We start from the raw sequence: 72,089 nt of genomic DNA, 5'->3' as shown, positions 1-72,089 counted from the left end.
AGACCCAAACTGCTACAGACCTATATCTATCCTGCCCTGCCCTTCTAAGGTTTTCGAAAGCCATGTTAACTTCTTAATGTATAGGGGGCAGCAGTTTCACTTTTGGATAAATAGCGTGCCCAATTTCAACTTCCTGCTACTCATGCCAAGAATATAAGATATGCATATCATTAGTAGATTTGGATTAAAAACACTCTGAAGTCTAAAACTGTTTGAATCATGTCTGTGAGTATAACAGAACTTATGTAGCAGGCAAAACATTGAGGACTAACCGTTCAGATTTTTTTTCTTTAGGTCTCTGTCTGTTCATTGGGTTGTCAAACGATATTTCTTGGGAACTTGTTTTCAGTTCCTACCGCTTCCACTGGATGTCACCAGTCTTTGGAATTTGGTTGTTATTCCTTTGTGCAATGAAGAAGTCCGGCCATCTAGGAAATCAAATCAAATCAAATTTTATTTGTCACATACACATGGTTAGCAGATGTTAATGCGAGTGTAGCGAAATGCTTGTGCTTCTAGTTCCGACAATGCAGTAATAACCAACAAGTAATCTAACTAACAATTCCAAAACTACTGTCTTATACACAGTGTAAGGGGATAAAGTATATGTACATAAGGATATATGAATGAGTGATGGTACAGAGCAGCATAGGCAAGATACAGTAGCTGATATCGAGTACAGTATATACATATGAGATGAGTATGTAAACAAAGTGGCATAGTTAAAGTGGCTAGTGATACATGTATTACATAAGGATGCAGTCGATGATATAGATGGTCGATGGTACAGTATATACGTATGCATATGAGATGAATAATGTAGGGTAAGTAACATTATATAAGGTAGCATTGTTTATATATTTACATCATTTCCCATCAATTCCCCTTATTAAAGTGGCTGGAGTTGAGTCAGTGTCATTGTCAGTGTGTTGGCAGCAGCCACTCAATGTTAGTGGTGGCTGTTTAACAGTCTGATGGCCTTGAGATAGAAGCTGTTTTTCAGTCTCTCGGTCCCAGCTTTGATGCACCTGTACTGACCTCGCCTTCTGGATGATAGCGGGGTGAACAGGCAGTGGCTCGGGTGGTTGATGTCCTTGATGATCTTTATGGCCTTGGGTAACACTGTTGAGAGTTGGTTTAAACTTGAAAAGTAGCGTTAGTTTCCTCTCGTCTTCTATTGAAAACAGATAGACCCGTCTTCAATTTGATCAATTATTAACGTTTAAAAATACCTAAAGTTGTATTACAAAAGTAGTTTGAAATATTTTGGCAAAGTTTATAGGCAACTTTTGAAATATTTTGTAGTGACGTTGCAAACGGGACAAATAAATTAACATTTTGGATATATATGGACGGAATGAATCGAACAAAAGGACCAATTGTGATGTTTATGGGACATATTGGAGTGCCAACAAAAGAAGCTTCTTTTGTTGGCACTCCAATATGTCCCATAAACATCACAATTGGTCCAAAATGCGCAACGTCACTAAAAAATATTTCAAAAGTTGCCTATAAACTTTGCCAAAATATTTCAAACTACTTTTGTAATACAACTTTAGGTATTTTTAAATGTTAATAATTGATCAAATTGAAGACGGGTCTATATGTTTTCAATAGAGGACAAGAGGAAACTAACGCTAAGGCATGTTTCATATTTTATTTCTATGTTTTGTGTAGCAAAGGGTTGAAATATGCTACCCCCTTTGTTTACTGTTGTGCTATCATCAGATAATACCTTCTTATGCTTTCGCCAAAAAGCCTTTTTAAAATCTGACATGTTGGCTGGATTCACAACGAGTGTAGCTTTAATTGAGTATCTTACATGTGTGATGTAATGAAAGTTAGATTTTTATATCATTTTTTATTTTTATTTGCCGTGCTGCATTTTCCCTGGCATTTTCCCAAGTGGGACACAAGCGTCCCCTATACCATAAGAAGTTATTAACAAACAGATTTCCGACCATTTCGAATCCCACTGTACCTCCGCTATGCAATCTGGTTTCCGAGCTGGTCATGGGTGCACCACAGCCAGGCTCAAGGTCCTAAACTATATCATAACCGCCATCGATAAGAGACATTACTGTGCAGCCGTATTCATCGACCTGGCTAAGGCTTTTGACTCTGTCAATCACAGCATTCTTATTGGCAGACTCGACAGCCTTGGTTTCTCAAATGAATACCTTGCCTGGTTCACCAACTACTTCTCTGATAGAGTTCAGTGTGTCAAATCGGAGGGCCTGTTGTCCGGACCTCTGGCAGTCTCTATGGGGGTGCCACATGGTTCAATTCTCGGGCAGACGCTCTTCTCTGTATACATCAGTGATGTCGCTCTTGCTGCTGGTGATTCTTTGATCCATCTCTATGCAGATCACACCATTCTGTATACCTCTGGCCCTTCTTTGGACACTGTGTTACCTAACCTCCTGACGAGCTTCTATGCCATACAACTCTCCTTCCGTGGCCTCCAACTGCTCTTAACCTTTCTAGGGTAACATCCAGTGAAATTGCAGAGCGCGAAATTTCAAAATACTAAATTCAAATATTTAACATTCTTGAAAATACACGTGTTATACATCAAAATAAAGCTTAACTTCTTGTTAATCCAGCCGCCGTCTCAGATTTCAAAAAGGCTTTATGGCAAAAGCAAACCATGTGATTATTTGAGGACAGCGTCCTGCATACATGAAAATCATATTTCAACCAGGCAGGTACGACACAATAGTCAGAAATAGCGATATAAAAAATGCCTTACCTTGATGATCTTCTTCTGTTGGCACTCCAAAAGGTCCCAGTTGCATCAAAAATGGTCCTTTTGTTCAATAATGTCCTTCTTTATATCCATAAAAACTCAGTTTAGCTGGCACGCTTCAGTCAATAATCCACCCATTTTCCCTCCATCAAAATGCATACAAAATTAATCTCAAACATTACTAATAACACTTTTCCAAACAAGTCAAACAACATTTATAATCACACCTTAGGTATCCTAATACGCAAATAAATGATAAAATTTAAGACAGAGAATCGTTATTTTCTTTACCAGAGAAAAATACCAAAGAACGCGCTTTCTTCCAGGCGCTTGGAAACACTACAGCCAAAATGGGAGCCACCTAGAAAAACTACAATTTCTGGGTCCTTTTTCCAAAAACCAACCTGAAACTCTTTCTAGAGACATCTAGTGGAAGCCCTAGGAACTGCAATCTGGGAAGACTTGGCCTTATAATTAAAGTAATAGCCATTGAAAAAGTGGTAAGCTGAAATTATTTATTGTGGGGATGGTTATCCTCGGGGTTTCACCTGCCATATTAGTTATGTTGTACTCACAGACATTATTGTAACAGTGTTAGAAACGTTAGAGTGTTTCTAACCAAATCCACCAATTATATGCATATCCTAGCTTCTGGGCCTTTACTTTGGGCAGTTTACTTTGGGCACGCTTTTCATCCGGATGTCAAAATACTGCCCCCTACCCCAGAGAGGATATACTCTTAGGGATTCCTTCACCCCCATTCTTGCTAGGATCCCGTTCACGGGATAGATTTGACAACATCCAGTGAAATTGCAGTGCGCCAAATTCAAAACAGCAGGTATATCTCACTAGTCACTCCCAAAGCCAATTATTCCTTTTTTTCCGCCCAATCCTTCCAGTTTTCTGCTGCCAATGACTGGAACGAACTGCAACAATCACTGAAGCTGGAGACTCTTATCTCCCTCACTAACTTTAAGCACCAGCTGTGTTGTGGAAAATATTGAATCAAATACTTCTCAGATACCGGAGCTTGTGAATTGAAATAGACTTTATTAAAGAGAGTAACAAAGCCGAGCAACTCCATGGAAGAACTAACTCTTCCTTCTCAGTACTTGGCTTTTATACAGTCTTATCCTTACAGAACGCCATCACTCCACTTTACGAATCTTGTCTTAGTTAGATTCCATTCTCTTATTGGCTCAGACATTGGGGCATAGATTCTATTAGTGGCGTGACATGTCCCCTCACTGATTAGCTAATGTTCCTTTCCAGCGGTCTTTACAAGTTCAGGCCGATGTTGTCTATGATTAACCCATGTTTGTCCAGTAGCCTTCACAAGATCAGACATGGCCCAGACCAGACATGTCTTGTTGGTTTACCTTGCCTAATCCACACAGATTCTGTTTACGTTCTGTTTTTTTATATGTCCAATGGTCAATTCGATGTTGATCCAGCTTTGTACACTCACATGGGCTTCAGCCTTCATTCTGCTTACACATGTCTAATATTTAAACGTATATCGAGTATTCTTTCTACTTCAAAGAGAACAGTATAGTTTCTGAGAATCACCAGATGCCTGGAAAATCCTCCCACATAATCCCCGCTATGAGACTGTCACAGTTCCAAAAACAGAATTTTCCAGCATAAATGAGAAGCAAGCCATACAGATACCCGCCATGTTGTGGAGTCAACAGAAGTCAGAAATAGCATTATAAATATTCACTTACCTTTGGTGATCTTCATCAGAATGCACTCCCAGGAATCCCAGTTCCACAATAAATGTTTGTTTTGTTCGATAAAGTCCATCATTTATGTCCAAATACCTCCCTTTTCTTTGCGCGTTTAGTTCACAAATCCAAATTCACGAGGCGCAGGCCAGACGAAAAGTCTAAAAGTTCCATTACAGTTTGTAGAAACATGTCAAAGGATGTATAGAATCAATCTTTAGGATGTTTTTAACATACATCTCCAATAATGTTTCAACTGGAGAATTCCTTTGTCTGTAGAAAGGAAAAGGAACGCAGCTACCTCTCACGGGCCCACGTCTGACTGAGCTCATGTCATTCTGCCAGACCTCTTACTCAATCAGCTCTTATTCTCTCCTCCTTCAGAGTAGAAGCCTGAAACAAGGTTCTAAAGACTGTTGACACCTAGTGGAAGCCTTAGCGAGTGCAATATGACCCCATAGACACTGTATATTGGATCGGCAAAGACTTGAAAACGTACAAACCTCAGATTTCCCACTTCCTGGTTGGATTTTTTTCTCAGGTTTTTGCCTGCCATATGAGTTGTGTTATACTCACAGACATCATTCAAACAGTTTTAGAAACTTCAGACTTCTATCCAAATCTACAAACAATATGCATATATTAGCTTCTGGGCCTGAGTAGCAGGCAGTTTAGTCTGGGCCCCTTATTCATCCAAGCTACTCAATACTGCCCCCAGCCATAATAAGTGAACAATGTGGTAAGTTATGCATAAGTATATTCATGAAAACCAAAGTCTGAGACCATGACAATTCCCACTCTCTCTTCACCTGACTCTATGCCTCCAGGATACTTTTTTGCTGGACTACACAAAAATAAAAGCCCTAAAGAAGCTTCCTCATGCTTTCGCCCAGTCTTCCCCTTTCCGCCCCAGGTTCTGAGAGGTGTTCCCAAGCCATGTCATTTAAACTTTTTATTGCCACTTAATAGGCACATCACCTGATAGGCAAGTGCGTATTCCTAATCAACGTTACATCCTCTTGAGGTATCTCAGCACTCTATATGCTTTCACGTCAATGCCTTCAACATGTTGGGGTAATTGTACTCTAAACAACATCTATCCACTTTCATATGATGCATTAACCAATAAAGCAAGTAGCTCCTAGACAACCCATCTGCATGTATGTCTACAGTGGAATCTAGTCTCTCTCTCTTTAGCTCCGCTTCCTCTGTCATGGTGTTTTCAAGCTCACCCATTATGCAGCTGGACCTTACTTCTTGTGAGAATTATGCCACCCACCGAAGAGAGACATGACAATCTTTACCACTGCAGGTGCTGTAAGGAGTACCGTGTGTGTGGACCAGACCAAATCTATCCCAACACCCCTTCCTGGTGTATCTGGATGTTCCCTCAATCTCCGGAATTCAGCCCTTGATTATCTCTGTTTTCACCTGAGGATATACACACTGCATCACATGGGTTATTTCCTGACAACATCATTTGTGACATTTGAATAACCGCATCCTCCCATCGGTACCCCAGTTACCAGTTACCAATCCATGTGGCATGAGTCTTCATGCTACTAAAGTGACCCCTGCTACTACTAAAATGGCCCATGCCTATAATCTCCTTCAATTGCGATCCCTTCGGCAACTGCCGTGAGAATAACTACTGCATGTAATCTATCAAGTGTTCGCCGGCTGTTAGAAATTGGGAAAAGATGAATGAGTTGGAAGAATATTCAACCTACATATCATTCCATCTCACCCATAACACACTAGTCACTACTCCTAATGCACTTCTACAGTTATAAACATACTGAAACATTCTCAAATCATTAAGTCAATATACATCAATCCCTCCTCTGGAACAATGATCACTCTCATGTTCCACAAAACCTTAAAACACATTGACTTAACAAGAAAAGAGAAAAATCTAAATAAATATTTGTTTAATAACTTCCCACTACTCTTAATGCAACTAAAACTGTGTGTGGGGGGGCGTCCATCCGTTACGTTCTATGTCCATGTTATGCTGGTCTTCATGCCGTCTCCTTCATCTCCATCATTGGGTGTTATTACAAAACACAGACTATTTATCAATAAAATGTAACATTAAATAATAATGTCATAATAAAACAAAAGAAACAAAACCAAACAAAAAACAAAAACCTTTATGTTAATCCAAGCTTTCATCCAGTAAATTCTAACAACCTCCCTCGTAAAGGATACTTAGAGGTAAGGTTTCCAGAGCTTCCCTAGGCCTAATACATTTCAACAGTTCTATATCCAAAACATAACTAAAACATTTTATAAATGATCCAACCCAAATTCAGAATAAGTCCTTAGTGCTTACTATAACTCAAATTCAAACTTCTCAATTTAGCACACATCATCCCTATTAAAATGTACATTTATCAAAAAAATACAAATACAACTTTTAGTACAATTAATAACTATTCTCATTACAGCCCCCTCTGTCCCTGTTTTCCTGTCATGACTGGCCTGGTAATGAAAGATCAGTAACTCAATGCATACTTTAGTCCAAACTGTTGGCAGTGTGTAGACTCAGAAGTGCTAAAACTCACTGTCGTATTGCACACCCTTGTTGTCCTTTCTCCAGCCGGTTAGGGAGGGCTTTGAGGTTCACACACACTGTTTGTGGTCAAATTACTCCTACCATGCATTAAGACACAATCTGACGTCACCTTCCATGATAACTCCTTTATTCTACTGGCGACTTCTCAGAAGAGTTACCAGATCATGAAGTTATCGCCCCTCCTAGAATCCCACACTCCATAAATCCCAATCTGGTGAAATTTGTCGAAACAAAAACAAAAAATGAAATAATCAATACATATATCACAATCCATTTGGAGTAACTATCATCCCTTGTTAACATATATTTTCCCTTCTGTATGCAGACTGAAAAAAGTACATTTGTATATTTACCCAAAGACAATGACCCCAGGGAACTGGTCATTTTCCCTTTGAACACGTGATTCAAAAACAACATGTTAAATAAAAAATAAACATATTTGAATAACTAGTCAGCTTAGATTACAACTCTTTATAATTTCCTAACGAAATAATAGAATTTCAAAGTAATGGCACGATTTGAGACGGGTGTTTTTCATTAATTTTATAATTGAATCCCACCTGTTTCGATCATTTCTAATGAGATTGATCAGGTCTCACAGGAAAGTAATCAACACCATTCAAATATTTCCTCTCCCTCTTCTTTCCCTGACCTTCTGAAACCATTTAAATACCATTCAAAACACTCCCATCCTTCAGCATAACCAATTTAAATCTGAATTCAAAAAGACTCTGAAAATAAATCTCACAGTGTCAACACCAATAACCCATATTCATAACCAGTAAATGGTGTGTGCGTGCTGGTGTATGTGTGTGTTCAACCATATGTCGAAAATCAACAGAAATGGCCAGGCCTTCCCATGCTTTATTAGGCATGCACTACCCTTAGTCACAATACACACCCATATGATATTATATGATTTGTCTCTCACTGTCATAATCATGTACAAATATTCTGGTATTGTTAATAGACCAATTTCCAATCAACACATTTAGTATCTGTTTCACCTTAGATTGTTCCTGATAACCATTCTAAATGTAATACTTTTTCCTGTTGCAAATGTAGTCAATTTCTCAGCTGAAGAAATCAGTGATATTTCATCCCAGGCATCAAATAAAAAGTTGTTTTAGACATGGTCACCTATGTCTCCCTTAATTAACATACACACTGTATTGGACTTCCATTTTTCCTGGAAGCAAGAATTCTATTCAAGACCCATCAGATAATACAGTGCTCCATTAAGTGGAATTGACTCCATTTTAAAATAAACAATCCCAGAGCCCCTTTCTAGTAATCCTATCAGTTTAACCTGTTGCATAAGTTTAGTAAAGTACAAACTGTTGTTTCACAAATGTAGAACCTTCAAAATGTTGGTGCTGTCTTATCAGCTTGGCAGTCAATACTTATTTCATTGTATTACTGAACACTGCTCCACGTAATGGAAACAGATGATCATTTTATAATACATTAGCTTCCTGCTCAAATTCACTGAAGTTGCCTAACTATAAAACCAAGCAACAATAATCAAAAACGGTCAAAGAATGATTCTTATACTTCTACTGCAAATGTCCCACTACCTGCTTGCCTTCAACCACAGCTAATCTTTTTTACAATCTCATGGTTCAATCCCTCTACTCATCCTTTAACCTTGTATTGAAACTTCAGCCTATCAAATTACTAAAATATTGCATCATTAGAGTGCTATAAAAAGGTACTAAGAACATATTACCATTCACATACTGTCAACACTCATCATGTTTACATCGATCCTCCTTATCAATGACTATATCTTTATCACTAACCACCGCTTCAGACTCATTAAACATCTATTACTTTAAGATGAACCTGTAATGTGCCTAATGTAGAAAATACATCAGCATATTCTTAATCAATTCAGATTCGAAATTCTTATTTTCCAAATGGCTGTCTTTTGTTACCTTCACTAGTCTACATTTCATCCCTTAACTTCAGAAAGCTCTCTTCAGTATCATTTTTAACTCCACCTCTCTTTTTGCTAACGTTTGTTACCAGGTGAATTTTTATTTTAATTCTAGTCAAAACAAACCTATTTCTACTATTCAATATATTTATTTCAAATAACGAAAACAAAGACTGTTTTTCTTGAGTCGCATGGTTCTCAAAACCCCAAATAGGTTGTCTTTTCGCCAGTAGTACTTTACCATAGCTATAATTCCTTGTTCTTGCTCTACTACATAGTATACATATTGTATCAACAGAACTCCAAACCTAAACCTTTCAGCAATATTCAATCAAACTTCAAGATTTTGTAAACTCATCAGTTATTCTGCACTCTGGTATATCCAATCTAGTGCTTTGAAAACCAACCAAAATAGCCCGAAAGACATTACCAAGTACCCATTTTTCTTTACACGATTAACTCTCAAAATAGTCCTGTGAGTGTAATGACGTTGATAGAACGCTAACTTCAGTATGCTTGTACATTGAGCTTCTTATTCTGTTTTTTTTGTGTTTGTTCCAATTCATATTTGCCTCCCTGATTTCTTAATTTGATTTGAATTCTCCTGTTAATAGGGTAATATTGCCCTACATTATCTAGTTTACTCTTTCATATTCGAGCCGAATTGATAGAATTTACGTGCGCTTCTTTCAGTGACTCCATGGTTTTAAAATAACTATTTTCCTGTGATAGTCATATTTATTCTTTACTCCTTAGTTTTTGTTTTATTGTGCTATTCCCTTATTAAACCATAATCTTGTTCTTATTTTACTCCCTACAGATCCAGGACTAAAACTTCAACGATCTGTTCAAGCCCTAAAGACTTTGACTACACCTTATTCTCTCCTATTCATATCCATGTTACTAAATACCTCTAGTAGGTGCTGCTATAACCATACTACCATACTGTCCTTCATGTGTCTATTACCGTTACGTATTTCAATAACATAGATTTATTTCAACCATATAATATAGCTATGTTTCTCTGTATTTTATACTCCTCTACCCCAGTATATACTTTATACTCCTCGTTTAACACTTGTTAAATAATTCCTCTGTATGCAAGGATAGTTATTCAACATACTATTTTGTCAATCTCCTATCTCTACACAGTTCCATTAATCATTTACATTCCCCTTTCCTAGTGAGGACTAGATGCGCCCCTCCTGCCAAACCACACTCATTCACTCATTCACATTCATTCAGGCTTTTATTCATATTCACTCACACATACTACGTTTGACCTAAAACGACCTGCAGCTTCTAGCCTAGCGTGATGCACTTCCTCATACAGGATGTTATTGTATGATAGGAGCTTTGCAAAATCGGGTCAACGTCCCATCATCCCCTATTCATTCGTCCACGCAGACCCCTTTCTCAGAGCGGTATCACGAATGACCCACTAATCACAGACCACCGATTAGCCAGAAGGAGCGTTATTCGCAGGATTTCTTTTAGAATAGGACATCGCAAAACCAGGGTCAAAGTCCTATCGCGCCATACACATTTATCCAAGCAGACCTCTATTTCTTTAGAGCAGTATTATAAATGACCCATCCAAGCAGTCCTCCAATAATTATATCGGAGCGGTATCATGGGATTTTACAAAAAAAAATTCTCGACAATATGGACAGGCAGCACTGTACGCACAGCCCAGACAGGTCCTGAAAACAGATGTGCCCGGCCAAGTAGAATCAGACAGACAATCTCCACTTAAACAGACCACCCATGTGTGTCCGTTGGACAGTCCAACCAGAGCAAGTGAATAGCTCCACTCCCCGAACACCAGCAAGCACACAACTCCCTATACACCAAATCCACACAAATGCCTATATATAGCTATTTTAAACCCCCCAAAGCTTAAGCATGCATGCAGTTATTGAATTTAAAAGCTCCCAGTATCACTTGGTTCACTTCTTATGGCTGCAGGGTCAGTACTGAGTAGCTTGGATGAAAGGTGCCCAGAGTAAATGGCCTGTTCCTCAGTCCCATTTGCTAATATATGCATATTATTATTAGTATAATATATATGTATAGTATTAGTCTAGTTGGATAGAAAACACTCTGAAGTTTCTAAAACTGTTTGAATGATGTCTGTGAGTATAACAGAACTCATATGGCAGGCAAAAACCTGAGAAGAAATCCAACCAGGAAGTGGGAAATCTGAGGTTGGTAGATTTTCAACCCAGCCCCTATTGAATACACAGTGGGATATTGGTTATGTTGCACTTCCTAAGGCTTCCACTAGATGTAAACCGTCTTTAGAAACTTGTTGGATGATTCTACTGTGAAGTGGGACCGAATGAGAGAGGAATGAGGCAGATGTCTGCCAGCAGTCACGCGCTGGTCACGCGCATTTCCTTTGCTTTTCTGAAGACGAAGGATTTCTCCGGTCGGAATATTATTGAAGTTTTATGTTAAACACATCCTAAAGATTGATTCCATACATCGTTTGACATGTTTCTACTGACAGTAACGGAACTTTTTGACATTTAGTCAAAAAGGGAACGCGCTTCATGACTTTGGATTTGTTTACCAAACGTGCTAACAAAAGTAGCTCTTTGGACATAAATGATGGACATTATCGAACAAATCAAACATCTAATGTGGAACTGGGATTCCTAGGAGTGCATTCTGATGAAGATCATCAAAGGTAAGGGAATATTTCTAATGTTATTTCTGATTTCTGTTGACTCCAACATGGCGGATATCTCTATTTGTTTTCTGAGCACCGTTCTCAGATTATTGCATGGTTTGCTATTTCCGTAAAGCTTTTTTGAAATCTGACACAGCGGTTGCATTAAGGAGAAGTGTATCTATATTTCCATGTCTAACAATTGCATTTTCATCGATATTTATAATGAGTATTTCTGTAAAATAATGTGTCTCTGCAATATCACTTGATGTTTTTGGAGCTAGTGAACATAACGCGCCAATGTATACTGAGATTTTTTTATATAAATATGCACTTTATCGAACAAAACATACATGTATTGTGTAACATGAAGTCCTATGAGTGTCATCTGATGAAGATCATCAAAGGTTAGTGATTCATTTTATCTCTATTTGTGCTTTTGTGACTCCTCTCTTTGGCTGTAAAAATGGCTGTGTTTTTCTGTGGCTTGGCTCTGACATAACATAATCCTTTGTTGTGCTTTCGCTGTAAAGCCTATTTGAAATCGGACACTTTGGTGGGATTAACAACCAGATTACCTTTAAAATGGTACAAAATACATGTATGTTTGAGGAACTTTAATTATGAGTTTTCTGTTTGAATTTGGAGCTCTGCACTTTCACTGGCTGTTGTCATATCAATCCCGTTAACGGGATTGCAGCCCCAAGAAGTTAAGACAGACTCTCTCCAATACAACCCAACATTACGAAGCATCTTTTCAAGCACACCCTTCTCATTAACCTGTGGTGAGTTATTCACAATTTTTGATGAACAAATAAGGTTTTATATGTAAGATGGCTAAATAAAGAGCAAAATTATTGATTATTGTTATATTATTTTTGGTCCTATAAGAACTCTTTGTCACTTCCCAGGAGCCGGGTTGTGACAAAAACTCACACTCATTCTTATGTTTAACAAATGTGTTGTATAGTATGTGTGTGTGGCAGGCTTACAATGATGGCAAAAAACAACATTTGAGAGTGCGCTGACCCTGGTGCTAAGGGGGTACACAGATGGAGGTTGAATGTTTGAAGGGGTACGGGACTATGAAACGTTTGGGAACCACTGCCTACAGGATCAGTGGGTTCCCCATGGGATGATTGAGCTAACTTAGGCTAATGCGATTAGCATTAAGTAAGTAACAGAAACATTTCCCAGGACATAGACATATCTGACATGGGCAGAAAGCTAAAATTCCTTTTAATCTAACTGCACTGTCCAATTTACAGTAGCTATTAATGTGAAAGAATACCATGCTGTTGTTTGAGGAGACTGCACAGTCATGAACTTGAAAAGTTATTAAAAACCAATTAGGCACATTTAGGCAGTCTTGATACACAATTTTGAACAGAAATGCAATGTTTCGTTTAGTCTAAAACTTTGCAGATACACTGCTGCCATCTCATGGCCAAACTCTAAATTGCTCCTGGGCTGGAATAATACATTAAGGGCCTTTCTCTCGCATTTCAAAGATAATGGTAATAAAAACATACCAAAAAATGCATGGTTTGTTCATTGTATTATCTTTTACCAGATCTAATGTTATATTGTCCTACACTCATTTCACATCTCCACAAACTTCAGTGTTTCCTTTCAAATGGTATCAAGAATATGCATATCATTGCTTCAGGTCCTGAGCTACAGGCAGTTATATTTGTGTATGTCATTTTGGGGGAAAATGGAAAAAAACGGTCCGATCCTTAAGAGTTTTGATCCTTAAGAGATTCATAGGGAGAGATGGATGGAGGCGGGCAGAGGGGTTGGGTGGGACATGGAAGGCAGAGGGTAAACATGCGTAGGCAAGCATGCACACACACACACACACACACACACACCTCGTCTGGTGATGAAATGGAGAGGTGGACCAAAGCCATGATTAATGGATGTTGTTCCTCTATTGCTGACAGTCTCTGACCTATTGAGAGTTGATTGTTCAGGTCTGAAAAGTCAGGCCCGGTAAGAGAAGGGGTATAATTCACTGAAAACCACACATGGATTTACTACTTTACCACCAATACAGTGAGCTGGTTGTCTTCTCTTTTCAGCTTTGTTCCATTTTTTACCGAAAATAGAAAACAACTAATGTTCCTTTTAATAGAAATCAAAGAATAAGCTCTCTAAAGGTCTTCCAGACTTTGCTTTCTGACTCCGAGTGTGTGTGTGTGCGTGTGTGTGTGTGTGTGTGTGTGTGTGTGTGTGTGTGTGTGTGTGTGTGTGTGTGTGCTGTGCATGCTTAAGCGTGCCCTGTGTGTGTATATATAAATGTGTGTGCTCAGTGTGTGTGTGTGCCCAGTGTGTGAGTCACAACTTGAGTTCTTTTCCACTCGGTACAGTCTGTACAAGCACAATAGTGTTCCCTGTTTGTCTCTCTGGCTGACTAGCTGACTAGGAGACTAGAGACAATACTACGTCCCAAATGGCACCCAATTCCCTTTAAAGTGCACTACTTTTGACCAGGACCCACAGAGAAATGTGCCATTTGGGACGTACCCATTGTCTGCACCAGATGCTCAGCTGGAAAGAAGCACAATTAAAGATTAAATGCATAAAACATCTCGTACATTTTTGATAAAGTGTGCACATCACGGGATCAAGGCGCTTTGGTAATACGAACATCTTGAGCTTTTCTGTAGATTTCTGATGGTAGAGATGACATGGTGACAATTTTACAATTCAAACATTATGAAGGAATACAATGAATAGGAATGCAACAGATCAGCCTGGACCACAGCCATGGCCTTTTAATGTTTAATCTTAACTAATCAAAAGGGGACCATGGCGCTCTCTCAGAAGCTTGGCTGGTGCGTAGAACCTGTGAATTCAGACATAAAACATGTTGCATAAACCCTACATAATGCCCTCTACCACTTCATAATTTGTTTGAATAAATATCTTTGCCTAAATATAAAATACTGGAAACTGCAATATGATTACAAAAATATGATCTCCTTTTTCTGCTGATATGCCAGTATTGTCTTGGTCAAACCCAAGGCTCAGCAGTCTTTTTTATTTTTCCTTTCCTGGCACATGAACATCTCATCTAGCTAACTGGGTTAACTAGAGGTTTTGATTTGTCCTATAATCACAGTGTTCTGGAGCGCTGCACTTTGAAATGAAGGTACAAAAGCACACACACATTCACACATATACACACACTATATATACAAAAGTATGTGGACACCCCTTCAAATTAGTGGATTTGGCTATTTCAGCCACACCCGTTGCTGACAGGTGTATAAAAGCGAGCACACAGCCATTCAATATACATGGACAAACATTGGCAGTAGAATGGCCTTACTGAAGAGCTCAGTGCCTTTCCAGGTGGCACCATCGTAGGATGCTACCTTTCCAACAAGTCAGTTCGTCAAATGTCTGCCTTGCTAGAGCTGCGCCTGTCAACTGTACGTGCTGTTATTGTGAAGTGGAAACGTCTCAGCCGTGAAGTGGTAGGCCACACAAGTTCACAGTGACTTTAGAACCCACACACACAGTATATATGAGGAAAAATAAACAATACATTCGAATGTGAAGATTCCAGTAAGCTTGGGCAGTATAACGTATATAACGTGTACCAGGCTATTTGGAAAAAGCTATGGGATGCTTTTTCCATACTGTCGATACCATCAAATCTTTTTATTTGAAGTTTTTCCATAAATGTGAATATTTGTAGCTACTTTTTAAGTTAATACCTGCAGTCAACTTGTGCAATACTTTAGGAGATTAAGTAAATTGCATTCTTCATTTCACCTGTCACTTCATTTTACATGATGAAGCTTACCGTAGTTCCCCAGAACAGTTGAGCCAGTCACATGCTTCTTTGTAAATAGCGCAACATGAGAAAGCGAAAGCTGGTGTTTCCATAGCGTTCCATATCTATCGGCCGAGTCTCTATTGTGAAGCGCACATGAGGTTATGAAGTTACACTTTTACTACTAAATGTTTTCCATCAGATATCTTAGAATGTCTTTCTGCCAGAAGTCAAAGACCTCTGGATGAGTCTGTGCAGCTGCCATTTTCCCCCTGTGCTTCCTACTAGCGTTTCCCTTCGCGTTCTTCTCCCCTCTGCTCTGTGTACACATGCTGATCTCCCTTCAGAAAATCATGCATCTCAACTTCGTTCATTTGCACAATGTCTCTCATTCCCTTTGGTTTGTAAATGTCCACACTCACTGAAAATGACATTCGGTAGGTACTAGTTCTGCTTGTATAACTTTTTGAGCTGGATTTGCCTGTCTTTGCAATTAGTTTGTTTGTATTAGTTCATGTTTGTTAGCATTTAACTAACAGCGTCTGTGTAATTTCGCTATTAATTTGTGCTAATTTGTTCACATTCTGGTAGTAGAAGCCCAATGGGCTTTTCTTGTGTTTTTCAGCGCCCCCCTTGTGTGCTATGCCGGTAATACCGTAATTCCCGGGATGAAATAATTGGGACTCGTTTCAGGAAACAAGGCGTATGTGGCACGTCACTACTTCACAGGAGTGGCATTTGAACGTAAACATTTTTTTAAAAATCAAAATGCCTTTTTTTTTTTGCAGAAATGCCTTCTGGAACATACTTGTATTCCATTCATAAATACGATTTATTTGATTTTATTACGGACATAGTTGGTTTAGCCACAGAAAAAGACAGGAACCTTTCCTCTAGCCATAATTGGCTGAGATAATGGATGGGCTGGACATGCCGGGAGATGAGTTTGGATTGGTCTGCCATGTAGCAAACTTCTGTCTATAACGTGAGCTGTTCAGTATGCATTGACAGTCCTTTCTACCGCGCCATTTTGTAAAGATATAATGTTAGCCGTCGAGAACTGCAAAAGTTTTGCTTCTTTTCTCAACAACATTGATGCCCTGAATTAAGCAGGTGCTTTGACAGATCAGTTGAAAAACGTTTCTGCACACGACACTGTCAGTGTGAACCAGAGTGACTTGACACAACGCTGGCCAAACAAGATGTAGCTACAAACAAAATGGAGTTAAATGGTTCCAGTCTGCCGTGAAGTGTTCATCCATGTGTATGGGTAAGAGTCTCGCTACAGTTTCAGATATAAGTTTCTAATTTTGCTAGTATTTTATTATACTGTTAGCAAACGTTAGCTTTCTGGCTCGCTAGCTAACATTACATGTATGATCTGTGTAGTAATATTATTTGAATCAGAAAACCATTTGCATTGCTAGTTATAGCCTAATGTTAGCTAGCAAACATTGAACCTAGTTTGTTAGCTTTAGCTACCTGCAGACAGATCAATGTTTGTATTGGTTGTGGTATGAGTTGGGATTATGCTGTTTCATTGTTTAGCTAGCTAGCTTCCTACCTAGCTAGCTACATTTAAAAAAACGACCTTTATTTAACTAGGCAAGTCAGTTAAGAACAAATTCTTATTTACAATGATGGCCTAGGAACAGTGGGTTAACTGCCTTGTTCAGGGGAAGAAGAACAGATTACTACCTTGTCAGCTCGGGGATTTGATCTTGCAACCTTTACGGTTACTGGCCCAATGCTCTAACCACTAGGCTACCTGCAGCCCCTACATGTCTAAACAAAAGACCCCACTTCGGCGAGATTATTACATGACTCATCAAACTAGCCAGGTATGCCCTAGGGGTGATTAAGGCCATCTATTGTATATCATGAACATGTGTACATGTCTAGAAAATAGTGACCCATCCACATAGCTACATGTAGCTGGGTGTGGTTATAACATTTCCTTCACATGACCCATCCATTTAGACAAGTGTGTGAGGTAAGAGTCATCAAATAATCAAATATTTATAAAATATTTGTATCTGGACACGTTCTGTTTTTGATATTGCTACTAGGCAAGTAAGCACTTCACTGTACCGTTTACACCTTCTGTATCCTGTGCATGTGACAAATACACTTCATTTGATGTAGCATGTGTTTACCACATGGCCTCACATGTGAATCCTTAAAGAGATGGGCGGGGCTAAAATGTAAGAGGGTGTGAACTATGCTGAATGGGTGTGGACAAAGAACAGCTCTCCAGTAGGTGTACCAAAAAACATTCAACATTTACATAATATGTTGAAAATGTCTCTAACTAATCACTTTCAGTTTGTGTATCATTTGTATTTTTTTTTGCCAAGATGTTTGTCAAACTCAAAAGTACGATTTTACTGTGGATTATTACATATTAGATGTTATTTAGACTTGATGACCACTATAAAGTCTCACCGGCCTGCTTTAAAGGAAGCTCAGAGGGTAATTTTGGGACAGGGTCAAAACTCACAGCATCTTGCCAATGTCAAAGATCACCGCTAAACCCTTCAGACATACTGTAGATCCTGTCTCCACACAACAGCATGTTGCTATCCAAAGATATTCAAGCAAGTGCTTCTGATATACAGAACAAATATAACCCCCAAGATCCAAACACCTAAACCCATGACTGGATGGTTTAGAGACCAAATAATGGGGCTCAGGACAACTGCTTGTGGTTTAGAGCATTAGATGAACAGAGCAAACATTGGTTGCAATGTGGAATTCTCAGTATTCCCTGTAAATTCCTATATGTTCTTAGGGATTGAAATGCTATCTTTGGGATGGAAAGCACAGAATGAGAAGACCCTAGGGTCTATTTATAGGTTTAGTTTAGGTCTTTCCAAGATGTCCACCAGCTGGCTTCTTTCCAGAGAAAGGAGGGGTTTAAAGCCCATGCACTGTAGATGCACTATGTAGATATACTGGAACGAGCATAGGTTTCACTAACATTTAGTTTGGATAGTCCATCTGTAGATTCTCTACAAACTATCACTAACACTTAGTTTGGATAGTCCATCGGTAGATGCTCTACAAACTATATGTAACATATAGCATGTCTGTTGACTTTCAACAAGATAGTGTCTGTAGTCCATCTACAGATGTTCTGCAAAATATCTGCAAACTATCCGCAGAATCTACAGATGGACTATCCATTTAATGTAGGACGCAATGCCAAAATCCATAGTTTTTTTTTTAGATTCCATTTTGCTCCAAGAGCAGCTGATTATCTTTCGAAAACCAATTCTCCGCTGCCCCCACTTAACCAAGAAGGAATAGAATATCCGTGTGTGCAATCAAAATGGGATGAGTAGGGATTCATTTCACTGAATAGACAGGACTCTTTCTTCATACTGGGTCGACGGCACAATTTAATATGGAGAGGTCTTATATTATCTAGTATCATGAAACTGATGAGATGAGTAGTATTCACCAGCTCCTTGGCCTTGGCCTTGATTGTGTGGCAGACATCTGATGAAGCCTGTTGGAATCTTTATTCCACATCCTCCCTAACTGCTCTCCTCTGGGACAAGCTCACGCCACTGTCGGATGTGTGTGTGAGAGTGTGTGTGTGTGAGTGTCTGGCTGACTGAGTTGATTCGTGTTCATACAGTCACGGAGGGCTCCTGCCAAAGATTGGACAAATTAGAACTGCATGGATTTTTGTCTCTGTGAAGCTGCTGGGTCATGGCTCTGCATGTGGTAAAACTGTTTAATGAGACGAGAGATGATTCTATCTCGTGTTCGCCGAAGCCAATGGAAATTATAATGCTCTATTATACACAAGATAAAGCACAAGCCCATCTTTTTGGGTTCTTAACCCTTAACTATATTGTTTTCATGAAGAGCCAAGACCAAAAGCATTGTTCCAATAGACACAGGTATTAAACTACTTTACTACAGTAAATACAATCTATGTATCAAAGAAGGAGGCTTTTCCATGCACTGCCAAGTAGGAATATTCCCTGACCGGTTAAAGTAGTTCAATTTGATAGAATCAGCATATACTGTATATTTCTGTATCCTTCCATACAGAACAGAGTTTTCTTCACCCCCATAATTGTTCTTAGGCTGCAGCAGACTTTCATAACCAAGAGAGAAGGGGAGGGGGAACGGGGGGTAGATCGAATATGAGGTAGATCGAATACCTTTTTTCCCAGAGAGGGACTGGAGCTCAGCATTCCTGGCATTGCCGCTGGCCATCAAACAATCCTGACTTTATCCTGTGTGTGTGTTTGTGTGTGAGAGATAGTGTGTGTGTCCTAACTCAATCCTATGTGTGCTAGGCGGGAACCGGCTGGCTGAATGGGCTTAGTGTCTGGGCCTCCAGGTCCCAGTTTGCCCAACGAGGGCCAGCAGCCAATGGACCAGTGCACTCAGAGCCCTGGCCGGACCAGACTCAGACCCCTGCTGCTAACCCAAACACTGGGGGCCCTCCCAAATGGAACCTTATTCTCTATATAGTGCACTACTTATGATGGACCCTGATCAAAAGTAGTGCACTACATAGTGAATAGGGTGCCATATCGACTGACCAATGCTGCAAACACACTCCAGAAAATAAACAGGGCCCAGAGAAGAGCAAATATTTGATACATTGGAGAAAGACGGAGAAGATGAACGTGTTTAGAGGAGAAGGAGGAGAGGAGAGGGAGATGAGGGAGATAATTTTTCCTCCTCTAAATATAACCATTCTGAAGGCTCCTGTAGGGTGATATCATGTTAATGATTACCAGGAGGAGGAGAATGGTTCAGGAACTTGACTTTTAGAGAGAGATAGAAAGAGAGGGGTGTACGTTATAGCAGCAGACTCCGTCACCTCCTCTTCCTACCTCCCCTCCTCCTCACCCTCCCTCACCTCCTATTCCTCCATCCCCTCCTATTCCTCCCTCCCCTCCTCCTCAGCCTCCCTCACCTCCTCTTCCTACCTCCTCTCCCTTCCTCCTCACACTCCCTCACCTCCTATTCCTCCCTCCCTCCCCTCCTCCTCACCCTCCCTTACCTCCTCTTCCTACCTCCTCTCCCCTCCTCCTCACACTCCCTCACCTCTTCTTCCTACCTCCCCTCCTCTTCCTACCTTCCCTCCTCCATCTCCCTCACCTCCTCTTCTCCCCTCCATCTCACCCTCGCTCACCTCATATTCCTCCCTCCCCTCCTCCTCACCCCCCCTCCTCTTCCTACCTCTTCACCCCTCCATCTCACCCTCCCTCACCTCCTCTTCCTACCTCCTCTCCTCCTCACCCTCCCTCACCCTTCCACTGGAATGTCTGCTCTGATATGGCAGTACAGCCTGTCTGTCTGCAGATCCTTTGTACAATAACTCCTCACTCCTCTCAAACAGATTATTCCAGACAGCTACTGCTGCTGTGTATTGCTTCACACCCAGGGAAGAAGCACTACTCTGGAATTCAAACAGGGGTAAAGAATGCTTGACAAATGCTCATGCAATCCCTCAGCTGTAAAGACTGTGTGTGTGTGTGTGTGTGTGTGTGTGTCAGAGATAAATGTAGGGAATTTAGAAGGGAAGCACCTTTTTTTCTTCAGCCTACTGTTTCTTTGCCCCCCCAGCCACTAGCACCCGAGCCCTCAGACTGCACACTCAGAGCATATTCCTCTCCTCTCCATGTTGGAGAATGACTGAATGTCATTTCCCCCTGAAACCAAGCCAGGCTGAAACCTCTGCCATGTGGCCACAAGATCTCTACTTCTCCACCCCAGCCATCACACAGTCCAGGGAGATCCTATCATCCTAGAAGAGAAATGAGCAACATTGTGCTGGTGTAGGGGAGAGTAGGGTAAGTTGAGCCAAAGGGGTATGTTGAGCCAAAATGGTAAATTGAGCAACCTTTGTTTCTAGGAAACCATACACACAATTAATTATTGGGGTCTCTATAGCTTCAATATGAGATCCTAAACCAAGCATGAAAGCGCATCCTTGTAGCTGTGTGCGTGGCCGTAACTACATATGAAGATAATTGTATAGCTAATGTGCTATGAGTTTGTAGATCGACTGAGGTGAGTGAACCTACAGCAGCCAAGGTGATAATGGTTGGTGTAATTTTTGCTTGTTTTTGCTGTTATCCAAATAGCATTTTAACTTAGGGCTCGGGTCCTGTTTCTCAATTTCCTTCTGACTGACGTGCCCAAAGTAAATTGCCTGTTACTCAGGCCCTGAAGCCACGATATGCATATAATTGGTACCATTGGGAAAGAAACACTTTGAAGTTTGTAGAAATGTTAAAATAATGTAGGAGCATATAACACAATAGATATGGTAGGAGAAAATCCATGAAAAACCAACCAGAATCTTTTTTTTTTGAGAGACCATGTTCTTCCAATGGCAAGTATGAAGGCATACTCAATTCTAGCTCCCAGGATGAAATTCCTATGGCTTCCACTGGGCGTCAGCAGTCTATGGTCAAGGTTCCAGGCTTGTAACTTCCAAAATGAATAAGAAATATGAGTTTTACTAGAAGGACACAGTCTTGGACGCGCGATGAAGACAAGACACACCTGCAATAACACCTAAAATAATTTTCCTACGTACTTCTTTCCTTAAGAAATATTTTCGTTTGATTACATTTTAGGGTATCTGAGGAGTCAATAGAAACGTATTTTCACTTGTTGAAACAAAGTTTAGCGGTAGATTTTCGGATCCCTTTCTCTGCATGTTGAACAAGTGTATTACTCAAATTGCTGGCGCCAACTAAACAGACTTTTTGGGCTATAAAAAAGGATTTTATCTAACAAAACTACACTACATGTAATAGCTGGGACCCTTTGGATGACAAATCAGACAAAGATTTTCAAAAAGTAAGTGAATATTTAATCACTATTTGTGAATTTATGAAACCTGTGCCGGTGGGAAAATATTTTGATGTGGGGCGCCGTCCTCAAACAATCGCATAGCATTCTTTCTCTGTAATGGCAACTGTAAATCAGACAGTGCAGTTAGAGTAACAAGAATTTAAGCTTTCGACTGATATAAGACACTTGTATGTACCTAAATGTTTAATATCCATAAAACATTTTTATTGTATAGAAATGCAGTAAATGAGCTTCAACCACCCAATTTGCTCTTTAAAGCCACAGTTATTGTGACGAAACTATCAGTAGAGTTAAAAAATGTGATGGAAACACATTGAACTTTAGATTTTTAACAAGGAAAATGAGGAAAAGGCATATTTTCTTTATGTGGATTTTAGAATATTTGCATGAAAGTCTGACAACAATTGCATGGGAACCTAGCTATGGTTTTAAAAGTATTGTTAATGTTTCATTCAGTACAGACGTTTGGGGTAAGTTGTGCCAAGAGACCACTTTGAACAAGTTATGCTTTCAAAACTGTAATGTTTACATGAATTCTGAATATTTCAAGGGATATACAACATCCTGAAGTATATGTAGATATCTTTGTTAGAAATAATACTATATTTCCCATAGTGTTGCTGAATGTAAAACATTACTCAACATACACCACTCTCCCTTACTGGTAGGCTGCTGTAGGGGGTATGAATGCAACAATAATACACTTGTGTGATGACATTGGAAACCGATTTTGTTTTTCCCAAAATGATTTAGTCAATTAATCCAGGATTAAATCCAGGTCATTTAGGTAAAGTTTGGTAATGTTTCCAAACTGGTAAGTATGATATGAGATGTTCGATCAGCTCTAACTTGGCCAATCAAGAACATTCAGAGTCCCGAAGCCACTCCTGCTTGTCTTGGCTATGGTTCATTGTGAAACTTCACCCCAGTCTGAGGTCCTGAGTTCTCTGGAGCAGGTTTTCATTAAGGATCTCTCTGTAATTTGCTCTGTTCATCTTTGCCTCGATCCTGATGAGTCTCCCAGTCCCTCCAGCTGAAAAACATCCCCACAGCATGATGCTGCCATCACCATGCTTCACCATAGGGATGGTGCCAGGTTTCCAGACCTGACACTTGCCATTCTGTCAGGATTTCAACTGTCACCAGATGGTGGCAGAGACCGTCCTAGAGACATTAACGACACTCAGGTGTGTTCTATTTACTCATTATGATTTCCCTGTTAAAAGTGGTGTGTTTTCTGTTGTCCTTTGCTGAAGCTTGAATTATGTGCCTTGTGCATTTGTCTCCTGAGTGAGTTTTCAAAACTTAATGTTTGTTGTTTTCCCAGTGTTACTGTGATCCTTCCGTTATCGTTTCTCGGTAAAGTATTGTGTTTATCCTTAACCACTGATTCCTTGTCTGGTCTCTTCTCTGTAACAAGGTTCAACCTCACCATGTCTCACATTCAGGCCAAAGAGTTCAAACTTTGTTTCATCACACCAGAGAATCGTGTTTCTCATGGTCTGAGAGTCTTTAGGCACTCCAAGAGGGCTGTCATGTGACTTTTACTGAGGAGTGGCTTCTGTCTGGCCACTCTAACATAAAGGCCTGATCGGTGGAGTGATTGGCTGTCCTTCTGGAAGGGTCTCTCATATTCACAGAGGAACTCTAGGGTTCTGTCAGAGTGACCATTGGGTTCTTGGGTCACCTCCCTGACCAAGGCCCTTCTCCCTCGATTGCTCAGTTTGGCCGGGTGGCCAGCTCCAGGAAGAGTCTTTGTGGTTCCAAACTTCTTCCATTTAAGAGTGATGGAGGCCACTCTGTTCTTGGGGGATCTTCAATGCTGCAGAAATGTTTGGTACCCTTCCCCAGATCTGTGCCTCAACACAATCCTGTCTCGGAGCTGTATGGACAATTCCTTCGACCTCATGACTTGGTTTTTGTGCTGACGTGCACTGTCAACTGTTTGCCTTCCCAAATCATGTCCAATCAATTGAATTTACCACAGGTGGACTCTAATCACGTTGTAGAAACATCTCATGGAAACAGGATGCACCTGGGATCAATTTTGAGAGTCACAAGAAGTTAAGGTATTTCTGAATTTATTTTGAATACATTTGCAAACATTTCTAAAAACCTGTTTTCACTTTGTAATTATGGGGTAGATTGCTGTGTGTTTTAATCCATTTTAGAAGAATGGCTGTAACATTACAAAATGTGGAAAAAGGGAAGCGGTCTGAATATTTTCCGAATGCACTGTATGACCCAAAAGACAACATTTTTCATTTCCAACCACCTGTAGCTATGTAGAGGAGAGGGTGAAAACCTTTTATACCAAAATGTGGAAAGTTATGTTTAACATTACTTCTCCCAAATATGTTCCATATATATTTAGTTGACTTACTGACCTATGGTCTTCTTGGAACAAAGAGGTATGCTCCTCGCCGTCCAACCCTGCCCAGCCCCGGGCCAGCCTGTCCAGCTCTCACATTGTGGCTTCCAGATGTGGGATAGTTTGTTCACGCCTCAACGCAGCCCTCCAGCAGATGACTGTGGAGGATTTATTCAGAGGTATAGGATAGATATTTTTTCTACTGTGTACGATAGGGCAGGGGAGGGGAGGGAGATGTATAAGATAGGCCTCCTGGAATAAGGGCCTGCAAGGAGGGCAGGGGAGGGAGAAGTCATATCCTATATGTTATGCTATTAGATAATTGTGTTACATAACACAGCCTGTTTAATTTGCCAAGCAGGGGATGACCAGGTGGAGGAGGAATGATCAATCAATTATGATATACTTTAGGTGAAAGTTTTACGGGTGCAGATTCTTCAAGCGCTACAGTTGAAGTCGTAGGTTTACATACACCTTAGCCAAATACATTTAAACTCAGTTTTTGACAATTCTTGACATTTAATCTTAGTAAAAATTCTGTTTTAGGTCAGCTAGGATAAGCACTTTATTTTAAGAATGTGAAATGTCAGAATAGTAGAAGAGAGAATTATTTTTATCAACTCGTATTTCTTTCATCACATTCCCAGTGGGTCGGAAGTTTACATACACTCAATGAGTATTTGGTAGCATTGCCTTTCAATTGTTTAACTTGGGTCAAACGTTTTAGGTAGCCTTCCACAAGTTTCCCACAATAAGTTGGGTGAATTTTGGCCCATTCCTCCTGACAGAGCTGGTATAACCGAGTCAGGTTTGTAGGCCTCCTTGCTCGCACACACTTTTTCAGTTCTACCACATAAACTTTCTATGGGATTGGGGTCAGGCGTTGTGATGGCCATTCCAATACCTTGACTTTGTTGTCCTTAAGCCATTTTGCCACAATTTTGTAAGTATGCTTGGGGTCATTGTCTATTTGGAAGACACATTTGCAACCAAGCTTTAACTTCCTGACTGATGTCTTGTGATGTTGCTTCAATATGTCCACATAATTTTCCTGCCTCATGATGCCATGAATTTTGTGAAGTGCACCAGTCCCTCCTGCAGCAAAGCACCCCCACAACATGATGCAGCCAACCCCCGTGCTTCACGGTTGGGATGGTGTTCTTCGGATTGCAAGCCTCCCACTTTTTCCTCTAAACATAACGATGGCCATTATTGCCAAACAGTTCTGTTTTTGTTTCTTCAGACCAGAGGACATTTCTCTAAAAAGTATGATCTTTGTCCCCATGTGCAGTTGCAAACCGTAGCCTGGCTTTTTATGGTGGTTTTGGAGCAGTGGCTTCTTCCTTGCTGAGCGGCCTTTCAGGTTTTGTTGATACAAGACTCCGTTTTTACTGTGGATATAGGTACTTTTGTACCTGTTTCTTCCAGCATCTTCACAAGGTCCTTTGCTGCTGTTCTGAGATTGATTTGCCCTTTTCGAACCAAAGTACATTAATCTCTAGGAGACAGAATGTGTCTCCTTTCTGAGCAGTATGACGGCTGCGTGGTCCCATGATGTTTATACGTGCATACTATTGTTTGTACAGATGAACGTGGTACCTTCAGGCATTTGAATATTGCTCCCAAGGATGAACCAGACTTGTGGAGGTCTACAAGTCTTTTCTGAGGTCTTGGCTGATTTCTTTTGATTTTCCCATGATGTCAAGCAAAGAGATACTGAGTTTGAAGGTAGGCCTTGAAATACATCCACAGGTACACCTCCAATTGACTCAAATGATGTCATGACATGACTAAAGCCATGACATCATTTTCTGGAATTTTCCAAGCTGTTTAAATGCACAGTCAACTTAATGTATGTAAACTTCTGACCCACTGAAATTGTGATACAGTGAATTATAAGTGAAATAATCTGTCTGTAAACGAATTACTTGTGTCATGCACAAAGTAGGTGTCCAAACCGACTTGCCAAAACGATAGTTTGTTAACAAGACATTTGTGGAAGGATTGAAAAAGATTTTTAGTTACTCCAACCTAAGTGTATGTAAACTTCCGACTTCAACTGTACATTCACACCTCATGTAGTAGGTGATTAAACATCTGCTCCTTTTATAATTGACCTGTAGTGATAAAGCATAAATGGAAGCCAAGCCACCCTAAGCGCTCCCTTGAGCCATAAGACATTCTGTTTGCCAGCCAGCAGTCTGGCTCCATAAGTCTAAACCGATCCATATGCACTGCAGGCCTAGAGTAAGGAACTCCACATGCCCAGGCAGATCCACAGTATCAGGGCAGAAGAGTTCCCAAAGATCAGTCTGATTTCCTTTCCCGTGTGTGTGTGTGTGTGTGTGTGTGCGCGCGCTCTGCCAGGGGTGGTGGAGTATCTTGCCCTGTTGAGAGGGAGAAGCCTGTTAACAGTCGGTGGCGCCATTCACTACAGTGGACATTAATATTGATGAGGACGGGGTTTCAGGGGGGACAAACAGTGCCACCTTTCAGAAGGCCAGTGTTTACTGTGGCTGACAGGAAGCAGGCTGGATGGGGCAGAGACCCCTCTCCTTGTGGACTGCTCGTCTAACCCCCCTCACCTTCCCCCCTCGCCTATCCCGTCTCAAAACTAAATGAAAGCAAGCTGGTGTTTAGGCCCAAGCAGATGTTCTTCAATGGTTGTTGTAATAACATTAGTTTTAGCCGTTTGATGCTGTGATGACATCACACGGTAACAGTGCTATTTGTGTGTCACGTGCCTGTGTATCTGTGTGTGCGTATGAGTGTTTCACCTCCACCTCTCACCATCCAATATAAAAATACCTTTTGTCCATTTCAAGACATTTCCATTTACAGTGGACATTTCTAAAATTGTCTGTGGATAAATCCAAAATGGAACTCTATTCCCTACATAATGCACTTATTTTGACCAGAGCCCATAGTACTCTGGTCAAAAGTAGTGCACTATGTTGGGAATAGGGTGCCATTTTGGACCTTGTCTGACACACTCCGAATGTGCTTCGTTCTTTGTTTACAGACTCCACCCTGTCGTATGGTCTGGTTGTCTCTCCTAAGAACTGTGTTCATTATTTTTCAGTCTGGGAATGTTTCAACAGGATAAGATTCAGGGAACGTTCCATTTCCACCCATATTGGTCATGAGAACACAGAGAAGGGCTCTGTGGAGTATCTATGATGCCAGTCATAATATGCAGGTTAGCTAACGTCTCCCCCGAAGAGCAAAATATGGATAAACCGGTGGTACAGCATGTTCAGCCAAGGACATAGTGAAGAAGGTCAGAGGTTGAAAAAGTTCTCTCTGGGAAATTTCTAATGACTACACACACATTGGACCCAATAGGCTATTTGAATGAAAGAGAGTTTAACTAGAGTGGTGACAAACTTGACTCCTTCATAGAGTGTGGTCACAGCGAACCTTATGTTGGCTAAGTAAGGATTTCATCCAATTTATGGAGGCAACCTAACCTGGTCCCAGATCTGTTTGTACTGTCTGCCAACACCTATGCTTCCGTGTTAGCTATACAGTGATGTGTATTCATGGATGCCAAGGGAAGACATGCTTCCCCCAAAAATGGACCAAGAAAAAAACATTATTTTGTATCTTTCATCTCTGTGTTCCATACATTTCCTTCAGTTTGCAAGAAGCTGAATGTATCTCACTTATGTGTAACCCATCTATGTGATGCTGTCTGGTCAAAAGAACAGTGACATTGTTGCCAGCGAGCATTTGGCCTGCCATGATAGTGTCAAGGGAAGTTTGTATTTGGTTTTACATGAATCCCATCACATCAAAAGTCAAACATCGTTGACAGAAAAAAGTTGAATTGTTGCATCTCGTTGTGTCGTTGTCCTCCGGTGGCGAGTGTCATGACGTTGGTCTGTTGGGGGAGGTTTATGACCCCTATAAATACCTTTCCCCTTTTCGCTCTCTGTACTTTATAGAGTTGACTCTTGTAAAGCCTTTGTAACATAGAGAGTCTGATAACATCAAAAGGTTGGAAACGGAACCATATTTCGATAATCCAACCAATTGAAAATATGCGTTGAATATGATCTCAGATCAGTTGTTGTCTGAGACATTACTACTAATGACAGGATGCCATAAACTGAACCTTGGTATAGAGAAACTCTGCTCACTCAGAGGCCCCGGCCAAGTGAACAGACATTGGTTTTACACTATGAAACACGCCCTTCTCTTCACCCCGATATGAGCCCGTTGACAAAAATCCAACTTTCTGTTCCAAGGATGTGAGGACTTGCGGTCCCCACGTTGAAAGGACAAAGATCTAATACAAAACTAAGCCAGCATCGGCGTGAGCTCTGGTTGAACGACAAGAACCTAACGAAATTAGCATCGAATTTCAATGTGAAGATGACGATCAACACGCTGATAGGATGAATTTTGACTATACCAGCCAGAATATAGCATGAGCTTGAAGTATGGCAACTTGGTATGAACTTTGAACTCTTATTCACTAAAGAAGTGATATCTCCTAGCCGTTGCGTTAGCAACAGCAGCTGTAAACGTGGGCTAGGAGAGGACGGACAGAGTATCCATTCTACCACGCTCCAGTTCACCACTAGACATTCTTCAGAGGACAAGAGATCCATGCTGGACAACCCGGCCTTCTATCTACGACCAATCTACAGTAAAGTAAATATTTATTGCATTTTCCTTTTTCAAATGGGTGGTAATTTAGAATGCATAAGATACTGTATTTACGATAGCATAGCTGCCTACGGCCCGATAGATGCAAAATATTTTTGTTCCTCAGTCTTCCCGCTCTTTTATTCAAAAGCTAACCCCCTTTCTTTGTGTAACCAGCCGTCATATCTATTCCGTCCGCTAGGGACATTTTCCTTTATGACATCATTTGTAATCAATGTATGATCCATTCTGTGTAGATGTAATTCTGTGGGATTATTTAGGTATTTAGTAAATGAATAATTAAACCAAATTTTGTATTGCTAATTCAACTTGTTAGCCAGGGTTCGTGAAGATAACCAAGAATTTACAACTTTCAGATGAGACTGAATAAGGTGACGATTAAATATTGACTGCTATTGAGGTAAAAGATTACCAGGTCTTTAGGAGTTTATTCGGAAGATAACAGCTCTATAAACATTTACATGATTAGCTTAGTCGGGTAATATTAATTACAGAGAAATTATTTTATAGAATAGCATGTCATATCACTTAAACCAGTATAGCCAAAGACGTGACACTAGCTAGCGATTTCCTAAATTAACAATAAATGGAGATAGGGATTTGGACTTGTGGTTTTACTTATAATTCTCCATTCTGGCCAATGATTATAATGGTGTTGCCCATGAAAGGAAGTTAAGGCTAAGGCTAGCGAGAAAGCATTTTAGCCAGGTGGCCTAGGACAGACTGAAAGCATGTATTGTATGACAGATTCATCGATTGTTTAAGCAACATGAAAGAGCAGGATGGCAACTAGGGTAAGTCAACATGTTTTTTTCTACTTCTACAGCCACATCATATTTAGTTGACGTTGATAGAACTAAATAGTTTCTGGTATCTTTTAGTTGTCACTGTATTAGACTAAGCAGAGGTGATTTGATGATGTTGAAATGTTGAAGTGTAAATGGTGCTGGAATAGTGGAGGCAGCTCCTGTTTTCTCTGTGACTTGGGGTAACTTTCTGTGGTTATAAATCAACATTTGTTGACTAGTCCAAAAATGTTGGAAACATTAACTTGCTTGACCACACCTGCAATATGTTTTGTGAACTTCACCGGACAGAGGTTGCTCTCTGTGATTAAACAAAGGTGGTTGAATTTATTCTGCCACTGTGTCTTCTTATTATCTCGGCCTTTGACCTATGTATCACGGTGTCAAGGCATATGAACTAACAGGTTATAAACAACAAACAACACAATTATCACCAAATGTAGGTTTTAATATGTATTTTTTCCCCTGATTTTGCTTCCCCACACACCCCTTCTGATACAGCACAAACAGATCTGGGACCAGTCTTAGCAGTGCCTCTCAAAGCAACCAATAAACACCATCAACAAGGCAGCAGCCACTATGAATGCCCCGGTGTCTACAAATAGAAGTTCTGCTCTGCAGCTCCTGTAATCTGCCTGCATGATGATGGAGCATCACCATGTTTGCATCCCAAATGGCAACCTATGCCCTATGGGCCATGGTCAAAAGTAATGCACTTAAATAGAGAATATAGTGCCATTTGGGATCCAGGCCATGCAGTGTAAATAACAGATTTTATAGGAGAACCTCCAGCACCACTTCCTCCATTCTACACCATAAAGATTGAAATAACTATCAATCTGCTTGCACCCATTAATTCACTGCATCTTGAATTAGGGTATTTATTTGGTTTGATAACTTCTTGATTGGGTCATTTTTGTTATACTTAGTTCTTTTACGACACTGTTTGTATTTCATGTACATGATGTTGGCTACCAAGCTTGATATAAAAGCACAGCTGTCTTTGGCTTGCCTTCTAATTTGCCGATGTCCCTCCTCACATTGTAATCACTTCTCCTTTCCTTCTCTTTTCCTCCTTCACCCTATTTGACTTTTCTTCTTTCTAGCTCACCATGCTGCTTGTCAAGGTGTGTGGATGGTGGAATCTCCATACCCTTCACTACTCCAGGCTTTGGTTTCTTCTAGGACTCATCAGGAAAGATATATCTCAGGAAATAAACAATATATCTCAAGTATGTCATGATAAAGAAAAACCCATATATACATTACTAGTCTGGAGTCCAAACTGTACATTTCTCTGAAACAATACTGAAAGAGAACGATACTTAGTTTGGATTCCTGGCTAATATACTAACTAATTTTGTCCTTGGCCCTCAGTGTATCACAAGATTATTTTTGGTCCTCTTCAGACCAAATTCAGCCACTTTATTTAGAAATGTGTTGTTTATTTATGTATATCCTGGTTTCCGCAGCGACCACCAGTGCAGGACAGTTGGGGGTTGGTGTGGTGATGTGAGGCTTGTTACTGTGGAAACAGTGTTTATCCTCTGGGGCACCCCTGATGGACCTCTTCCCTACCCCAGCTCAAAAACATGTGCACACACACTCACACACACACTGAAGAGGCTCTAAACAGCCAGCAAATATTCCTAAGATCCTATCAGCCTGACCCAGACAGACAATCAGACAAACACACACACACACACACACAGAAGAAGTTCTAAACCAATATTCCTACGATCCTATCAGCCTGACAGACCAGACAGACAATCACACACACACACACACACACACAGAAGTTCTAAACAATACACACAGCCACAGACAGACAACACACACACACACACACACACACAGAAGTTCTAAACCAATATTCCTACGATCCTATCAGCCTGACCCAGACAGACAATCAGACAATCAGACAGACACACACACACACACACACAGAAGTTCTAAACCAATATTCCTACGATCCTATCAGCCTGACCCAGACAGAAAAACAGACACACGCACACTTGCACACCACACACACACACAGTGAGGACAGTGGGCTTGGCATCCACAGCAGATGACTCAGTGAGGAAAATATGATAGTGGGTCAAATTAGTCTGTACAGTCTGTGGTGGGAGACAGAGAAACGTGCCTACCCTCATGGCTGTGTGTAATAGAGGGCAGCCCACCCACGCAGCCCACAGAAGACAGGAGGAGATGAGCAGAAGCTGTTCCTGCTGAGGTAGAGATGTTCAAGACTACTGGGGACTCTGGCTATGTCCCAAATGACACTCCAAAAGCACTATATAGTGCACCCTTTTTATTACAGCCCTATAATAGATCTTAATAAAATACCAATACTAATGCACACACACACACCCAGCTCTGTGGGTGAGTCATGAGGTCTGGTGTACCAAGCACAGAAAGAAATGGTTAGTTAGTTAAAAAAGCAGTGAGACGACGACAACCCGTGTGTCAGTGTCTCAGTGCAGGAGTGTGTGTGTTTTTCTTCCAGGGGAAAGCTCCAAGGGTGTTCCTACTTGTCTCCATGTTCTCTTTCTCCTGCCTTCTCTGTACGGGATAAAGGAACCCACAGCTCTGACAGCTCTATTCCAGAGAGGGAGAGTTTCCTCCTCACATTTTCATCCCGATAACAGACTCTTTTCCTCTCAAATGAACTTTTATAAAGAACTCATTTGTCACTTGCGGTGTTTTTCTCAGTTAACTGTTATAATAACAGGCCAAATTCCCTGTGTTCAATTTCTATCAGGGGTGTCTGTTCTACACTCCACTGCCTGATGTTGCAAATCCCCAGGGCTCAGACATGCAGAACCCACCAGGGTCAAAGTTCAGAGAAAGACTAGGGCTGAAGCGTTACAGACTCTGGGATAGAAATGTACGGTCATTTCCGATTGATCAGACATTTGCCGTGTTTAACATGAATGCAGTCTCCGATATATCGGCGCATTGTCTTTAAATTGAAATCATGCTATAAAACTGAAATTCCGTGATGTGGATTGAATAGAGCCCGAGCCTGTTCCCAGATCTGTTTGTGTTGTATAGCCAACTCCTTTCTGGCCAATGGCAAGACAGAACAAACAGATGTAGGACCAGGGAGACATGGTAAGAGTATTCAGTGACGAGTGTGGGGTAATGCATAACAATCCTGTAAGATAAACGAGCCTAGTCCCCAAAAGGCATGCAATGCAATACAATAATACCTCAAACTTCTCAATCTGACAGCCTGGCCCTCAGCTGCCTGCTCAGCCAAAACACACGGAATACAACTCATACAAGACAGGCAACAGCCATCTCTTTTCACCCCTCTTTCCAATGATACAGGAAACCCCTCATGAGACATTATGGACGACATGCAGGCGTAACTAATGTATGGATGGCTACGAGGGCAGAGGGGATTCAGTTTCCCATGTTAACTTTGAGGGGGTGGGAACAGAACAGAACAAGGAAGTGTTTGTGTGTCTTAGGGCCTTGGTGTCAGACTGATGAGATCATAGAAATGGAAAGAATAGATTATATTTCTATTGAAGGGACGCCCACAGTGCATGATACAATAGGAGAGAGAGGAGACTTAAGCAGATTTAAAGCCACAGCTAATTTGTGTTTCAACAAACAGCAACCCTAAAATACTTTTAAGCTGAGGGATGGGGTATGTCAGTGGGTATACCATTAATTGAAATGAGAATTAAACAGCTATACATTTAGCAGATTGTACCTTTAATGCCTCTGCTAAGTCGTACAGAGACAGACCCTTTCACCTGCTTGCCCTGCATGTCTGTGTCTGTCTTCTCATTCGAAAGGGACGATCTGTAACCTATTAGATACTTAGATAGAGGAAGAAGGAGATAACACCAATGTTTCCATTTTGTATCTTTTTTTATTATTTGAAAAAGAAATACCCTGACCCTGGATTGAGAAATGTACAGTAACCTGGGCGAAAAAGATCCAAAAACAGTTATTTCATTTACAAAGTAAACTACTTTAAGATGTCGGTTGGTATTTCAGGCACTTAGAATCACAAAAGTCTGTTTTGTTTTCTTCACGCTACACAACATTTTTATTATTTGGTCCTTACATCTTCAAATGAAAACATCAGTTGAAACCACAGTCAGAACAGAATTCAGATTTCTGGTTTCTTATATTTCCTTTTATGGATCCAAATACACTTAAAGTCCCTCATCGCGACTGGGAAGCTGAAAAGTTATTCCATCATATTTCAACCGTTTTCCACACATCAAAATAGACCACCAGTCTTCACCATACATATAACAAAGAAGCCAACGCTTCAGAAAAAAAAAAGCTAACAAAACATCATAACAACGTCTCAAATCAGATTTACAGCAGTATTCATTGATATAACTTAGTGGGAATGGTTGCAGTTGAAGATTTGGCAAAAAGATACAATTCAATACAAATGTTTCCTTTTTTTTGGTCCTCATTGGACTTTGTCCTCAAGTCTCCCACAAGAAGCCATTTTTCTACAGGTGGACTGAGCAAAGCACTCTATCAAACTGCTCAGCTCACGTTTCCATGAGACAGAGGTGTGTCTCAAATGGCACCCTATTCCCTATGTAGTTTCCTGGTCATGTAAAGTACTGCACTATATAGGGAATAGGGTACCATTTGAGACTAAAACAGAGAAACTAGAAGCTTAAAAAACAACATACAACACAGTCCTCTTACACAGATCCACATCACTCAGCTGCAAGGAAGCCATGTTCTGTGGTAAGAGTTACTATAAGAGTTACCCATGGGCGACTGGACCCGCGCTATGTAGTAGTTACTGAAGTTGACGTCCCTGACGTAAGGTGCCGGCTGGTAGTAACAGGTGATATTAGCCAGGGCCGGGATGGCGTTCTGCTCTGCCATGGCCCGTAGCGCCAGCGCCGAGATCAGTGCCAGCGTCTGGCGGCGCTCATGGCCCATCAGGCACACGGTGCTCTCGTCCACCACATGCCGCAGCGTCACCAGGCAGTCATAGCGCTTGTCCTCCATGCCGTTGAAGTGGTTCTGGAGATATGCTTCCAGCTTACGCTGCTGCTCGCCAATGTCCGGGAAGTCGATGAAGAAACGAGAGCACATGTAGCGTTGCAGCAGCTTCATATGAGCCTCTGAGTCCGGTTTAAACCCCCGCACTAGCAGGTGGCAGTACTTCAGCAGTCCTCCGCCCCGGATCTCCTCAGGGCTGTGCGTGGCTATGGTCCTGGTGCGGAGGTGTCCAAGGGCCTCCTGGAAGTCCCCGTACATGCTCTCTCCGACCACGGTGGGGTGGAAGCTCTCAGACATGGACATGGCCGTCTCTGAGCAGCGATCGAACAGCAGCAGTGAGTCCAGACCGATCTGGAATGAGTCCACGCTGAACTCAAACTGCCTCCGCAGAGAGTCCACAAACTTCAGCTCCACGTTCTTCCCCGTGTTGTTGGAGAGGGAGATCAGGCTCCAGCGGTCTGTGTCGTTGCACACCTTCACCAGCTTCTGGACGTAGGCCTCTTTGAGGGTCATGGGCGAGACACGGCTGAGCCCCGGAGGTAGGAAGTCCACCAGGCTGTCCAGGACCACATCTTTGACCACACGAAAGGTCTTGTCATCAGTCAGGTTTAGGCCAAAGATAAGGTCCAGGTCCTTGTAGCCCAGGCCGGTGTCCTGGTGGAGCACATAGCTGGCTGCTGAACCGTTCAGCTTCACATCCCGGACCACCACACCACGCTCCTGCAGACGCGCCCGAACCACCTGCACAGAAGAGAGAGAAATATGGGTGAGTGATCTGAGAGGTATTATTAGTACACTTTATTGTCAATTTTCTTTTCCGATCAACTACGTATTTTTTTGTTGTTGCTTTCAAGTGATCTGATAGAGCAGGGGTGTCAAACTCATTCCATGGTTTTTGTTTTTTTCCTTTTCATTTTAAGACCTAGACAACCAAGTGAGGAGAGTTCCTACCTAATCAGTGACCTTAACTGATCAATCAAGTACAAGGGTGGAGTGAAAACCTGCAGACACATGGCCCTCCATGGAATGAGTTTGACACCTGAGCGATATCTATGAGTGATCTGCGGCCGAGATATGTTCGTGATCTAAGAGAGAGATATCCATACAATCTGGGGTGATTCATTCGAAGAACTATGCACTGAAAATGCATGCCACTGCAAGTTGAAACGTAGCTTTCATGGTCACTGCCACTTTTTTAAAAATGGTAATATTTACATTTCAATCAAGGAATGGTTCACCTTGCTTTCAGCGTATGCTCATAACAGTAAAGATAAAATACTAGCATCCAATAATTTGTTGTGTGGATGAGAATAGAGAGCAACTCAGGGGGGCGTAAAGAGGAACCAAACAGTTAATGGGTCGTTCCACGAAAATAGTTCCTTTTGCGTCCCTTTGATATTTTAAGTAGATATTGTGCACCAATATTGCATTTTAAAAGCCTGTTATAATAAATTAAGTTCATTTTTAATAGAGACCACATTGAGAAGTCAAATCTGATTTTTTTTATTTGAATCAAGGCTTCCTAAAGGGCCACAATGCAGCATTTTGACATGTCCCTCCATCAACCCTGTGTCACTTCTAGGAAGATTTCAACCCACTAATCAAGTTACACTTCTAAAAAGGCACTGAATTACTGGAACGACCCAAATAATGACAAGCAACAACGTGGAATAGCAAATGTAATCATTACTATCAAAAGATTGTGAGAAGAGTTTGTTTTTTTGCAATGCACAGCCTTTTAATTAGTTCATATACTCCTATTGCCATTCTTAAAAGACAAAGATGTCTGTCTTTTTCCTCACACAGAGAGATACAGCCTCTGATTGTAATGCATGGAGAATCAGAGATTTTTCTGTGGAACACAGCAAGCCAGTGCATGTCTTTTGTCTCTAACTTCTGGAGGAAACCCAGCTGACCTGGAGGTTATCGAAAAGAAACATTACACATCTGTGAGACGTAGACAAATGGGGTTGGCTTGTGAACTTATAAACTCTGGTATGATTGCGCCATACTGAAAACATATTTTCCCTATTTGGTAATATAAACAGCATACTGTACTTGGTAAAGAAATGGTTCATGAGCTTATTGCATCACAGAACAGAACCATCTGGGGTGGATCCTGGAGTTAAGGGAAGCTAAAGGCAGCGGACACTCCAACTCACAACACTCCAACGAGGAAAACAAGAAACTGGGACAATACTTAACAGGCCTGACCAGGGTTACCAAGTACACACACTTGGTATCTTTATCCAGACACTGATCCAAGTATTCAACCAGGTATCAACCAGGTACACAACCACATACAATCTATTTCCATTTCCAGGTCGGATCAAGTTCACCATTTAAGCATAAGATAGACATAACAACATAAGCTACCCACTCTCTTTACTATCAAAATACCTATTTTATGCAGTTGTTGTCCACAACTTTGCTACAGTGCCACCATTTCATTACAAAGTGGATATCTGTATCAGTCACCACCCACAATGAAATATGGTTTTAACCAGCTCAAGATGGGGCGGCAGGGTAGCCTAGTGGTTAGAGCGTTGGACTAGTTACCGAAAGGTTGCAAGTTCATATCCCCGAGCTAACAAGGTACAAATCTGTCATTCTGCCCCTGAACAGGCAGTTAACCCACTGTTCCTAGGCTGTTATTGAAAATAAGAATTTGTTCTTTAACTGACATGCCTAGTTAAATAAATGTACATAAAAAGATAGGAATGCCCTCAGTACTATGCTGCCTGATTCACACTGATTGAATCAATGTTGTTTCCACGTCATTTCAATGAATAAATGTTGAATTGACGTCTGTGCCTATACATTTGTTTCGGGAACACACATGCAAACAAAGTTGTGCCTGGGGAATTAGGTTTTGTTGGCTTCACCACCATGCCAGGAAAGGAGTGTCCTGCCGAGTCTCTGACTTAACATAGCTAGATCCCCCATTCACGGATTTAGGTTACGGCCTCCTCCCTACCAACCTAAAAACAAAGACAGACCAAAAAAACAGGCAAATTGAGACAAGCATAATATGTGCTGTCTCCCTCTCTGCCAAAACTCTTGCAAAATCCTTCCTGTCCTTTAATTGTAGCCTCCTTTACCCAGACCCAGAAACACACAGTGGTGTGATTGAAGAATATTAATATGGTCCATGGCTACTGACAGGGTTCCAAGGGAAGGGGTAGTGGTACTCCCAATGAAAAATGACACCACCATGAAAAGGTCTATTGAGGAAAAGGTTCATAACGTAAACGAAAGGTTAAGAAATAATGAATGTTGAGTTTCAAAGCCAATCCTTTTAAGGGGCGGAATTAACAGAGAATTGAGTAAGCAATAAAAGCAGTTTATGGAACCCTACTGTGTTCCAGTGAGCAAAGCAATCTGTTTCTATTGGTAACCCGACCTCCGGACAGATGGTCACTAATAAAAACATCCAGAATATTAAAGGCTTCTTCCTTCTTTCTGTGGAAACAAACACCAGAATATATATGAATCATTTCCCAGAGTCCTCGTGGAATAATCAATGATTCATAGAAACTGGAATATATGCTTCAATGAACCCATATGCATATGTACGTATTTTGGAATTAGGTTTGACTAAGCTAAAAGCAGTATTCATGATAATAAACAGTAATAACTGTCTTACCAAACATAGGGTTGGGTATCAGGTATCAACCCATGATGATAACATTAAGATAGTTATACATACTGCTAGCCTGAAACAAACAATGAGGAAATAATTGTCCTTAATATGGGCTGTGTGATATGTTACTGCGTCCAATGACAAGTAGGTCTAACTGAATGGAATAGGTCAACCTAAATGGAATAGGTCTAACTGAATGGAATAGGTCTAACTGAATGGAATAGGTCTAACTGAATGGAATAGGTCTAACTGAATGGAATAGGTCTAACTGAATGGAATAGGTCTAACTGAATGGAATAGGTCAACCTGAATGGAATAGGTCTAACTGAATGGAATAGGTCAACCTAAATGGAATAGGTCTAACTGAATGGAATAGGTCTAACTGAATGGAATAGGTCTAACTGAATGGAATAGGTCAACCTGAATGGAATAGTTCTAACTGAATGGAATAGGTCTAACTGAATGGAATAGGTCAACCTGAATGGAATAGGTCTAACTGAATGGAATAGGTCTAACTGAATGGAATAGGTCAAACTGAATGGAATAGGTCTAACTGAATGGAATAGGTCAACCTGAATGGAATAGGTCTAACTGAATGGAATAGGTCTAACTGAATGGAATAGGTCTAACTGAATGGAATAGGTCTAACTGAATGGAATAGGTCTAACTGAATGGAATAGGTCTAACTGAATGGAATAGGTCTAACTGAATGGAATAGGTCTAACTGAATGGAATAGGTCAACCTGAATGGAATAGGTCTAACTGAATGGAATAGGTCTAACTGAATGGAATAGGTCTAACTGAATGGAATAGGTCTAACTGAATGGAATAGGTCTAACTGAATGGAATAGGTCAACTTGAATGGAATAGGTCAACTTGAATGGAATAGGTCAACCTGAATGGAATAGGTCAACCTGAATGGAATAGGTCAACCTGAATGGAATAGGTCAACCTGAATGGAATAGGTCAACCTGAATGGAATAGGTCTAACTGAATGGAATAGGTCTAACTGAATGGAATAGGTCTAACTGAATGGACAAGGTCTAACTGAATGGAATAGGTCTAACTGAATGGAATAGGTCAACCTGAATGGAATAGGTCAACCTGAATGGAATAGGTCAACCTGAATGGAATAGGTCAACCTGAATGGAATAGGTCTAACTGAATGGAATAGGTCTAACTGAATGGAATAGGTCTAACTGAATGGAATAGGTCAACCTGAATGGAATAGGTCAACTTGAATGGAATAGGTCTAACTGAATGGAATAGGTCAACCTGAATGGAATAGGTCAACCTGAATGGAATAGGTCAACTTGAATGGAATAGGTCAACTTGAATGGAATAGGTCAACTTGAATGGAATAGGTCAACTTGAATGGAATAGGTCTAACTGAATGGAATAGGTCTAACTGAATGGAATAGGTCAACCTGAATGCCTCCAGGTGTAATGCATTACATGGTTATAATGACTTGTAAGACTTACATTAAGCACGTACGACCCACTGATAATGTCTTATACCACAAAAGGGTCTCCAAAAGTAAGAAGTAACGCCCTTTCTTCTACCTCTCCAAAAGCAAGCCATTCCATTCCCGCGTTACGCAACAAGCACCGGGTGAAGTTGAGCTAAGGGGGGACACTTCCTCTCGAAGTCGGCCAGGAGAAGCTAGAGACGTATAAAGAAAGCCACAAACTGACCAGACGGTGTGGTGTTGACAATGTCTTGGCGACACGTTATGTACAGACTCTTTGCATTCCTACTCCAGTCTGTCGGGTTTCCTCTAGTAATTCATTTACCTCAGTCTGTGTGTCTCGTAAATAGAACCCTATTCCCTACGTAGTGCACTATATAGGGAATAGGCTGCTATTTGGAACTTAACTTCAGTCTGACTGCAGCCTGAATGTGTTTTATTATTTTAGTGGGAAAACAGAGTCAAAAACAGCCATTAGCCAGCTAAACCCCATGGTCCCCTAGACACCAGTTAGAGCACTGCCTGGCCTGGACAGAGAGTCACAGAAAGACCCAGCCAAGCCAAGTAAATGGCATCAGTAAATGAATGAGATGTTCAGTAGTCTATGACCCTGGCATCCGGTCCAGTCAGCCCTGAAGGCAAGCAGAGACAGCCGAGCCCAGTGATACTATACTCAGGGTACTGTCAGTAGGCTAGCAGGAACAGATGATGGGGTTTTCCTCAGAGGTGAATTTGTTGCCTTGCTGTGGGTGGTCACGGCACCTGAACCAGCATTCATTTATAAAACTAGACTGGTGATACAGTATTTATTACCATAAAACTAGACTGATGCTAATGCATTTATTATCATAAAACTAGCCTGGTGATACAGTACTCATTAATAAAAGTAGACTGGTGATACAGTACTCATTAATAAAAGTAGACTGGTGATACAGTACTCATTAATAACACAAGACTGGTGATACAGTACTCATTAAAAAAAGTAGACTGGTGATACAGTACTCATTAATAAAACTAGACTGGTGATACAGTACTCATTAATAACACTAGACTGGTGATACAGTACTCATTAATAACACTAGACTGGTGATACAGTACTCATTAATAACACTAGACTGGTGATACAGTACTCATTAAATAAACTAGACTGGTGAAACAGTACTCATTAATAAAAGTAGACTGGTGATACAGTACTCATTAATAAAAGTAGACTGGTGATACAGTACTCATTAATAACACTAGACTGGTGATACAGTACTCATTAATAACACTAGACTGGTGATACAGTACTCATTAATAAAACTAGACTGGTGATACAGTACTCATTAATAACACTAGACTGGTGATACAGTACTCATTAATAACACTAGACTGGTGATACAGTACTCATTAATAACACTAGACTGGTGATACAGTACTCATTAATAAAACTAGACTGGTGATACAGTACTGAATTAGGTCAACACAAGACTGGTGATACAGTACTAATTAATAAAACTAGACTGGTGATACAGTACTCATTAATAAAACTAGACTGGTGATACAGTACTCATTAATAACACTAGACTGGTGATACAGTACTCATTAATAAATAGACTGGTGATCAGTACTCATTAATGGAAACTAGACTGGAATGATACAGTACTCATTAATAAAACTAGACTGGTGATACAGTCTAACTGAATGGAATAGGTAACACTAGACTGGTGATACAGTACTCATTAATAAACTAGACTGGTGATACAGTACTCATTAATAACACTAGACTGGTGATACAGTACTCATTAATAACACTAGACTGGTGATACAGTACTCATTAATAAAACTAGACTGGTGATACAGTACTCATTAATAACACTAGACTGGTGATACAGTACTCATTAATAACACTAGACTGGTGATACAGTACTCATTAATAACATAGACTGGTGATAGTACTCATTAATAACACTAGACTGGTGATACAGTACTCATTAATAAAACTGAATGGACACTAGACTGGTGATATGTAATTAATAACACTAGACTGGTGATACAGTACTCATTAATAAACTAGACTGGTGATAGGTACTCATTAATAACACTAGACTGGTGATACAGTAATTAATAACACTAGACTGGTGATACAGTACTCATTAATAAACTAGACTGGTGATACAGTACTCATTAATAACACTAGACTGGTGATACAGTACTCATTAATAACACTAGACTGGTGATACAGTACTCATTAATAACACTAGACTGAATGGAAGTACTCATTAATAACACTAGACTGGTGATACAGTACTCATTACTAAATGGACTAGGTGATGAATGGAATAGTACTCATTAATAACACTAGACTGAATGATACAGTACTCATTAATAACACTAGACTGGTGATACAGTACTCATTAATAACTAGACTGGTGATACAGTACTCATGGAATAACACTAGACTGGTGATACAGTACTCATTAATGATGAAGTACTCATTAATAAACTAGACTGGTGATACAGTACTCATTAATAACACTAGACTGGTGATACAGTACTCATTAATAAAACTAGACTGTAATGATACAGTACTCATTAATAAACTAGACTGGTGATACAGTACTCATTAATAACACTAGACTGATACAGTACTCATTAATAACACTAGACTGGTGATACAGTACTCATTAAAAAACTAGACTGGTGATCCAGTACTCATTAATAAAACTAGACTGGTGATAAGTACTCATTAGGGGGACACTTAAAACTAGACTGGTGATACAGTACTCATTAATAACACTAGACTGGTGATACAGTAGCTCATTAATAACACTAGACTGGTGATACAGTACTCATTAATAACACTAGACTGGTGATACAGTACTCATTAATAAAACTAGACTGGTGATACAGTACTCATTAATAACACTAGACTGGTGATACAGTACTCATTAATAACACTAGACTGGTGATACAGTACTCATTAATAACACTAGACTGGTGATACAGTACTCATTAATAAACTAGACTGCTGATACAGTAGTCATTAATAACAGTCTAGACTGGTGATACAGTAGTTTAATAATTTTAGACTGGTGATACAGTACTCATTAATAAACAGACATGATAGTACTCATTAAAACACTAGACTGGTGATACAGTACTCATTAATAGCACTAGACTGGCCTGATACAGTACTCATTAATAAAACTAGACTGGTGATACAGTACTCATTAATAAACTAGACTGGTGTACAGTACTCATTAATAAAACTAGACTGGTGATACAGTACCATTAATAACACTAGACTGGTGAGCCCAGTGATATTAATAACACTAGACTGGTGATACAGTACTCATTAAACAGATAGACTGGTGATACAGTACTCATTAATTGCACTAGACTGTGGGTACTCATTAATAACACTAGACTGGTGATACAGTATTCATTAATAAAACTAGACTGGTGATACAGTACTCATTAATAAAAGTAGACTGGTGATACAGTACTCATTAATAACACTAGACTGGTGATACAGTACTCATTAATAAAAGTAGACTGGTGATACAGTACTCATTAATAAAACTAGACTGGTGATACAGTACTCATTAATAACACTAGACTGGTGATACAGTACTCATTAATAACACTAGACTGGTGATACAGTACTCATTAATAACACTAGACTGGTGATACAGTACTCATTAATAACACTAGACTGGTGATACAGTACTCATTAATAACACTAGACTGGTGATACAGTACTCATTAATAACACTAGACTGGTGATACAGTACTCATTAATAACACTAGACTGGTGATACAGTACTCATTAATAACACTAGACTGGTGATACAGTACTCATTAATAAACTAGACTGGTGATACAGTACTCATTAATAACACTAGACTGGTGATACAGTACTCATTAATAACACTAGACTGGTGATACAGTACTCATTAATAAAACTAGACTGGTGATACAGTACTCATTAATAAAACTAGACTGGTGATACAGTACTCATTAATAACACTAGACTGGTGATACAGTACTCATTAATAACACTAGACTGGTGATACAGTACTCATTAATAAAACTAGACTGGTGATACAGTACTCATTAATAACACTAGACTGGTGATACAGTACTCATTAATAACACTAGACTGGTGATACATTTATTATTAATAACACTAGACTGGTGATACAGTACTCATTAATAACACTAGACTGGTGATACAGTACTCATTAATAACACTAGACTGGTGATACAGTACTCATTAATAACACTAGACTGGTGATACAGTACTCATTAATAAAACTAGACTGGTGATACAGTACTCATTAATAACACTAGACTGGTGATACAGTACTCATTAATAACACTAGACTGGTGATACAGTACTCATTAATAACACTAGACTGGTGATACAGTACTCATTAATAACACTAGACTGGTGATACAGTACTCATTAATAACACTAGACTGATGATACAGTACTCATTAATAAACTAGACTGTGATACAGTACTCATTAATAACACTAGACTGATGATACAGTACTCATTAATAACACTAGACTGATGATACAGTACTCATTAATAACACTAGACTGATGATACAGTACTCATTAATAACACTAGACTGGTGATACAGTACTCATTAATAACACTAGACTGGTGATACAGTAGTCATTAATAACACTAGACTGATGATACAGTACTCATTAATAACACTAGACTGGTGATACAGTACTCATTAATAACACTAGACTGGTGATACAGTAGTCATTAATAACACTAGACTGATGATACAGTACTCATTAATAACACTAGACTGGTGATACAGTAGTCATTAATAACACTAGACTGATGATACAGTACTCATTAATAACACTAGACTGGTGATACAGTACTCATTAATAAACACTAGACTGGTGATACAGTACTCATTAATAACACTAGACTGGTGATACAGTAGTCATTAATAACACTAGACTGATGATAGTACTCATTAATAAACTAGACTGGTGATACAGTACTCATTAATAACACTAGACTGGTGATACAGTACTCATTAATAAAACTAGACTGGTGATACAGTACTCATTAATAACACTAGACTGGTGATACAGTAGTCATTAATAACACTAGACTGGTGATACAGTACTCATTAATAAACTAGACTGGTGATACAGTATTCATTAATAAAACTAGACTGGTGATACAGTAGTCATTAATAACACTAGACTGGTGATACAGTACTCATTAATAACACTAGACTGGTGATACAGTACTCATTAATAACACTAGACTGGTGATACAGTACTCATTAATAAAACTAGACTGGTGATACAGTACTCATTAATAAAACTAGACTGGTGATACAGTACTCATTAATAAAACTAGACTGGTGATACAGTACTCATTAATAAAACTAGACTGGTGATACAGTACTCATTAATAACACTAGACTGGTGATACAGTACTCATTAATAACACTAGACTGATGATACAGTACTCATTAATAACACTAGACTGATGATACAGTACTCATTAATAACACTAGACTGATGATACAGTACTCATTAATAACACTAGACTGATGATACAGTACTCATTAATAACACTAGACTGATGATACAGTACTCATTAATAACACTAGACTGGTGATACAGTACTCATTAATAACACTAGACTGGTGATACAGTAGTCATTAATAACACTAGACTGATGATACAGTACTCATTAATAACACTAGACTGGTGATACAGTACTCATTAATAACACTAGACTGGTGAAACAGTACTCATTAATAACACTAGACTGGTGATACAGTACTCATTAATAACACTAGACTGATGATATGGCATTTATTGGGGATGCAGGTAGCCTAGTGGTTAGAGCGTTGGGCCAGTAACTGAAAGTTTGCTGGATCGAATTCCCGAGCTGACAAGATACAAATCTGTTGTTCTGCCCCTGAACAAGGCAGTTAACCCACTGTTAATAGGCCGTCATTGTAAATACGAATTTATTATTAACTGTCTTGCCTAGTTAAATTTAAAAAAATATTCTACCTCATAGAGAGAGAGAATGTTGAGTTCAGTTGGCATTTCCCCGCAATGGCCTCCTTGAAAGCCAGCAACAGGAATGCATATGCCTATATGTAGAAGACTAACAGAGCTATACACTGTAGTGTAAGCCCAAAATATGTTCCTTTCCTGTTACTCTATCTGTGGAGACGTGTGGTGTCATCATGTCGTTCAGTCTCACCAACAATAGACCGACAGAGGAGTTGGTTTACAATCTGGCAGGGCCCACAACAGAACCAGGTGACTGGGCTAGTATTGTGGTGTGTGAGTGTGTGAGTAGGTGAGTGTTTGGGGTCTACTCATACCATATCAACCTTGTCAAGAGTCCTGACCCTCTAAGGCCCCTGTTACTCGAGTGCCTGACTAACTAATCCAGTTTCCCATCCTGCCCCAGAAATGGAAGCCATCGCCGCCACCCAGGAAAGTAGAGCTCACTTCCAGTAAGCTCACAATGGTGAAACAAGAGCAGGGATGAAGAAACAACAAACAAAAACGAAACCAGATCTTTCTCAGGCTTTGCCCTACTGTGCACTCAGTCAGTCTCTATTGTATTCTACTCTATTCTAGAATCTACACCCTGAATTAGATTCGAGCAAACCTGGAAAAAGTGTGTTCCCTTTGCTTGGGTGGCCAAGCCAAGTAAAACAGGTTACCCCCTAGCTCTACCTCTACCACCCTACTGTTAACATGAAGTCATATCTGATCTGACACACTAAAACACATTCAATGTCTGGATATGTAATCTCAGCTGTATAACACCACTGGGTAGGCCTACTGGCTAGTGTGTGTGTGTCACAGGAGGCTGCGGCTCATAATAATGTCTGAAAACGGAGCAAATGGAAACCATTTGTTTGATGCATTTGATACCATTCCACCTTCTGCACCAACCATTACCACAAATCTGTCCTCCCCAATTAAGGTGTCACCAACCCCCTGTGGTGTGTGTGTGTGTGTGTGTGTGTGTGTGTGTGTGTGTGTGTGTGTAGGCCTATTGTATGGTTCCACAGAGCTGTCAACCCAATGTTGGCTTATCTACCCACAATCCACTGCCCTAAATGAAGTGTGAGACTTCTCGTGTGCACTAAATCACCAACAGTGAGACTTTTCTTTGACACCTCCCACTGCTCAGACACACACAGACACACACGGACACACACGGACACAGACACACACAGACACACACAGACACACACACAACAATATGGAGCCGGACAATAAACAGATGTTATCTAGATGACAGTGTTTCAGTGAACAGGCCCCTATTGAGAGCCCTGTGGAACACCTGGAAGAACACATTTCTGGTTGTATGAAGACATTTCTTAGTTAGGCCTTGGGTTGGATCAGTTGGTTTTCCAGGTAGGGGAGAGAGAGGAAGGGAACATGTTACTGGAGATATGCACTAATGCTTACTGCCGATGGTATGGAGCTGCATGGCCAGCCAGAGCCCACTGTAGACTTTTCCAGCCAGGGGATTTTCTCTGATGAACAGCATGGATAGAGCATACATCCTTCACATAGGTCTGCTCTATTAATACAGATCACAAGCATTCGTTTCATCAATGAAAGAGACTGGAGAGGAATCTTTTACATTCTCAAAGTCTCTGTACTCCGCCAATTATAATTCAATGTACTTTACTGTCTCTCCCTGTGTACAAGTTGTATGGTTTCCTTGACCAATGGCATTTCTGGTGGCAGAAGCATTGGAATGAGAAAGTGGAAAATGTCAGTTAAGTCATAAGATCATCTGCTCCTTGAGATCTCCTCCTGTCTGTGGAAGTGAATGTAAATAACATTACTGTCACTCATGAGGATTCATAAGTCATGATTCACTGCAATGGGTGGATATTCAAATGTAGGCTACCAAGGCACCCCAGTATATTTCCAATACCTTGAGTAGGCTATTGCAAAAATTCAGTATATGAGCATGCCAACACCACTGGCAAATAATCATATTCACAGATGTTATCTGACCTGATATTGAAGAATATTGGAGCTTTTTATCCTCAGCCACAGTGCTGAGAAATGAGACTGGTCTAGATTATGATATTACACAAAGATGACATGGTTAGCATTGGAATGCTCCCAAAATACACTGCTGTCCTTACACTTTTCTTAGCCTACCTATCAAATTCGACTTCAATGTACTATGAGTGTGCGTGTGTAGCCTACCTGAGTAAAAGTGTGCAAACGTTCGTGCGTTTAAAAAAATAGATTTCATGCACATTCCTGAGTTGGCTATTCATTCACTAAAGCACTTCATGATCAGACTGAATTAGATAAATATTGAACTATTTAAAATAATGTAAAATAACAGCAATATGAGATGAGTTTGGCTAGACAAAAGTATCGTTTCCCAATATCGAGCTGCATGCGCTCCAGAACTCCCCAGACCAAAGCCGTTATCTCACCTGCACTATCTGCCGAGGCTGTACAGAGAGCGTCGGGAAGTTTCCGCGTCCGTGAATAGGGACGCTCTCTCCGAGAATAGAGTCCAACCTCTGCACCTGCTCCCAAGACAACACACAGAACCGCCGACTCTGCTCCGACTCATCCCCGGAGGACATGACGATGGGATTTGGAAAAGTAGTCAATTCTTTGGTAGTTTAGTTGATGTAGGGTATTATGGACAGTACCAAAGCAATTGCCAAAATAAGTGTTTCTTTTGAAGTTGGAATGAAACTTGAAATCGACAAGAAATCAAACAAAATCGCTCCTGTTGCGCTTCTCAGATTCACTTAGAACAGAAGTTTCTAAACAATCTAGGCTGAAGATCCGAGAGAGTTCTGCACATGCAAATCATAGACCCGTAAACTGAACTGTGTGGCATCTCCAAAATTCTCCTGCGCTGTGACACACTTCTAGCTGTAATCCAGCTAGAGGCATATTGACGGGTTTAAAAAAAATGGGATTAACATAAACGTCCTGATTGGCTGTTCGGCAGGTTTATGAAGACCTACCTCAAGACACAGAAGACTACAAGCGGCCATGCGCACATACCCACTTCCCTTGCGTAAGCAGAGACCAGCCTGTTGCTGTCATTAGATACTTCAGTCACATTTAGTATACGCATTAGAGGGCTATTTACACGGTCTATTGGCTAAACACATCTTCTGTTCTGTAGAGTGAGTAGACATGTAATAGCCTAATAATAATAATAATAATAATAACAACAACAACAACAACAATTGAATCATAAGAACAACATTTTATTTAACTGTCTACTCTGGAATGATAGAGTTAGGGCTCTATTCAGTCAGTAGCGCCGACGATCGCTTTATAGCGCGATTGACAATTAAAGGCGATGTTCCAGCAGTTGTGGAGACTGCATTCCGGTTAACACTACATACCGTATGTTGGATCAAACGGAAATTATACTACCTTAAATTTTCTAGCGCAATCATTAACTCTTTAGTGATGCAGATTGACGAGAGCCTTTACTCTGGTTATTGTGAATTATAAGCCTGCATTTGTTTTCACATAAGTAGGGGAAAACATTTGTTTCTGTTACAGTATAATTTCAACCAGTCTGTATCTCAATCATGTCTTTATCGACAACTGGTCATTCACACTTTTCCAAACTGGCCTGACCAGCCAGCAACCTCACTCTCTATAATGCACTGGTTCTCAAACTCTTTGGGTCCGGGGCCCCATTTTGATTGCAAACTATTCAGGGACACCCTCATCAGAACTCGAGTTGGATAAAATAAAAGAGGCATTTTACTATGACTTCGGCAGTGCATGGCCGGATGAACCAAGTCTCGGGCCCTGGAAAGGAACATTCTAAAGGCCCGCCTCTTGGCATCGGAAAAAACATTTAGCAGTTTTCAAGCAAATGTCTTGCAACTCTACACATTTTGTCATGTGGCAGAATATTTTTTGTTGTTGTTACAGCTTTAATTAAAGCTGAAATCTAAAACATCTAAACATTTTTCCATGAGGCAGAGAAAAACCTTTGCAGTTTTAAACCTTCAATTACAGTGCCTTTAGGTAAAAAGAAGAAAAAACATGTTGGTATTGAGTTGAGAAATGTATAAATGGTGGAGTTCTATGGATACAATACTCCAGTAAGCCCCCAGGCCCAGGTTTCCCAGGGTCAAGAACATCAATTATTAGATTCATAATATTACATTGTATTGCACCTTATTAAAAAATGAATTGAATCTGGTGTTGTTAGTACTATTCCACAGCCCGTGGAACTCCCTGGACTCCCTCCTGTCTACGGACCCCACCTTGATAACCCCTGTCGACCGCGGACTCCCTCCTGTCTACGGACCCCACCTTGATAACCCCTGACCCCACCTTGATAACCCCTGCTGCCCGCGACCCGCGGACTCCCTCCTGTCTACGGACCCCACCTTGAGAACCCCTGCCGCCCGCGGACTCCCTCCTGTCTACGGACCCCACCTTGAGAACCCCTGCCGCCCGCGGACTCCCTCCTGTCTACGGACCCCACCTTGAGAACCCCTGTCGCCCGCGGACTCCCTCCTGTCTACGGACCCCACCTTGATAACCCCTGTCGCCCGCGGACTCCCTCCTGTCTACGGACCCCACCTTGAGAACCCCTGCCGCCCGCGGACTCCCTCCTGTCTACGGACCCCACCTTGATAACCCCTGCCGCCCGCGGACTCCCTCCTGTCTCGGACCCCGGACCCCACCTTGATAACCCCTGTCGCCCGCGGACTCCCTCCTGTCTACGGACCCCACCTTGATAACCCCTGCCGCCCGCGGACTCCCTCCTGTCTACGGACCCCACCTTGATAACCCCTGCCGCCCGCGGACTCCCTCCTGTCTACGGACCCCACCTTGAGAACCCCTGCCGCCCGCGGACTCCCTCCTGTCTACGGACCCCACCTTGAGAACCCCTTGCGGACTCCCCCTGTCTACGGGCCCCGCCCGCGGACTCCCTGCTGTCTACGGACCCCACCTTGATAACCCCTGAGAACCTGCCCGCGGACTCCCTCCTGTCTACGGACCCCACCTTGATAACCCCTGCCGCCCGCGGACTCCCTCCTGTCTACGGACCCCACCTTGATAACCCCTGCCGCCCGCGGACTCCCTCCTGTCTACGGACCCCACCTTGATAACACCTGCCGCCCACGGACTCCCTCCTGTCTACGGACCCCACCTTGATAACACCTGCCGCCCGCGGACTCCCTCCTGTCTACGGACCCCACCTTGATAACACCTGCCGCCCACGGACTCCCTCCTGTCTACGGACCCCACCTTGATAACACCTGCCGCCCGCGGACTCCCTGCTGTCTACGGATCCCACCTTGATAACCCCTGCCGCCCGCGGACTCCCTCCTGTCTACGGACCCCACCTTGATAACACCTGCTGCCCGCGGACTCCCTCCTGTCTACGGACCCCACCTTGATAACGCCTGCTATAAGGACATGTCTCAGTGTGAGCATGCTTGCTTGTTTGTGGAAGGTGTCAGCCTGTTACTCAGTCTCCCTCTATCAGTCTCCCTGACTAGTCTCCCTCTACCAGCCTCCCTGACTAGTCTCCTTGACCAGTCTCCCTGACTAGTCTCCCTCTATCAGTCTCCCTCTAACAGTCACCCTGACTAGTCTCCCTCTCAGTCTCTCTCTAACAGTCTCGATGACTAGTCTCCCTCTACCAGTCTCCCTGACTGGTCTCCCTCTATCAGTCTCCCTGACTAGTCTCCCTCTACCAGTCTCCCTGACTAGTCTCCCTCTCAGTCTCCCTCTAACAGTCTCGATGACTAGTCTCCCTCTACCAGTCTCCCTGACTGGTCTCCCTCTATCAGTCTCCCTGACTAGTCTCCCTCTACCAGCCTCCCTGACTAGTCTCCCTCTATCAGTCTCCCTCTACCAGTCTCCCTCTACCAGTCTCCCTGACTAGTCTCCCTCTACCAGACTCCCTCTACCAGTCTCCCTCTACCAGTTTATGAATATGAGGGGCACTGATGAGACTAGTTAAGTTGAGCCAACAAGAGGAGAGAGTGGCGTCATCACGGGTATCATTGACCTGAGCAGCTTATTGTTAACATAGTCACGATTTCCCTGGTAACAGCCACTCCTAGTCAGTCAGTGCTGGGCTTGGTGTGACTGACAGGACAGACGTGACGTGGGGAAGGCACCTGCGTCAGTAGGCTAATAATACCCCGGAATCAGGGGCAGGAGGGCCTCTCTGTGTTGTCTCTCCTCCCCTCTGCTCCCTCTTTCCTCACCTCTCCTCCCTCTCTCCTCACCTCTCCTCCCTCTCTCCTCACCATCGTCCTCCCTCAATTTCTAAAGAATCCCCGGTAGCGGCGTGTGAACGGGAATCACTTGACATTCTGTTGTGACAGTGAGTGGCTGGGCGGGTATAGGAGTAAAAGAGCTGGTTAACATCCGTGTCCCATGTTGTTGTCGAGTTAAAGGGGAAAACGTGCTTGGCCCATGTGTCTAAAGCGCAAACAGGTGTGTGTGTGTTTTGAATGAGGAAGTGACAGTAGGTCATAGTTACAGATACCTCAGTCCGTGTTAGTTATTGTCAATTGGTAAACAGGTTTTTACACAGGCATCAGGATAAAGAGCAGTACCACCACGCAGGCATGCAGGGGAGTGGCACTTCTATTCATACAGTTAATTATCGGCTGCCTGGTGGCATGGTGTCAACACTAGAGGCTGGAGGACGGGTCTATGTCTGCTGTCCAAGCCGGCTCCTCTCAAAGAGCCGGAACAGGAAAAACATCATCAGAAAGGAAGGACACATCTTTAGACCTCAGAAACCTACCACGCAGTTGTAAACATTTTCCATCAATGAAGAAGAATATCATTTTTATTGAAACGTAAAGTTTGGACGATACCACAGGGGAGAGTATCATAGTGGGGCGAACAATCTTAATGGATTAGGCAACAGTTCCACCAGAACCATGTAAACGCCACACACTCATCCCCCCGTGGGAGATAGATCCAGAATCTCCTCATTGTCGGCCATCATAATCAGCCTACAATTAGAATATTGTTTATGAATGTATTTCTCCCTGTGTTGGGGGGCTTAAATCTGAGTATAATGCTTGTATGGATGTCATTCCCAATACATTGTATTATCATCACCATCAATCGGCATTCCATTGATCTCTTACCTAATGTATGGCAAAGCCATTATACTGTATTTCCATTCTGATATGCTGTCCATTCTGAGAGTCTGTATGCCGTGTGCGTGCGTGCGTGCGTGCGTGCGTGTGTGCGTGCACATCTCTGTGGGTTGGTGGGTTGGTGGGATTATGAGATTGATTTGGATTGATTGGATTGATGAGATTAAATTGTTCCTTATAAACCAGACACCAGTCATCATATTCCTGATCAAACACACCCATCTTTAGTCAACTTCCTTAATTCGTCCCCAAACCACAGATACGTCACAGATACACAGTTCTTTTTACCTAGGATTAGTGATTGCCACATTAGCTTCATGTTGCACTACAGGATACTATGGTAGTAAAACAAACACACAACCTGGAAGGACAGAGCTGTTGGGATGATAATGTACAGTAGTGCTGGGTGTTGAAGGAATAAGGAGGCGCTGTCTATGCTCGGTTTGGCTTGAGGCCTCATCTGAGAGAAGATGTTGCCCAGAGAGCTAAGGATCAAGCAAACCAAGACCAAGTCTTATTTAACCAAAGGGTAGATGAGGAGAACGGATGATGGATGGATTTCTTTTAGTAATATTCTTCTGCACTGATGTCCTGCTCCAGTCGTTCCCCTCAAGGCAAGGAAGGAATGTGAACAGCACACTAACGTCATTCACACACACAAGGATGCACACGCAAACACGAAAACACACGCACACACTTACGTACTCACTCACAAACACCGACATGGAGCCGCGCCACAAACAGATGTTGGTAGGATTCCAGTGTTGACAGGTGAAACAAGGAGGTTGTCAACTGAGGAACAACATCCTCTCTCAGATTAGGCCTCAAGCCAAACAGAGCATGGACAACACTTCCTTATTCCTCCAAGGAACACAGTGGATACAATAACAGGTAATGAGAGCTTGCATCACAAAGTACTGAGTGTAACCAGACAAGTATTTTGCCCTGGGTCTATTTATAGCATCATAAAATCAATCAGGTTGTTTGCTAGGGATTTACAGTATCTGTTGCAGGATACAAATACAATCATTTCCTGTTATCTTCTGTCTGGACATCAACTGACATTTAGTTTGACCGTGGTTGTTTCTCACTGGAATTAACACCTCTCTATGGGCCTGGTCCCATTGGTCTGGTCTGACAAGTACAGGATGTTAAGTCTTTTGAGAGACGGTCAAGGACATATTCAAATTAAGCTAAATTATAGAAAGTTCTGATCAAATCAATTTCAAGTTTCATGGTAGTAATACATGGAAATATTCCACTACCAGAGCTTTTACATTAAAAACACCAAGAAGTTCAAATAAACATATACATATAATGTATACCAGGGCTGTCCAACCCTGTTCCTGGAGAGCTACCTTCCTGTAGGTTTTCACTCCAACCCTGTTCCTGGAGAGCTACCTTCCTGTAGGTTTTCACTCCAACCCTGTTCCTGGAGAGCTACCTTCCTGTAGGTTTTCACTCCAACCCTGTTCCTGGAGAGCTACCTTCCTGTAGGTTTTCAACCCTGTTCCAACCCTGTTCCTGGAGAGCTACCTTCCTGTTCCTAGGTTTTCACTCCAACCCTGTTCCTGGAGAGCTACCTTCCTGTAGGTTTTCACTCCAACCCTGTTCCTGGAGAGCTACCTTCCTGTAGGTTTTCACTCCAACCCTGTTCCTGGAGAGCTACCTTCCTGTAGGTTTTCACTCCAACCCTGTTCCTGGAGAGCTACCTTCCTGTAGGTTTTCACTCCAACCCTGTTCCTGGAGAGCTACCTTCCTGTAGGTTTTCACTCCAACCCTGTTCCTGGAGAGCTACCTTCCTGTAGGTTTTCACTCCAACCCTGTTCCTGGAGAGCTACCCTGTTCCTGGAGAGCTACCTTCCTGTAGGTTTTCACTCCAACCCTGTTCCTGGAGAGCTACCTTCCTGTAGGTTTTCACTCCAACCCTGTTCCTGGAGAGCTACCTTCCTGTAGGTTTTCACTTCCAACCCTGTTCCTGGAGAGCTACCTTCCTGTAGGTTTTCACTCCAACCCTGTTCCTGGAGAGCTACCTGTTCCTGTAGGTTTTTCCAACCCTGTTCCTGGAACTTCCTAGGTCCAACCCTGTTCCTGGAGAGCTACCTTCCTGTAGGTTTTCACTCCAACCCTGTTCCTGAACTACCAACCCTGTTCCTGGAGAGGTTTTCACTCCAACCCTGTTCCTGGAGAGGTAGGTTTTCACTCCAACCCTGTTCCTGGAGAGCTACCTGTAGGTCCTGTAGGTTTTCACTCCAACCCTGTTCCTGTTCCTAGGTTTTCACTCCAACCCTGTTCCTGAGAGCTACCTTCCTGTAGGTTTTCACTCCAACCCCCTGTTCCTAGGTTTTCACTCCAACCCTGTTCCTGAACTACCTTCCTGTAGGTCCAACCCTGTTCCTGGAGAGCTACCTTCCTGTAGGTTTTCACTCCAACCCTGTTCCTGGAGAGTTTTCACCCCAACCCTGTTCCTGGAGAGCTACCGTCCTGTTTTTCCACCCATTCTGGTGAACTACCGTAGGTTTTCACCCAACCCTGTCCTGTAGGTTTTCACTACCGTCCTGTAGGTTTTCCAACCCTGTTCCTGTTCCTGGAGAACTACCGTCCTGTAGGTTTTCACTCCAACCCTGTTCCTGGTGAACCCTGTTCCTGGAGAAACGTCCTGTAGGTTTTCACTCCAACCCTGTTCCTGGTGAACTACCGTCCTGTAGGTTTTCACTCCAACCCTGTTCCTGGTGAACTAACGTCCTGTAGGTTTTCACTCCAACCCTGTTCCTGGTGAACTAACGTCCTGTAGGTTTTCACTCCAACCCTGTTCCTGGTGAACTAACGTCCTGTAGGTTTTCACTCCAACCCTGTTCCTGGTGAGCTAACGTCCTGTAGGTTTTCACTCCAACCCTAATATCGCACACCTGATTCTAATAATTACCTGGTTGATAAGCTGAATCAGAGAAACTGTATATAATGACGAGATGGTCTTGTCTCCGCCCTAACAATGGGAGTCATTGTCCCAAAGGGTCTGCTTAGGCAGAATTGCTGTATTCCCACTTGGACAGAATTTGCCTCTTCTGCGGTTGCAGCAATAACCTACAGGAGGGTACTGTAGCTCTCCAGGAACAGGGTTGGAGAGCCCTGCTGTCTTCTGTCAGGAGTCAAACCTTTTAAAGTGTTATGTCACAATGTACTTTAGGCTCCCCTTCCACCGACTGCCAGCTGGTCTGGTCTAGTCCACCCAGCCCTGCTTTCAATACTTATGTCTGCATTTACGTAACCTAACACACTGTGTACTAACGTAGGCAGGGAAACCACTGGATTAGACAGTAGGAGCGAAAATATATGGCCATACGTACGTGTATGTCTGTCTACATGAGATATTTTATAGAATTTATAATACTGTTACTGTATACTGTTTGGGTGAACAGTGGAAATTTAGCCATATGTACTGTATGTAGTCATGTCTGTTTACAACCATTGTCTGCTTTGAATAATGCAGATGTGAATAGTCAATGAAAATACGGCAAGATGTGGGTAAATATGTCTGTTTTCATTTAGAATGGCTATATGGTTATAATACAGAGGTACTATAATGTGAGGATGGGTGAACGGTGAAACGCCCCCTGAAAACCTCATGACGGGAATAAAATATACTCATTAAACAGGAATCCTAAAATGTCATATCCCTAAAGAATTCAATATGGCGTGACTCGTAACTGGAGCTGATGGGGTCCAGGGGCACTGAGAGTGAGCTCCCACGTGGAGAGTAAGACAGTGGGCCTGTTTTCACTCTTTCAAAGAAGACTGTCAGACTTCTTGGAAGAGTGCAGAGCTCATGCGCCGGAGGATGCTTAATCTTGTACACCCAGTCATCATCCTGGGGTTGGGCTGTAGAACAGAACGTTCAGCATCAAAAGACAACGCCATCCGACTGCTCAACGTTGTGTAACGTGGCATCCTTCTGAACAGACCCCAGACAGCAGCCAGAGCTCAGGCTTATGGGGATGTTTACATACTGTACTGTACATTCAGTATCCAGGGAGAACACCTGTCCATCATCATCATGGTTCGGCTGCAGAACAGAACAGAATAGAACAGGACATTGAGTATCAAAGGGACAGAAACGCCACCTGTCTCTTCTCTCCTCCTCACAGGTCAAACACAAGCCACAGACCGGCTGCCAAGGTGCTGAACTGACCAAGCTGTTGTGACAGAGCTGAATGGAGTTACTGTAGTATACAAGCCTCTGGTGGAGTCATCTACTTTGTCTGCCTGAGACTAACATGGTAGTGTTGCGCCTGTGGGGTTAAGGTCATTCCTTTCCATTCAGCCCTGAGCTAAGGCTGATGTTTGATCTCTACTCTATATGCACCTGGCTCACTCACTCACTCACTCACTCACTCACTCACTCACTCACACACTCACACACTCACACACACACACACACACACACACACACACACACACACACACACACACACACACACACACACACACACACACACACACACACACACACACACACACACACACACACGTTATGATAATCATCAGTGGTCTGGTTCCCAGACACGATAGACTGTGCTGATAAGGAATGGAGCAAAACTGGTTATGACATAGAAACTCCACTCAGTCACTTGATAGGGAATCCTCAGAACACCAAGGTTATCTTAGTGAGCCTAAACATTATTATGTATGGGATGTCAGTGTGCTAAGAAGTTCTGTGTGTGGGTTATGAATGTGTTATTTATTTATAAAAAAACTAAACAATTAAATGTTTAAACTTTATTTAACTAATTAAGTCTTTACAGGTACATAATACCGTGTCCTATGGAGATCAGCTACAATAAAAAAGAGATCCAACAGGAACGAGGAATAGTATGAGCATCAGTGAAGGACGTTAGAATATGACGCAGGATAGGAGCAGAAAGGAGCATACCAAAACCTGTACACCAATCGACTTTAAAGACACTGAGCTATCCTTCTGTGAGAGAGTAACATCTCCACCCGTTCACACTCTCTCTTGTCTGTCTTGGTCTGTTTGTTTTCACAGATAGTCAGTACTTCCTCCCTCACCTGTGATGTCCTGGAGCTGTAGCATGTAGGTAAACACATCTTATTAGAAGAGTCATTTACACAGAGATCCAGAGATCCAACACTCAGGGGGTCGGTGATGGAAGACATGCCCATACAGCACTCTTCACCCGGGGCATGGAGCACCTCTACATCTGCCCTATCATCCTGTATACACCCCTCCCCTCCATTCATGGAGATATGAGTCCTGAGAGAGGGGTCAGAGTGTTAATGCATTTATTACTAAATGGCTGAGGGGCCTGCTGTTTATCGAGGCTTTAGTAGCAATTTGTGGCACTGTAGAAGATCCTATTACACACACAGACACACAGACACACAGACAGACAGACAGAGACAGAGACAGAGACAGAGACAGAGACAGAGACAGAGAGAGAGAGACAGAGAGAGAGACAGAGACAGAGACAGAGACAGAGACAGAGACAGAGACAGAGAGAGAGAGAGAGAGAGAGAGAGAGAGAGAGAGAGAGAGAGAGAGAGAGAGAGAGAGAGAGAGAGAGAGAGAGAGAGAGAGAGAGAGAGAGAGAGAGAGAGAGAGAGAGAGAGAATACTAACCTAAATGACAGAGTGAAAAGAACTGCTCTGAATAAATAAGCCTGTACAAAATAAAAATACTCCAAAACATGCATCCTGTTTGCAATAAAGTAAAACTGCAAAACATGTACTGAATAGAAAGCGTTATGTTCGGAGCAAATCCATCCTTTTTTAAAGCATGCTGGTGGCTGCATCATGTTATCGGTATGCTTGTCATCGTCAAGGACTAGGGTGTTTTTAAGGATAAAAAGAAATGGAATAGAACTAAACACATGCAAAATCCTATCGGAAAACCTGGTTCAGTCTGCTTTCCAACAGACACTGGGAGACAAATCTACCTTTCAACAGGACAATAACCTAAAACAATCTGGCCAAATCTACATTGGAGTTGCTTACCAAGACAACGTTGAATGTTCCTGAGTGTTCTAGTTACAGTTTTTACTTAAATCGGCATAAAAATCTATGGCAAGACTTAAAAATGGCTGTCTTCCAATGATCAACAACTAACTTGACAGAGCTTGAAGAATTTATCAATAATAAATATTATACACTACAGGTGTGCAAGATCTTGGGGACTTACCCAGCTGTAAACACTGCCAAAGATGCAAAAAAATGTTTCTCAAGGCCGTCAGACTGTTAAATAGCCATCACTAGCACATTAGAGGCTGATGCCTACATACAGACTTGAAATCATTGGCCACTTTAATAAATGGAAAACTAGTCACTTTAACAATGTAACTTTATTAATGTTTACCTATCTTGCATATCTTGCACTAATCTCATATGTATATACTGTATTCTATACCATTCAACTGTATCTTAGTCTATGCCGCTCTGACATTGCACATCCATATATTTATATATTCTTAATTATTCCATTCCTTTACTTAGATTTGTGTGTATTGGGGAATATGTTGGGAAATGGTTAGATTACATGTTAGATACAGTGGGGCAAAAAAGTATTTAGTCAGCCACCAATTGTGCAAGTTCTCCCACTTAAAAAGATGAGAGAGGCCTGTAATTTTCATCATAGGTACACTTCAACTATGACAGACAAAATTAGAAAAAAAATCCAGAAAATCACATTGTAGGATTTTTAATGAATTTATTTGCAAATTATGGTGGAAAAAAAGTATTTAGTCAATAACAAAAGTTTATCTCAATACTTTGTTAAATACCCTTTGTTGGCAATGACAGAGGTCAAACGTTTTCTGTAAGTCTTCACAAGGTTTTACACACTGTTGCTGGTATTTTGGCCCATTCCTCCATGCAGATCTCCTCTAGAGCAGTGATGTTTTGGGGCTGTTGCTGGGCAACACGGACTTTCAACTCCCTCCAAAGATTTTCTATGGGGTTGAGATCTGGAGACTGGCTAGGCCACTCCAGGACATTGAAATGCTTCTTACAAAGCCACTCCTTCGTTGCCCGGGCGGTGTGTTTGGGATCATTGTCATGCTGAAAGACCCAGCCACGTTTCATCTTCAATGCCCTTGCTGATGGAAGGAGGTTTTCACTCAAAATCTCACGATACATGGCCCCATTCATTCTTTCCTTTACACGGATCAGTCGTCCTGGTCCCTTTGCAGAAAAACAGCCCCAAAGCATGATGTTTCCACCCCCATGCTTCACAGTAGGTATGGTGTTCTTTGGATGCAACTCAGCATTCTTTGTCCTCCAAACACGACGAGTTGAGTATTTACCAAAAAGTTATATTTTTGTGTCATCTGACCATATGACCTTCTCCCAATCTTCTTCTGGATCATCCAAATGCTCTCTAGCAAACTTCAGACGGGCATGGACATGTACTGGCTTAAGCAGGGGGACACGTTTGGCACTGCAGGATTTGAGTCCCTGGCGACATAGTGTGTTACTGATGGTAGGCTTTGTTACTTTGGTCCCAGCTCTCTGCAGGTCATTCACTAGGTCCCCCCGTGTGGTTCTGGGATTTTTGCTCACTGTTCTTGTGATCATTTTGACCCCACGGGGTGAGATCTTGCGTGGAGCCCCAGATCGAGGGAGATTATCAGTGTTCTTGTATGTCTTCCATTTCCTAATAATTGCTCCCACAGTTGATTTCTTCAAACCAAGCTGCTTACCTATTGCAGATTCAGTCTTCCCAGCCTGGTGCAGGTCTACAATTTTGTTTCTGGTGTCCTTTGACAGCTCTTTGGTCTTGGCCATAGTGAAGTTTGGAGTGTGACTGTTTGAGGTTGTGGACAGGTGTCTTTTATACTGATGACAAGTTCAAACAGGTGCCATTAATACAGGTAACAAGTGGGGGACAGAGGAGCCTCTTAAAGAAGAAGTTACAGGTCTGTGAGAGCCAGAAATCTTGCTTGTTTGTAGCTGACCAAATACTTATTTTCCACCATAATTTGCAAATACATTCATTAAAAATCCTACAATGTGATTTTCTGGAAATGTTTTTCTCATTTTGTCTGTCATAGTTGAAGTGTACCTATGATGATAATGACAGGCCTCTCTCATCTTTTTAAGTGGGAGAACTTGCACAATTGGTGGCTGACTAAATTCTTTTTTGCCTCACTGTATTGCTCCACTGTTGGAACTAGAAACACACGCATTTCGCTACACCTGCAATAACATCTGCTAAACACGTGTATGTGATCAATAAAATGTGATTTAATTTGATTTGACATTATGGGGTGTTGTGTGTCGATGGGTGTGGTAAAAAATCTATTCAAGCAATTTTGAATTCCGGCTGTAAACAACAAAATGTGAAATAAGTCAGTACGGCAGCGTACTGACGGCAGCGCACTGACGGCAGTGTACTGATGCAACAGAGAGGAAGAAGTCATCCATTGACTGATAATAATCAAAGACTGGATAAGAAAAGACAACAACAATGACCAAACCTAAATGAATCAATACCCTGTCTACTGCTGTCAACCTCAATGTGTGTGTTGTACATCAACATGTAGCCAATGGTGAGTCAGTGCTTGAAGAAGTTGAGCCATTGGTCAGTGCTAGCTGGAGCTCAGCCAGGGAAAAGTGAATCGCACCACAATAACACCCCGAGCTGTAGCAGATACAACCCTCACTGTCATAACCACCTAGAGGACCTGACATCCCATCCACGACTGTGGGAAATGCTAAATAGTCATTAGTGAGGTGCCTATACAGATGTAGAATCTTAGTTTGGTCACCCTGCTGCAGGAGAACTTTCCTGCCATGCAGGAAATGAAAAACATGCAATGTATTTGAGGTTAAAAAAGGCCTCTGAAGTTTTTTAACTTCTACTTAGACATTTTCGATTTGATTTTCCCTCACTGATGTAGAAACCGAGCTCAAACTAAGAGCCTACATCTGTATGTGAGAGATACATTGTGACTATCCTGGTTCAAAAGTGCATGAAGACGCGATGAACATTGCAAACCTTCACACCGCCACTGAGTCACTGACGTTTAAAATGGATCATCACATTAACACAAGTACTTTCCTCTAATCTGAACCACACACAGCAGGCTGCAATTGTCTAAAGTGCAATTCAGAATAACATTATTGCTTCTAATTGGAATTCACTCCACGAACACTGCAGCTCCAAACACGTTTTAGAAGATGTAGTGTTGGTTGTAAAATCAGAGGGACGATTCTCCATCCAAGACGCTATGTTCCACTACGTAACATCTCTCTGATGTAGGTCCTATACACTCAGGCTCAGCCAGACCCGAAGCCCCTCCAGCTGTAAGCTCCACAACAGGGACCAGCCCAGGGGAAGTTGAAGATCCCAGAGGCTGACACACGTCCACACCTGCTGCGGTCTTTGATCCAACCTGGATCACACATCTGTTGGGGAAGGTACTGTACACGGCCTCAAGGGGAGGACTCTTCTCACTACCAGCTCTGAAGGTGTGCCATATAATCTTATGCGTATTGATGTGCCGTCCATCTGTTTAATTATCTGTAAGTTAGCTTCTCATACAGCTGTAATCAACTTGCCCAGCAATGAGACAATACAGCGTATTATCTAGCTCTGTTTACTAACCATCACAGGATTTTGTGTCAAAATGGACCAAAGAGGGAAACCTCTGACATTTTAGGCCCCATGTGGCACATAAAGATAGCTCCTGTATCATCTATCTGCCATGTAGGGAAGACCAGTGACACGCAGTCACAACATACTTAAAGACAACTTCACTCCTACATTTCTGGGTTGGAAGGGTACATGCGAGGGACAGTTCAGTGATCAGGTTCTCAGCTGCTTCATGACAAACCTTTCTATGGGAACATGGGTGACGTATCTCATCAATGAAGTCAGAAAGGTTCAGGCTACATAACAGATGACATTGCACACACATAGAACCAGCTGAGGCCTGACTGAGGTCAGGTTATTTCAAACTACAGAGGGCAATGTAGTTCAGAGGCTGTTTTGCTGACCCAAGTGACCAGTGCCCTTTGGTGAGAAGTGTTGCCAGGAGACCCCGAGTTTATGTGTAAAACTGCATCTGAATGAGTCAAGGTGGATCGTGAGCTCACATGTGAAACTTGTGATCAAATCTCTAGTTTGAATCCTGAATGTACCTATACGTTTCGGTACCAGGTTCTATGTTCTAGCCGTTGCTAAACTTAGTGCCAAAGGTTTACCAGCTAACCCTGAGCTTGTTGATATTGATGCTCTGTACCAACATCTAAGATGTACTCTCTGGCCCAAAACATATTTGTGTTCTGTGTATAACTCTATATGTTTGTGGATGCCCTGTTTCTTCAAGGGGTAGCCTCTGTGTGCGCAGTATCCCATTCCATACATTCTACTATGATCTAAGCTTTTTCCTCTGATCCTGGTTTTACAGTAACTGACCCCCAGTCTCACCTAGTCTTACCCTGATGTTTTCCAGGAGCCCCGCGATCCATCGTGAGGCCCCCTACCTAGCTCCCCCTCTCCTCCTACCTTCCCTCTTCTCTTAAGAGAGAACAAAGGTTCTGTGAGAATCCATTACACGCCATGGTAAAGATTGAGCACAGATGTCAAACAGTTTGGGCTTGGCTCAGAAATCAACTTTTATAGCCACAAATTTATTGCAGCCGGAGTGTATGATGTAGGGGAGAGAAGCATGCATCATGGGATGGTCTGGTTAGAGAAGCCTTTGAAGTTAGGGATCCTGATATCTATAAGGGGATATGTAGGATGATAAAGTCATCCCGGTATCCTTTTGATGTATGTCTCGTCTGTTGAGTCTTCTGTCGATGTATTGATAGAGGACATGTTTCTGAAATATACATATTATTCTCATTAACATCGACTTTAGACTACTTAGGCTAAATACCTTGTCATTTCACTTGCCATTTCTTATAAACGTTCTCCAAAATGAATGGCTAGACCAAACAAAACCAAAGGAAGAGCCCCTTCATCTAAAATATTCCATTATTCCCCCAAAATGCAGGCAATGTATTGCATCAAAACAACACTATACGATGACAGGTGTAAACATTCAAAATGCATATAACCATGTGTGGAAAAATCCAAACACACCAATATTAGCATGAAATAGGGCAATCTGTATTATTAGCAAGCAAAGGTACATAATGTGCTAGATCATAATCTCTTTTGTAACCAGTGCTTGGCAACACAATACACCTTTGTGTGTTTTATTGCCTATTGAAACTGTAGCCTACTGTCATACGTTCTTCCAGGGGTGGTCTATGCTCAGCAGGTGTTCTATAGGACCATGCTGCCAACAGATCCTGTGGTGTGGTTGATGGGTTTGAGAAGGCCCAGTACACACATATACCCCTCATATACTCTCAGACGTACTCGCACGCACGCACGCACTCACTCACATGCATGCATGCATGCGCACACACACACACACACAGTCTTGTATAAATCCTCTTATGGATCGGACCCTATTTTTAAATTTTCGCCTAAAATGACATACCCACATCGAACTGCCTGTAGCTCAGGACCTGAAGCAAGGATAAGCATATTCTTGATACCATTTCAAAGGAAACACTTTGAAGTTTGTGGAAATGTGTAATGAATGTAGGATAATATAACACATTAGATCTGGTAAAAGATAACACAAAGAAAATAACATGCATTTTCCATCTAAAATGCAAGAGAAAGGTCAATGTATTATTCCAGGTTAAGCGCAAATTCGATTTTGGCCACTAGATGGCAGCAGTGTACGAGCAACGTTTTAGACTGGTCCAATGAACCATTGCATTTCTGTTCAAAATGGTGTATCAAGTCTGCCCAAATGTGCCAAATTGGTTTATTGATACATTCTCAAGTTCATAACTGTGCACTCTCCTTAAACAGTAGCATGATATTTCACTGTAATAGCTGCTGTAAATTGAACAGTGCAGTTAGATTAACAAGAATTTAAGCTTTTTACCCATATCAGATATGTCTATGTCCTGGGAAATGTTCTTGTTACTTACAACCTCATGCTAATCACATTAGCTCAATCCAACCGTCCCGCGTAGGGGGGAGCACCAATCCTGTAGAGGATAACTAACCTTGTGAGGCACACAATTCAACTCATTCAAAATTCTATTTGACCTATACCCAACCCTAACCTTAACCCTAACTCCTAACCCTAAACTTAATTCTAACCTTAACTCTAAACCCCCAAGAAATAGCATTTGATCTTGAGGGGACTAACAAAATGACCCCAGTTGGTAAAACACACACACACACACACACACACGGCAACACACACACAGTCAGACATACATAAACAACACCATACTCTGGAAGAAAACACGTGGGTGTTCTGTACATGTGTCCTCTGTAGAGTAATGGGCAGCACACTGCTTAACTCCTCAGGTTCAGGCAGGGAAGCACTTCTATCTGATACTGCAGGGTGACTCACTTGTTCTGCAGTCAATTCTAAGAAACCATCAGGCTATATAGCCCACGCACTTAGCTACCCTCTTAATGAGGATCACACAACCACATGAAGGCTACCGTTATTGTTTCCGCTGCAGCAGCACATAATATAGGGACAGAGGGGCAACAATGGCTCCAAAATGAGCTCTCGATCTCCCCTACAGCTGTTATTGTAAAAATAAATACATGGAATTGGTTGATTGTAGACAAGTATGTAGAACAAGGGATAAAAGAGAGATAAAGTGATTATTAATTCATTTAAGGCTAATTCATCTTTGAACTGTATGTTTAAGTGCACTACACTATTATTCAATTTTAGTGGAAATACAGCAAAGCCCTCTTGGCTCTCCTAAATTGATCTAACAGAAGAGGACTACAGGGAACAGATTAAACATAGTGTTTTCCCAGAACTGCCTGTCAGGGACCAGAGGCCTGGCGGGTCCACAGAGCCAGGGGAGCGGGTAGGTGGGATTCCCCAGCGAGAGCACCACAGAGCTGGGGTCAGGGTCTGAGAGCCAGCTGGCACATGGAGCCATTTGGTTCTAGCTCTGAGGAGTTGTTGGGAAAAATGTGTCTTGGATAGTTTCCACTCCGGCACCACGGAGCTGAATTTTGTTCATGCTTGCGGTGCCTTGCGCAACAGAGAGAATGTGGCAAACATTTAGTTAGAGACTGCAGTGCTCTCAATGAGCTGTGATGTCTGAGTTAAAACAACCGCTTTGTGAATACATTTGAAACCCAGGGTCACAGCCTGACTTAGCTTGGAGTTGAAGTTCAAGTCAGAATATGGCCCCAAAATAGAAAAGATCTTTACGAAGGCCAAGTTCAGCATACAATGCATCGCCTCAAGAGAGATATTAACTGCATTTACCTAGCCCCTTTAACCGACTGGATTAGACCCCAGCCTGGACCACCTCTACTACACCTTCGTTAACGACATGCAGTCCTGTGCTCCAGCTACCCCATTCTGGCAGACCCCACACAGCTTCGGAAGCCATGCAGTTGTGGGGTGAGAGAGGGCATTGGTAGCTGTGTGTGTGTGAGGGGTGTCGAGAGCTGTGCCAGCCCGGACCCCCTGAGCAGCACAACGTAAATGTGCAGGTTCAGGTTATAAAGGCTAATTACACCGCAGAAAACCTGACACACAAATTGGGACAATGTATTGGGGAGGGTTGGGGGGCTGTGTGTGTGTGTGTGTGTGTGTGTGTGGAGGGGGGGTTGAAAATGTCAGACTAGGGAGAATCTGTATCTTGTGTCTCTTTTTATAAAACAATCACTTTAATGAATCTCTTTATCCAAGAGGAGAATCACTCACTCTGTGCTCACTACTGCACATTTACATCACATGGGCCTACTTTTGCAGCGCTACCAGTAAATGACTCCCCCAACTCAAAACCACACAGTCTCCAAGAATCATTATTTCCATCTGCAAACTGTCAGACAGGCTGTTGCTGAATATTTTTCAGGAAAAGTGACAGGAAAACCAACCACTTATCAGTTTTAAATTCAGTGAAGCAGAGGGGAGGGAGAATTACAGAGGGAATGAGAGGAGACGTGATTTGGTATAATTCATTGCAGAGTGTGTGTGAGGTGGTTGGGGATACACTCTCCACTGACCACATCTGTGTGTCTGGACACCAGCGGACACATGCTAGTACAACTATCTCCCACAGACAGATATAGCTGACTAAAGGGGTTTGTTAGCGCGCGTGTGTGTGTGTGTGTGTGTATCTGCGTGTGTTTTATCCTCTAAATCACTCACTGCACTAAGTAACATGACACTGACCTGGAAGCACTTAGATGAGGAAGTCCTCTACCACTAGAGATGCAGAGGGACATAAAGACAGGGAAGAAGACACACAAACCCGTCCTACACATTTTAAAATTAAGTTCCCTCTGGAGAAACACAGTTCTAAGTCTTCGATGAACACACAAGCATAGACACTCTTCCACAGTGAGAATTGTGTAGGAGACAATGAACAGCTGTGGCTTCTCTCACATTGGACCCTCGATTGACTGTTTTCCAACGATTGACCTCCCCCTAACAAGCAACGTTTGAAATATGTTCTACCCTCATGGCTTTGAGTCTGTGACTTATCACGTTCCGCAACAAGAAAACCAGAAATGTCAAAGATTTCACAAAAACCGTGGAACGATACAAAAGAGAAGCATCTGACATTGAAACGAACAATACTACCTGCTGACTGATCACAAAAGAGTGCTACTTAAGTGCTACTCAAGCACCGGAGCAGATGTGACAGGAACTAACAAATAGTCACTGACCAACAACCAAAACGAAACAGGTGGGATTTTAGGAGGGGTTCTGAAAGACACTCATGGGGTGTCCACTGAAAGTTGACTAGCAAAAAAAGCTGGAACCTAAAAGACACCCACCATGAGTGTCCACTAAATTTGCCCTGGAGGCAAACAACAGAAAAACCCACACTAAACTTGAAGACCAGAAGCAAACCAAAAAGGTGGAGCAAAAATCAGATAGAAGATTGTTCGTCGAGAAATCAAAAACTAAAGGCGTTAACCCTTCGCATCTATCAAAACAACTGGAGCACTGGGCCAGCCACTCTTAAATATCACCTGGGCCAGGACAGGTGAAACACCTTCTCACTAACGAGACGGTAACCAGCACAGGTGTAAGACAAAGTGACTAACGAGGTGACACCAATCGGTGTGCCCTACACGTTAACAAGCTATATGTGCTGAAGTCCAACCTCAGAACATAAATGGAAAAAGGTGTAAAATAAAGTATGTTTCTCATACTCTCAGCCCCCTGGAACATTGACACAAATGAATTCATAGACATGGCTCAAAGCAAACAATTACACCATCTGCAAAGTGAAATTGGCTGTTGGTGGGTCCACTTGGCTGCTGAGAATAAATTGTAAACGCATCATATTTGCATAATACAAGTTTATGTTAATAGAAAAATCATATTTTAATAGTTATTGTTGGATTGTGAGTGTTTCTCAATTTGAAAGTAAAGAACAAACAATTATGAAATATTTTTACGTTGCATGTTGGAATTGACAAGGAATGAAGTCCTCTGCTTTTGGCCTAAAGAGCAGAAACCCAGACTTCCTGAAAGAAATGGATGATGATGATATTGTAGTACTACAGGAAACATGGTGGAGAGGTTATGTTTCCACTGGCTGTCCACTAGGTTATAGGGGGATAATCGTACCATACACCAAATTAAAAGGAATCACAAATGGCAGAGACTCAGGGGGAATGCTAATATGTTGTAAATTTGAACTAAATCTGAACTCATTCAATCGAATTGATCAAAACAGGATAATTATTTATCTGGTTAAAGATCAACAAGGTTATCTTAAAATATTTGTATTTTATTTATCTGTGCCACACATTCCCCCCTCAGAGTCACCCTACTTCAATGAAGAGAGTTTCTCCACTTTCAGGCCCAATGCAACGTACTGGTCTGTGGAGACCTGAATGGTAGAACACCAGAAGAACTAGACACTATTTACAGTCATGGGGACAAACACCTACTAGGAAGCAACAACCTTTCCCTCCCCACATACCTCCCCAGAAACAACTATGACAAAGTGGAAAACAAAAATGGAGCACAGCTCCTGGATCTCTGTCGAACACTGGTTCTGTACATAGTCAATGGTAGGCTAAGAGGGGAGTCTTTTGGTAGTAACACCTACAGCTCATCCCTTGGTAGCAGTACTGTAGACTCCTTTATCACCGACCTCAACCCAGAGTCTCTTAGAGCTTTCACAGACAGGCCCAATAAATTACATGGTTCTAAACAGCCAATAAAAAAGCCAGTAGTCTTAACATTTTGTATACACCCCTTGTCCTAACAGGCAGACTACACCACTCGCATCGCATGCGCATCGCGTTGCAAAATACATTTAGAAATCTATATTATTCAATTATTGCACCCACACTGCTCGCGCACGCCAACGAGCGTCTGCATTGCCAAGGGCTAAAATAGAAGTCAGTTCTATTTGTGACGCAGCTCATGCTGCAAGTCCTGCCTCTCCCACCTCCTCATTGGTTTATAGAAGCAGATGCCCACGTGCCATCTCCTCATTGCTTATACCCATGTGGGTGACGGAAAGACGAACGAGGTCAGTGGCAGTAATGCACCTAATTTATGAAAGTTGCCAATCGCAATATAAAGTCAAGAGATGAAAAAGCCTGGAAGGAGGAGAGATGTCTAGAAACGATTCGATTGACCGTTTTATGTGTGGATTCATTGGCGGAGTAGAGGACCTTGTGCATTTCAGGTAAAATAACAACTCAATGTTTATATCCAAGGACAAATTAGCTAGCAACAGCAAGCTAGCTAAATTGGACAAATTAGCCAGCAAGTGCAAGCTAGCTAAATTGCCATAAATGTTTAATGCCTTTTGACCTGTCCCCAAATTAATATAATTGGTTCAGAGTTAGTTTTGATATTTTAACCTGCATGTCGTGATCGCGTTTGGTGTGGGGGGACAAAATACATTTATGCACAATGGCGCACGCGCATAGCCGGTTTGGGTTCCATGTAAGGGTAAAAAGTGACCCACCTTCACTAAACCCCTAAAATAAAGCAGCTTAATTTAATTTTGATCCTCAAATCTATTTGCATGAAGAAACAACTTGTCATTGAAACTTTGTGAATATCTGGGTTTTCCCTCTTCACATTGCAGAAAGACTGCATTTAATCAGTGGACACCACAAATTTTTATTACAACACATCTTTCATAATTGTTTTCTTTACTAAAGTAGAGGTTTATTATTATTAGTATTATTGCTGAAAGTACTGCATAGGTGTAAACATACATTTTTAGCACTTGTAAAGCATAAGAAACTAGCAGAAATGTGCAGAAAGTAGTATTGAATGCATTTTATTGAAGGGAAACACTAACAGTCTTGAAATATTTTGGCAATAAAGTGATATACTCGTATATACTGTACAATGAGGATTTCAACTACAAAATACGAGTCTTCTCCCATTTTTGGAAGCATTGCCCCCACCCACAAGGTGTACAAACAACAACAATAAATACAAATAAAATAAGATAGATACAAAACAAAAATGTGAACAACATAAATCAATCAATTCTAATTAGCACATGTAGGACAGTATGCAAGTGTGCATGGACTGTGCAGATGTATTTCTCACATGTGCAGTTAGTATTTGTTTTAAAGTCCTTCTTTGAGGGGATTTGGCATCTCCTCCTCTTGCCTGCCCCAGCTGCAGCCTCAGGTGGATCAGGACAAGATTCAACCCACTGAACAGCTTTCACAAGCGCTGCAGAGGCTGCTGAGTGGGGGAAGAGCTCCCTTCTTTGATTGTGTGGGGTTACAAGTGCCTTTCCCAGCTGCTCCAGGAACACCCTCCGCTTGTTCCACTTATCAGGCATCCAGGTAGAGTTGATCTTGTTCCATATCACAAAGGCATTGTATTAGGACACATCAATTATATTATGGAAGATGACCACGGGCCAGCGGGCAGTCATCCTCCTGCAGCTGTGGTTTTAGTACAGGTTGATGGCTTCCTGTCCTCACGATCACTGATCTCAGCCGGTTTGTGCAGTGTCCTCAGGAGGACCACATTCTTGTTTCTCTTTGGGAGGTAAGAAACTAGAGTGGTGGTGGGGGTGAAGGCTGAGAAGGCCTTGTTGGGCAGATCTCAGGCCTGTTCTTTCTAGCTACGGTGATCTTCCTCTTCATGAGCTGCTGGCTGAGTTCATAAGAGGTGAAGAAATTGTACACCCTCAGTCACATCTGTCACATTGAGCACAACCCACATCACCTGGTTTTTCTCTGGTCCTCCACTGGTTGTCTTCCCTGTGTAGACAGAAAACAATCACATAAATCAATGATGTTACAACAATATATAACAACAATATATAATAAAATTAACAGTGAAAATCACTTACATTACAGATATGATGTACCTCTGAATGGAACCAGTTGCTCAGACGCTCCACCCACTCCCCCCAGACCTCTCTTATGGCCACCAGTTTAACTCTCACACGTCTTTCAGGTCTTGACTCACGGTTATCAAATCGTAGCATTCTTGAGAAAGTGTGAAAGACTTTCAGTGGCATTGTGGGCATGGAAAATCGCCCTTCCACTGTTTGCATCCCAGAGACTACATGTAGCCTCGCCTTGGGACCAACACACCTGCTAAGATTAG

The 72,089-nt window shown here is 41.7% G+C and overlaps 1 protein-coding gene across 1 annotated transcript; it reads right to left on the bottom strand.

The window, feature by feature from the left end:
• Positions 1-34,029: 34,029 nt before the first annotated feature.
• On the bottom strand, positions 34,030-49,238 carry LOC112264630 (terminal nucleotidyltransferase 5A). Its single transcript, XM_024441364.2, has 2 exons — positions 48,751-49,238; positions 34,030-35,902 (listed from the first exon to the last, which is right to left on the bottom strand). The coding sequence occupies exons 1-2, from the start codon at positions 48,904-48,906 to the stop codon at positions 34,871-34,873; spliced, it is 1,188 nt and encodes a 395-aa protein (XP_024297132.1). The 5' UTR covers positions 48,907-49,238; the 3' UTR covers positions 34,030-34,870.
• Positions 49,239-72,089: the final 22,851 nt, after the last annotated feature.

Source organism: Oncorhynchus tshawytscha, linkage group LG13 (assembly GCF_018296145.1).
Source record: "Oncorhynchus tshawytscha isolate Ot180627B linkage group LG13, Otsh_v2.0, whole genome shotgun sequence".
Lineage (NCBI taxonomy): Eukaryota > Metazoa > Chordata > Actinopteri > Salmoniformes > Salmonidae > Oncorhynchus > Oncorhynchus tshawytscha.
This window is presented reverse-complemented; position numbering and strand designations above follow the sequence as displayed.

What these genes read in the sequence shown, in the direction of transcription:
- LOC112264630 (XM_024441364.2), bottom strand. Translation starts at nt 48,906, where the DNA reads ATGTCCTCCGGGGATGAGTCGGAGCAGAGTCGGCGGTTCTGTGTGTTG. An exon ending in AGCCTCGGCAGATAGTGCAG is followed by an intron (nt 35,903 to 48,750) that starts GTGAGATAACGG and finishes TCTTCTGTGCAG; the next exon opens with GTGGTTCGGGCGCGTCTGCA.